Raw genomic sequence first — 72,089 nt, 5'->3', positions numbered from 1 at the left:
TTTTATGGTTATATGTGCACCTGGGTACGTGTATTACACCATGTGTTTACAGAAGCTCTTGGGGATCAAGAGGGTGTCAGATCCTCTGAAACTGTAGCTACAGGTGAGTATGAGCTGCATGTGGGTGTTAGAAAGTTGGACCTGACCCACGTCCTCTATAAGATCAGTACTAATAATGTCTGAATCACCTCTCCAGTCTTTAATTTATTTTTTACAAAACTAAAAAAAAATATATTATCAGTTCAGTTGAGCTTTCTTAATAGAAATAATTGACTTATTCCCACACTACTATTCAGCTTCAATATAACTCTGATACATTTAACTCAATGTTGATTTCTTCAACAGAATAGAATGCCTCCCCTTTAATTGTCTTGTTTTCCATTAATTAATTTATTTATTAACTTAACATTCCAGTCTTGGCCCCACTCCCTCCTGTCTTCTCAAGCCCACCCTGCAAGTCCCTCCCTGTGAATCCCTTTTTGTTGTTGTTGTTGTTGTGCACAAGAGTGAAGATACCTGTCAATGCCACAAGAGGGCACTAGGTCCCTTGCAGCTGGAGGCCCCTGTGAGGGCTTGGTGTGGGTGTTGGGAAATAGAAATGGCTATTTAGAAAGACCAACGTGTAGATACTTGATTTATCCATAGGATAGGGAACAAAATACCCATGGAAGGAGTTACAGAGACAAAGTTTGGAGCTAAGATGAAAGAACCATACAGAGACTACCCCACCCAGGGATCCATCTCATAATCAGCCACCAAAGGCAGACCCCATTGCAAATGCCAGGAAGATTTTGCTGAAAGGACCCTGATATAGCTGTCTTTTTTTGAGGCTATGCCAGTGCCTGGCAAATACAGAAGTGGATGCTCACAGTCATCTATTGGATGGAGCACAGGGTCCCCAAAGAGGAGCTAGAGAAAGTACCCAAGGAGCTGAAGGGGTCTGCCACCCTTTAGGTGAAACAATATGAACTAACCAGTACCCCCAGAGCTCATGTCTCTAGCTGCATATGTATCAGAAGATGGCCTAGTCGGCCATCATTGGGAAGAGAGGCCCCTTGGTCTTGCAAATTTTATATGGCACTGTACAGGGGAACTCCAGGGCCAAGAAGTGGGAGTGGGTTGGTAGGGGAGTAGGGCAGGGGGAGGGTATAGGAGACTTTAGGGATAGCATTTGAAATGTAAATGAAGAAAATATCTAATAGAAATTGAAAAAAATAAGAAATGGCTATCTTCTGCAATAGCCTCACATGGTGTGAACAGCTGAGCTGTAGCTATACCCCACCTGTTTCAAGCTCTAATTAGACAAGTGTTGACTCTTTCTATGGGTTCCTTTTAACTATAGATGGTAAGCTCTCAGGGAGGCATACACTTCTCTTCTGCTGTTCCCCTCCAACAGTAATAGATCCATCATCATCATAGATGTTTGAAAGAGACATTAAAATGATGGTGCATGGACTGGAGGGTTGCCCAGTGCTTGATACCTGGATTTGATTCTCAGCACCTACGTGGAGGCTCATCTCCTACTCAAGCACCAACATGTGGTACACAGACACACTTGAAGGCAAAGCACTCATATATCAAATAATAAAAATAAATACAAATTACTTTTAATGATAATTTATTATTAATACTTTGTAATTAACAATCTCATACTAGGTACAGACATGTCTGCCTGTTTGTTCACAGAGCAAAATAATTATTTTGCTCTGATTTTGTAATGTGCCACAGAAGACAACTCAAAACCATAGCATTCTAATGCTCATTCCATTGCTGTAGTAAAACACTGATGAAAATCAACATGAGGAGGGAAGGGTTTTATTTACCTTACAGGTCCATCAAGGGAAACTGAGGCAGGATCTGGACTAGAGATCACAGAAGAATGATGCTTACTGGCTTAATCTCTATGGCTTGCTTAGAATGTTTTTGTTTTGATTTGTTTTGTTTTTAATCCAGAGCCACCTCCCCAAGTGTGGCACCACTCTGCATGGGCAGGTTCCCCTCACAACTCATATCATGAATTAAAAGAATGTCACCATAGACTGCTGTACAGGCCAATATGATGGATGTATTTTCTGCATTGAGTTTTCCTGTTCCCAGGTTACTTAAACTTGTCTCTAGATGACAAAAAAGTACAGATAGGTTTTATTTTTAAGCACAAGTAACTAACACTCATAGTTCCTGAAAGATTTACAGTCTTCCAACTTATAGCTAGGCTGTGGTAGTACACACATTTAATGCCAGCACTTGGGGAGCTCAGGCACTCACTCTGTTGAGTTCGAGGCCAGCTTCCTCTACAGAGCAAGTTCTAGGACAGCCAGGACTACACAAAATTTATCTGGTACTGGAAGAGGGTCAATCAACAGTCTTCCAACCAGGGGAGGTGACCCAGATCCAGACTCAACATTTTCCCCCTGTAGACTGTCAATGGCTTCACTTTGAGCCAAAGTGAATAGATTCTTCCAGTCACCAGAAATTCCTGTCATGCTAAGATGGAAATGCAGTCAGAAAATGAGCAAATATTGCACTTGCACAGGCAAGCCTGTCATTCTGTCACCTCATCAATCCAGTTGGTATTTTCTCCCAAGACCAAACTAGTCCTCCTACAATTGTCTGCTTCATACCAACTGTCAAAACAACCTTGAGCACAGAAGGACTGGAACAAGTGATGATATAGAGCTGGTGACTGTGAGTGTCAGAAATGCTAGATGGGAAATCCTGGTCTTGGAACTTTCATGGAAAAACCGAAGAAGTTTCTTCTCATACCTGATATGGTTACAGGGGAAAAATTCCTGAATAGAAGAGCAATGGCTTGTGCTGTAAGATCAAGAATCAATAAATGGGACCTCATAAAATTGCAGAGCTTCTGCAAAGCAAAAGACACCGTTGATAAGACAAAAAGGCCACCAACAGATTGGGAAAGGATCTTTACCTATCCCAAATCAGATAGGGGACTAATATCCAATATATATAAAGAACTCAGGAAGGTGGACTCCAGAAAATCAAATAACCCCATTAAAAAATGGGACTCAGAGCTGAACAAAGAATTCTCACCTGAGGAATACCAAATGGCAGAGAAGCACCTGAAAAAATGTTCAACATCCTTAATCATCAGGGAAATGCAAATCAAAACAACACTGAGATTCCACTTCACTCCAGTCAGAATGGCTAAGATCAAAAACTCAGGTGACAGCAGATGCTGGCGAGGATGTGGAGAAAGAGGAACACTCCTCCATTGTTGGTGGGATTGCAAGCTTGTACAACCACTCTGGAAATCAGTCTGGCGGTTCCTCAGAAAATTGGACATAGTACTACCGGAGGATCCCGCAATACCTCTCCTGGGCATATATCCAGAAGATGTCCCAACCGGTAAGAAGAACACATGCTCCACTATGTTCATAGCAGCCTTGTTTATAATAGCCAGAAGCTGGAAAGAACCCAGATGCCCCTCAACAGAGGAATGGATACATTTACACAATGGAATACTACTCAGCTATTAAAAAATGAATTTATTAAATTCCTAGGCAAATGGATGGACCTGGAGGGTATCATCCTGAGTGAAGTAACCCAATCACAAAGGAACTCTCACAATATGTACTCACTGATAAGTGGATATTAGCCCAGAAACTTAGGATACCCAAGATATAGGATACAACTTGCCAAACGCATGAAATTCAAAAAGAACGAAGACCAAAGTGTGGACACTTTACCCTTTCTTAGAAATGGGAACAAAACACCCATAGAAGGAGTTACAGAGACAAAATTTGGAGTTGTGACAAAGGATGGACCATCTAGTGATTGCCATATGTAGGGATCCATCCCATAATCAGCTTCCAAATGCTGACACCATTGCATACACTAGCAAGATTTCCCTGAAAGGACCCAGATATAGCTCTCTCTTGTGAGACTATGCCGGGGCCTAGGAAACACAGAAGTGGATGATCACAGTCAGCTATTGGATGGGTCACACGGCCCCTAATGGAGGAGCTAGAGAAATTACCCAAGGAGCTAAAGGGAACTGCAACCCTATAGGTGGAACAACAATATGAACTAACCAGTACCTGGGAGCGCTTTTCTTTAGCTGCATATGTATCAAAAGATGGCCTAGTCGGCCATCACTGCAAAGAGAGGCCCATTGGACTTGCAAACTTTATATGCCCCTGTACAGGGGAACGCCAGGGCCAAAAAGGGGGAGTGGGTGGGTAGGGGATTGGGGGGGTGGGTATGGGGGACCTTTCGGGATAGCATTGAAAATGTAAACGAGGAAAATACCTAATAAAAAAAAGAAAAAGAAAAATGGCATCCATGTCATAGAACAGCACATTACAAAACGCACTGAGGGTTTGCCAGTGTCCTTGAAGTATTTTTTCAACTAAGGTAAGTAGTACAGTAATGGAACTATTACACAATATATTATCAGAAAAATACCCATTAGTGCTGGGAGCCTCCTGGCCCAGGGAGAATACTAGTGGAGTCACAGAGTAGGACTCTGGTAATGGTTTTAAAGTCTGAGGGTCTCAGGGCTTTCTAGCTCGCTGATTGTACTGAAATGCTGGTAACTTTTAAAAGGTCCTAAAAACTTTCTTGCTCTTTCTGAGGGTAAAAGACTGCTAGCTTAGGAGAGTGACACCAGTAGCCTGACAGTGGGGGGTTAGTAATGTGGTCTTTCTTCTATCTCAACGGGAACTGCACAGCTCTAACTTAGCCTGCTGGTCAGAAGTCACAGGAAGAAAAAGGGACACTTAGAGAAGTGGTTATAGAGTTTATTACTAAGTTGTAAAAAGTTTCCTATGAAAGCTATCTAAGGGGAAAAGCAGAAAGATCCTAAGTGGGGAAAAGGAAAATATTCTAGCAAGGAAAAATTCCTCTAGGGAGGGGGAAAGAGAAAAATTCTCTTCTCTTCTCTTCGTCCTCAGTGCTTACACATCTTTCAGAATACATGATCACCTGTTACAAAGTTCATCACAAGTTCACACAAAAAAATCAAACCATAAATTGAAATAGAAGTTTATTTATAGCAATGAATGTTTACAGGCATATCCATTGGGAGTAATTATCTGGCTAACCATCTATCACCTGTCTCAGCTCCACAGGTTCACTGAAGGTTTAAAACCATAACTAAGTGATTAGTGAAGTTTTATATAGATAAACCCAGTTAATATTTTATCTTCTGTTCTAGCACCTATAATAAATTGTTAGTTCCCTTTTATGACCTTTGTTTAATTATTTTACAACCTCTTGGAATGTGCTTTGAGATGGAGAAAGTCTGGTTACTATCTAAGAGCAATTAACTGGTGACACATGGGAAACTGGCAGAGTTCTCTTTGCAGTTTTGACTATCAGAAAAAGACCTAATGGCAGTCCCATTGTAAAAGAGCTTAATGATCACTGATATAATTTTAGGAATTGTTAAAGGATCATCATTAAGAAATCATCTATTTGTCTATATAGCATCACTACTTGACAGTACATTTTCATGGATCTACAGAGATCTGCTTTAGAGGGGTGTGCTATTACTTAGTGATTGTTATATATGTTTAATAATAACAGGAAAAGCATATTAATAGCAGGAATCTTTCTTAAAATGAATCCCTTACAGCCTTGCCAAATAAGGGCAAACCTGTCACAGATTATATAATAATCTGAAGCAGGAGGCCATCTCAGGAAGATAGTTATTAGCTTGCTAATAACTATATAACATGCTATTATATAATTATCTGCTAGTTATTAGCTTGTCCCATTATGGCTCCTGACACATAAGGAAAACAGATGTATTCTGTCTCACTTTTCTCCATGTTGGGTTTTGTAATCCATTTCTGCTGAAATACATATAGTCCACCACCAAACACCTCCCAGTTCTAATTTTTGGGTCATATATGAACTACTAATGCCCAGCACCCTTCTCCCTCCACATCAGCAACATGCTCTTCCATTCTACAGTTATTTTATGTTTTCTTAAGGTATCATAAGTACATTGTGTACTTATCTCTGGTGTTAACTTTTGTCACTCGGAATAATGCCACTGGAATCCATCCCAGTTGCAACATATGTAAATAGGTTCTATCACTCATGCACAAAATTGTATCTGTCAATTGCTATTGTAATCCCACAAAACCCCTATGAACTGAAAAGTCTTGTTATGGTGACCATGTCTCTAGTTTCTTACAGACGTAGATAATATCACTGAGATCTGAATCATCTAAGTATATAATCAGGACTTATCCATTTTACAAGCAGAGCCAGCAGGGCATAAGTATCTCCCATTCCTTCTCTGCTTAACCATGGTTCTATAAGGCATCTCAGTAATGGATTTATGGGCTATGACTCTTCTGAAAGAAATTGTTGAAGTGTGATGCTAACTTCCAAGCACATTGGTTTCCATGTCTCATGCTTTATGACAATATTGAAAAACTTCCCATTTCTACAGTACAACTTCGACACTGTATCTCCTCTCACCTTTTCTCAGCAATGGTATATCAGAGACAGAGTCGTCTCCTGGACTTCTCATTGTTATACTGTTGGACATTCTATTCTCTTTCAGGACTGGAAAGGAACAGTTTTGGAAAGCACAATCAAGTTGTTCTGGACTCAAATGCTTGTGAAGAAATCGACACACCTTTTGCATGCTGCCTCTGAGGTCCTGGGCGGTTGGAAAAGAAATCATCAGCAGAGAATTGATACAAGCATTGGCAATTCACAGGTGATTGAATTCTGACTGAGCTGAATACTCCCTTAGTGTGTGACCTAATATTTGTTTACAACATCTTGTAACATATATATAAATGCTTACATATGCAGCATGTGCATATATATGTACACATATGTGCCTCCATATGTATGTATGTATATATATATATATATATATATATATATATATATATATTCATGTGTACATTTACATTACAAGTGTTTATGTGTGTTTGTGTGTATATGTGTATACGCATCATGTTCATGCAATGCTCACTGAGGCCTAAAAAGGGCAATGGATCGCTTCATTTGTGTTAGAGTTGGCTTGGAGATACCATGTGGGTGCTGAGAATTGAACCCATGTCCTTTTAAAGATAGCAAGTAACTTCAACCACTGATCCATTACTCCAGCACCACCGTAACCAAGTTTCAGACTCTGTGTTACTTTATAAAGGGATCAATGAGTCAAGGAAAAGAAAAACCCCATTCCTTTGTAAAGTCTACATACCAGCAGCCAACTCTCTTTTAAAAGGTGTGTTGTATATATGTTTGTGTCTATTTGTGTAGTGTATGTGCACGGTGAGTGTATGTGTGAGTGTGTATGTGTATTGTATGTGGTGTATGTGTATGTGGCATATATGAGGTATGTGGGTGTATGTGGTGTGTGTATGTGATATGTATGGTGTGTGTATGGTATCTATGTATGTGTGAGTGTATATGTGTTTAGTGGTTGCGTGTGGGGTGTTATGTGGTAGGTGGGCATGTGTTTGTGGAATGTGTGTGTTGTGTGTATTGAATATGTATGTTTTAGTGTGCATGTATGTGTGTGAAATGTGTGATATGAGTGTGTGTATATGTCTGGTATGTATGTGTGTGGTGTATGTGTGTGATATGTATGGTATGTTTGTATATATGTGGTGTGTGTGTGTGTGTGTGTGTGTGTGTGTGTGTGTGTGTGTACTTAGCTGTCCATGGAGAGCAGAAGAGGCTATGAGATTCCCTTGGAAGTATTGATACAGGCAGTTAGATAATTGACAAGGGTATTGGGAACCAAACTCAGATCACTGCAAAAGTAGCAAGTGCTATGAACTGCTAAGCCAACTTCAAGACTCTGAATTTTCCTTTTTAACAAATAGATGAGTTTTAATTGTAAGTGTACAAAATATAGGATGATGTTATGTCACTTTATCCATGGGTGTCTTTGTCCTGGGTTCATGTTCACCTGATCAACTATCATCCTTTGCTGTCTTCCTTGCTCCTTCCTACTAGTCTTCCCTTTCACCTGCACAGTCCATTTCATCCCTATTTGCAGCACACACAGCTAAATATAGATGTCCTATTAGAAGTCACGTGATATTTTCTGTGCTTCCCCATTGCACTCATGGTTTCCCTTGGGGTCCAACTTTTCTATATGGGTGTAATATATGTAATATACATGATAATATAGTATATAAAGATTCCCATCCCTCCTCTCCTCACACTCCTTCTCCCCCACAAATCCCTCATTTCACACTCCCCCACACAACCCCATCAACTCATCCTGTGTTTCTCTTTAGAAAAAGGCAGACCTCCCATGGATATCAGCTAGCCATGACTTATCAAGTTGCAGTAAGACTAGGCACACATTATCTTTCCATGAATCCAGCCCTTCAAAGGATAATAACAGAAAAAACCAATACAAGGACAGAAACCACGCACTAGAAGAAGCAAGAAAGAAATCCTTCAACAAACCTAAAAGAAGACAGCCACAAGAACAGAATGCCAACTCTAACAAAAAAAAAATAATAGGAAGCAACAATTACTTTTCCTTAATATCTCTTAATATCAATGGACTCAACTCCCCAATAAAAAGACATGGACTAACAGACTGGCTACACAAACAGGACCCAACATTTTGCTGCTTACAGGAAACCTATCTCAGGGAAAGAGACAGACAGTACCTCAGAATGAAAGGCTGGAAAACAATTTTGCAAGCAAATGGTCTGAAGAAACAAGCTGGAGTAGCCATTCTAATATCTAATGAAATCGACTTCCAACCCAAAGTTACCAAAAAAGACAAGGAGGGACACTTCATACGCATCAAAGGTAAAATCTTCCAAGAAAATCTCTCAATTCTGAATATCTATGCTCCAAATGCAAGGGCAACCACATTCATTAAAGAAACTTTAGTAAAGTTCAAAGCACATATTGCAGCTCACACAAAAATAGTGGGAAACTTCAACGTAACACTTTCATCAATGGACAGATCATGGAAACAGAAACTAAACAGGGACACAATGAAACTAACAGAAGTTATGAAACAAATGGTTTTAACAGATATCTACAGAACATTTTATCCTGAAAAAAAGGATATATCTTCTTCTCAGGACGTCATGGTACTTTCTGCAAAATTAACTATATAATTGGTCAGAAAACAGGTTTCAAAGATACAAAAATATTTAAAATTGTCCAATGCATCCTATCAGATCACCACGGACTAAGGCTGATCTTCAATAACAAAATAAATAATAGAAAGCCAACATTCACGTGGAAACTGAATCTTCTCAATGATACCTTGGTCAAGGAAGGAATAAAGAAAGAAATTAAGGACTCTGCGGAACTTAGGAAATTAGTCTGAACAGGTGAGAGGGTGCGCCAGAGAACCGGACAGTTTCTGGGACAGGCAGAAGCACAGAGCCGCTGAGGCAGCACCCTTTGCAGGCCGCAGATAGCCGGCCACCATCCGGACCAGAGGACAGGTGTCCGCCTGGCTCAGGAGGCGGCCTCAGCCTCAGCAGCAACGGTCACCATCTTGGTTCTGGGACTCCGCGGAACTTAGGAATTTAGTCTGCACAGGTGGGAGTCTGCACCACAGAAGCTGACAGCTTCTGGAAACTGCCAAAGCAACACAGCTTCTGAGAAAGGACCTGTTTTGGGCCTTCTTCTTCGGCCAGGAGGAGGTCCAAACACAAGATATCTGTGCACCTTCCCTGTAAGAGAGCTTGCAAGCAGAGAGTGCTCTGAGCACTGAAACTCAGAGGAGAGAATCTGTCTCCCAGGTCTGCTGATAGACGGTAACAGAATCACCAGAAGAACAATCTCTAAACAGAGTCAACTATAACTACTAACTCCAGAGATTACCAGATTGCAAAAGGTAAACGTAGGAATCTTACTAACAGGAACCAAGACCACTCACCATCATCAGAACCCAGCACTCCCACTTTGCCCAGTCCAGGGCACCCCAACACACCCGAAAACCAAGACCTAGATTTAAAAGCATATCTCATGATGATGGTAGAGGACATCAAGAAGAACTTTAATAAATCACTTAAAGAAATACAGGAGAACACTGCTAAAGAGTTACAAGTCCTTAAAGAAAAACAGGAAAACACAATCAAACAGGTAGAAGTCCTTACAGAAAAAGAGGAAAAAACATACAAACAGGTGATGGAAATGAACAAAACCATACTAGACCTAAAAAGGGAAGTAGACACAATAAATAAAACTCAAAGTGAGGCAACACTGGTGATAGAAACCCTAGGAAAGAAATCTGGAACCATCAGCAACAGAATACAAGAGATGGAAGAGAGAATCTCAGGTGCAGAAGATTCCATAGAGAACATCAGCACAACAATCAAAGAAAATGGAAAATGCAAAAAGATCCTAACTCAAAATATCCAGGAAATCCAGGACACAATAAGAAGACCAAACCTACGGATAATGGGAGTGGATGAGAATGAAGATTTACAACTCAAAGGACCAGCAAACATCTTCAACAAAATTATTGAAGAAAACTTCCCAAATCTAAAGAAAGAGATGCCTATGAACATACAAGAAGCCTACAGAACTCCAAATAGACTGGACCAGAAAAGAAATTCCTCCTGACACATAGTAATCAGAACAACAAATGCACTAAATGAAGATAGAATACTAAAAGCAGTAAGGGAAAAAGGTCAAGTAACATATAAAGGCAAGCCTGTCAGAATTACACCAGATTTTTCACCAGAGACTATGAAAGCCAGAAGAGCCTGGACAGATGTTATACAGACACTAAGAGAACACAAATTCCAGCCCAGGCTACTATACCCAGCCACTCTCAATTACCTTAGATAGAGAATCCAAAGTATTCCACGACAAAACCAAATTCACACATTATCTCTCCACGAATCCAGCCCTTCAAAGGATAATAACAGAAAAAAAAAAACAATACAAGAACGGGAACAACGCCCTAGAAAAAACAAGAAGGTAATCCCTCAACAAACCTAAAAGAAGACAGCCACAAGAACAGAATGCCAACTTTAACAACAAAAATAACAGGAAGCAACAATTACTTTTCCTTAATATCTCTTAACATCAATGGTCTCAACTCCCCAATAAAAAGACATAGACTAACAAACTGGCTACACAAACAAGACCCAAAATTTTGCTGCTTACAGGAAACACATCTCAGAGAAAAAGATAGACACTACCTCAGAATGAAAGGCTGGAAAACAATTTTCCAAGCAAATGGTATGAAGAAACAAGCTGGAGTAGCCATCCTAATATCTGATAATATTGACTTCCAACCCAAAGTCATCAAAAAAGACAAGGACGGACACTTCATTCTCATCAAAGGTAAAATCCTCCAAGCGGAAATCTCAATTCTGAATATCTATGCTCCAAATACAAGGGCAGCCACATTCATTAAAGAAACTTTAGTAAAGCTCAAAGCACACATTGCACCTCACAAAATAATAGTGGGAGACTTCATTCAACACACCACTTTCACCAATGGACAGATCATGGAAACAGAAACTAAACAGGGACACACTGAAACTAACAGAAGTGATGAAACAAATGGATCTGACAGATATCTACAGAACATTTTATCCTAAAACAAAAGGATATACCTTCTTCTCAGCACCTCATGGTACCTTCTCCAAAATTGACCACATAATAGGTCACAAAACAGGCCTCAACAGATTCAAAAATATTGAAATTGTCCCATGTATCCTATCAGATCACCATACACTAAGGCTGATCTTCAATAACAAAATAAATAACAGAAAGCCAACATTCACTTGGAAACTGAACAACACTCTTCTCAATGATACCTTGGTCAAGGAAGGAATAAAGAAAGAAATTAAAGACTTTTTAGAGTTTAATGAAAATGAAGCCACAACGTACCCAAACCTTTGGGACACAATGAAAGCATTTCTAAAAGGGAAACTCATAGCTCTGAGTGCCTCCAAGAAGAAACAGGAGAGAGCACATACTAGCAGCTTGACAACACATCTAAAAGCCCTAGAAAAAAAGGAAGCAAATTCACCCAAGAGGAGTAGACGGCAGGAAATAATCAAACTCAGGGGTGAAATCAACCAAGTGGAAACAAGAAGAACTATTCAAAGAATTAACCAAACCAGGAGTTGGTTCTTTGTGAAAATCAACAAGATGGATAAACCCTTAGCTAGACTCACTAGAGGGCACAGGGACAAAATCCTAATTAACAAAATCAGAACTGAAAAGGGAGACATAACAACAGATCCTGAAGAAATCCAAAACAACATCAGATCCTTCTACAAAAGGCTATACTCAACAAAACTGGAAAACCTGGACGAAATGGACAAATTTCTGGACAGATACCAGGTACCAAAGTTAAACCAGGATCAAGTTGATCATATCCCCTAAAGAAATAGAAGCAGTTATTAATAGTCTCCCAGCCAAAAAAAGCCCAGGACCAGACGGGTTTAGTGCAGAGTTCTATCAGACCTTCAAAGAAGATCTAATTCCAGTTCTGCACAAACTATTCCACAAAATAAAAGTAGAGGAAACTATACCCAACTCATTATATGAAGCCAACATTACTCTGATACCTAAACCACAGAAAGATCCAACAAAGATAGGGAACTTCAGACCAATTTCTCTTATGAATATCAATGCAAAAATCCTCAATAAAATTCTTGCTAACCGAATCCAAGAACACATTAAAGCAATCATCCATCCTGACCAAGTAGGTTTTATTCCAGGGATCAGGGATGGTTTAATATACGAAAATACATCAATGTAATCCATTATATAAACAATCTCAAAGACAAAACCCACATGATCATCTCGTTAGATGCAGAAAAAGCATTTGACAAGATCCAACACCCATTCATAATAAAAGTCTTGGAAAGATCAGGAATTCAAGGCCCATACTTAAACATGATAAAAGCAATCTACAGCAAACCAGTAGCCAACATCAAAGTAAACGGTGAGAACCTGGAAGCAATCCCACTAAAATCAGGGACTAGACAAGGCTCCCACTTTATCCCTACCTATTTAACATTGTACTTGAAGTCCTAGCCAGAGGAATTCGACTACAAAAGGAGATCAAGGGGATACAAATTGGAAAAGATGAAGTCAAAATATCACTTTTTGCAGATGATATGATAGTATATATAAATGACCCTAAAAATTCCACCAGAGAACTCCTAAAACTGATAAACAGCGTCAGTGAAGTAGCTGGATATAAAATTAACTCAAACAAGTCAATGGCCTTTCTGTACACAAAGGATAAACAGGCTGAGAAAGAAATTAGGGAAACAACACCCTTCTCAATAGTCACAAATAATATAAAATACCTTGGCGTGACTCTAACTAAGGAAGTGAAAGGTCTGTATGATAAAAACTTCAAGTCTCTGAAGAAAGAAATTAAAGAAGATCTCAGAAGATGGAAAGATCTCCCATGCTCATGGATTGGCAGGATCAACATTGTAAAAATGGCTAACTTGCCAAAAGCAATCTACAGGTTCAATGCAATCCCCATCAAAATTCCAACTCAATTCTTCAACAAATTAGAAGGAGCAATTTGTAAATTCATCTGGAATAACAAAAAACCTAGGATAGCAAAAACTCTTCTCAAGGATAAAAGAACCTCTGGTGGAATCACCATGCCTGACCTAAAGCTTTACTACAGAGCAATTGTGATAAAAACTGCATGGTACTGGTATAGAGACAGACAAGTAGGCCAATGGAATAGAATTGAAGACCCAGAAAGGAACCCACACACCTATGGTCACTTGATCTTCGACAAGGGAGCAAAAACCATCCAGTGGAAGAAAGACAGCATTTTCAACAATTGGTGATGGCACAACTGGTTGTTATCATGTAGAAGAATGCGAATTGATCCATACTTATCTCCTTGTACTAAGGTCAAATCTAAGTGGATCAAGGAACTTCACATAAAACCAGAGACACTGAAACTTATAGAGGAGAAAGTGTCGAAAAGCCTTGAAGATATGGGCACAGGGGAAAAATTCCTGAACAGAACAGCAATGGCTTGTGCTGTAAGATCGAGAATTGGCAAATGGGACCTAATGAAACTCCAAAGTTTCTGCAAGGCAAAAGACACCGTCAATAAGACAAAAAGACCACCAACAGGTTGGGAAAGGATCTTTACCTATCCTAAATCAGAAAGGAGACTAATATCCAACATATATAAAGAACTCAAGAAGATGGACTTCAGAAAATCAAATAACCCCATTAAAAAATGGGGCTCAGAACTGAACAAAGAATTCTCACCTGAGGAATACCGAATGGCAGAGAAGCACCTGAAAAAATGTTCAACATCCTTAATCATCAGGGAAATGCAAATCAAAACAACCCTGAGATTCTACCTCACACCAGTCAGAATGGCTAAGATCAAAAATTCAGGTGACAGCAGATGCTGGCGTGGATGTGGAGAAAGAGGAACACTCCTCCATTGTTGGTGGGATTGCAAGCTTGTACAACTACTCTGGAAATCAGTCTGGCGGTTCCTCAGAAAATTGGACATAGTACTACCGGAGGATCCAGCAATACCTCTCCTGGGCATATATCTAGAAGATGCCCCAACTGGTTAGAAGGACACATGGTCCACTATGTTCATAGCAGCCTTATTTATAATAGCCAGATGCTGGAAAGAACCCAGATGCCCCTCAACAGAGGAATGGATACAGAAAATGTGGTACATCTACACAATGGAGTACTACTCAGCTATTAAAAAGAATGTATTTATGAAATTCTTAGCCAAATGGATGGACCTGTAGGGCATCATCCTGAGTGAGGTAACACATTCACAAAGGAACTCACACAATATGTACTCACTGATAAGTGGACATTAGCCCAAAACCTAGGATACCCAAGATATAAGATACAGTTTGCTAAACACATGAAAATCAAGAAAAATGAAGACTGAAGTGTAGACACTATGCCCCTCCTTAGAAGTGGGAACAAAACACCCTTGGAAGGAGTTACAGAGACAAAGTTTGAAGCTGAGATGAAAGGATGGACCATGTAGAGACTGCCATATCCAGGGATCCACCCCATAATCAGCATCCAAACGCTGACACCATTGCATACACTAGCAAGATTTTATCGAAAGGACCCAGATGTAGCTGTCTCTTGTGAGTCTATGCCGGGGCCTAGCAAACACAGAAGTGGATGCTCACAGTCAGCTAATGGATGGATCACAGGGCTCCCAATGGAGGAGCTAGAGAAAGTACCCAAGGAGCTAAAGGGATCTGCAACCCTATAGGTGGAACAACATTATGAACTAACCAGTACCCCGGAGCTCTTGACTCTAGCTGCATATGTATCAAAAGATGGCCTAATCGGCCATCACTGGAAAGAGAGGCCCATTGGACACGTAAACTTTGTATGCCCCAGTACAGGGGAACGCCAGGGCCAAAAAGGGGGAGTGGGTGTGTAGGGGAATGGGGGTGGGTGGGTATGGGGGACTTTTGGTATAGCATTGGAAATGTAAATGAGCCAAATACCTAATAAAAAATGGAAAAAAAAAGAATGTTTACAAAGGAAAAAATAAATAAATAAAATAAATAACTTTTTAAAAAAGAACTGTAGTCCTCCATATTCATTCCCACCTTCCTTTTCTGTCACTAGCCACAAACAAGGAACCATTATCCTTGCCTCTAAGTCCTAACCATCTTTGAACTTTTATTGTGAGGTTCGCATACATATGTTTATAAATGACATCCTTTTGAATCAAATTCATGCCACCAACAATCTCTGAGCTCCATCTAGATATGATCAATAACTACGGGATTTTCACCTAGCTTACTGTCAGTCAGAATTTCAACTTTTCAGGTATGAACACCTGCTATGAACACTTGTTCAGGAGGCAAATCAAGTCATGTAACATAGATAGAACATATGCTTAGCATAGACAGAACATGTGCTTAGCATAGATAGAACATATGCTTAGCATAGATAGAACATGTGCTTAGCATAGACAGAACATGTGCTTAGCATAGATAGAACATGTGCTTAGCATAGACAGAACATGTGCTTAGCATAGATAGAACATGTGCTTAGCATAGACAGAACATGTGCTTAGCATAGACAGAACATATGCTTAGCATAAATAGAACATGTGCTTAGCATAGATAGAACATATGCTTAGCATAGACAGAACATATGCTTAGCATAGATAGAACATGTGCTTAGCATAGATAGAACATGTACTTAGCATAGATAGAACATGTGCTTAGCAGAAGAGTGCTGGCGTCAGAAGCTGTGAAATCTGAACAGAATCAATGCTTTCCAAAATGGATACACCCATGTAGAAATTAATTCTCACATTCCACAATCATTTCAATTTTTTTAAAAATTAGACTTACTCATTTTTAAACTTCACATGTGAGTGTTTTGCCTGCATGTGTCCATGTACCAGATACCTGCAGATGTCATAAGGTATAAGAGCCTGTGGAATTAGAGTTGCGGATGGTAGTGAACCACCACATGGGTGCCAAGGGTTGAACTCTGGTCTCTGGAAGAGCAACAATAGCTCCCAACAACCCACTGTTTTACATTATTATAAATTACATTAATGTATTTATTTGCATGTGTGTGTATGCCCAAGCACACATGCTACAGCATGCAAAAGGGGCATGTGAGAGAATGTCAAACAAAAGAGAACAACTTGTAGAAGTTGGTTCTTTCCTTTCCTCTCTCCATGTGGGTCCTGGGATAGAACTCAGGTTGAAGGGTTGGTAACAAGTGCCTTAATCCACTGATCCATCTCATTGACCAGCAGTGATCAGTTCTTAAAGTGAGGAAGTCTACACATTAATAATAGAAAAATAGGACACAAGTGCACAAATGAAAAATTGTTGTCCTGTGATAGTTTTAATGCCAACTTGACACAATCTAAAATCACCTAGAAAGGGAGTCTCAATGAGAGCTTCTCTAGATAGGGATGCTCTGTGGCCATGTTTGTGCATGATTTCTTGATGAAGCCAACTGAGGCAGTAAGACCCCATCCATTGTGGGTGGACCATTCCTCAGCATTCCTCAGGAAGCAGGATCCTGACCTGTATAGGAGTGTAAAGGAGTGGAGGGAGTCAGTTGATCACTAGCATTAGGCCTCTCTTGATTGTGCATGAGATGTGATTATGCTTCCAGAGTTTTGCTACCCTGCCTTCCCACAGCAATGTCCTAAAAGCTGAAATTCTGAATCCAGTACACTTTTTTTTCCCTCTGTCATTGCTTAGGTCAGGGCATTCTGTCACAGCAAATGGATCAAAACAAAGATGCCTCCTTTAAGGGGAGTCAGTGAGCTAGGAGAACACACAGACTTACATCAGCTTTTCTATGTTGCACTCTGCCTGGTTCAAGACATCACACAACAGTTTCACATCATTGTGGGACAGGAATGTGAGGCTGAGGTTCAAGAGCTGCAAACGTTGGTTCTGAATCAACTCAAATAACAGGCGGTTATCACAGAGTAAAGTCACATTATTTACCCTGTAGAACAAAGAGTGGGATCCATCAGTTTCCACTAAGCTCTCATCTTTGGCAAGAGCATATATCCCATAATGACAGCATAACTCTAAATTTTGTAACCCAGAGACACAGCTCACTAGGTGATTTTTTTCTTCTATGTGGAGTTCTGAGAAAAGTTTGGAGACAAGGTTGGCTGTCACATAAGGAAACCCTGCATATGCTTTCATCATTGTACAATTCATTGGACAGCCCTCAATGAAGAATGGTCAGCCACACAGGGTAGTGGTACCAAGCCAGTGAGATTCTACTTTGAACTGTATAAGCCTTCATTTATACAGTTAGCTGAGAGATGGTGGGAAAGCAAGTCCATAACTTCCATGACATAACTACATCAAAATTGACCTCTTACTTACTCAAGTACTTTAAGGATGCAGCTGGGGTACTTCAGATGACTATACAAGACCAAAAAGGCTCTTTCATTGAAATTAGTGTCTTTAACTTGGAGTACGTGGATATCCTTACTGCTTGTGAGCACAGAGCACACATGATGCCAACAGATGAGTAGCTTTTCCCTGTAACAGAAGACAAAGAAATACATTCCACTATTAGAAAGTGAATCCAAGGCACTAGGGAGATTGCTCAGTGGTTAAGAGCATTTGCTGTTCTCACAGAGGATCCGAGTTCAGTTTCTATCACCAACATGGTGGCTCACAACCATCCTAACTCCAATGCCAAGGTTATAGGACACACTCTCTGGCCACCATGGGTGCTGTATGCACATGTTATACATGCACATAGCTAGGCAAAACATTTGTACACATAAAATAAAAAAAACAAACGATAAAACCTGCCAGCACTTTTGGTTCTACTCATTTACAAAAAGTTAAGTCAAGACATTCACAGCACATAAATGTGGCAAACTGACTCCCCGAACAGATTAAGGGTAGCCAGCTAAGGTCATTTCATGTTTGCAGTTCTTAGACAGACATGTAGCAATGTCAGTGGGATTCTGATGTTATAGCTTGAGGGTAGAGATGCAGTTAATGTCTACTGGGAAAAGGCCAGAGAATTCTGAGAATCCTATACATTGGGGACCAGACTTGTTTGGGGCTGTCACCTATCCTCCCCACTCACACAACAGGGTAAGATAATGCATCTAACTTTAAGGAACAATATAGAGAGGAGGAGACTGCATACAAGCACAGTAGTGACATAGAGTTGACCAACACAACCCTAAACATGTCTGCATGCAATCTATCCAGGAAGCTCTTGAGATTAGGGCACATCCCTGGTTCATCTCACACATAAGATCACATTCTAAACTGCCTGGCATACTAGCAGAAGGAAATGAGAGAACTGATGCCCTGATTATGACTGTAGACATGGAATCCTACAACAAGCCAGAATGTTACACCAGCAATTTCACCTTTCTCCTCAGAATTTACATAAGCCCTTGCTCGAATTGCCTATGTCCCAATGTAAACACCTTGCAAGGTCCTGTGCCACTTGCATACCTTACACCACTGGGTCCCCTTGGCAGATCAGGACTTAACCCTAGAGGTCTGCTCCCCATTACAACCTGGCAAATAGGTGTCACTCATTACCCAGCCTTTGGTAATCATAGGTATGTACATATTGTGGTAGATACTTGCTCAGCCTTTGTAGAAGCTGTGGCCATGGCAGGTGAAAAGGCCTCTCATGTTATTAAGGCAATGAAATCAACAATGCTGGTAATGGGAGCACCTTGGGCACTCAAGACTGACAATGACCTGTTTACTCATCTCAGCAGTTCACTTGCTAGGGCTACCTCCTCAGAATTCAAAAGAGATCCGCACCTAGCCTTGGTGGAGTTCCTGTTCCATGTGAACTTTCTCTCCTTAGATGAGAAAGGGCTGAGTCCTGCTTGCTTACAAACATTGGGCATTTTTGCCGCCGAGGGATGCTCCCCTCCCATTAGTTAGGTGGAGGGACCCAATAACCTGTCAATGGCAACTGTCTGCTCCACTTCTGACAAGGGGGCAAGGTTATGCTTGTGTTTTCCCCCAGGACGCAACTGTGCCAATATGGGTACCCTCAAGTAATGTTGGCCTGGCTATCGAGCGGGGGCAATGAAAGAGCCAGAAGAAGACCAGGATATGGAGACATAATGTACATACTGTGTTTATTAGTTTTCTTCAGCCTGGGAGGGCCGATGAGCTTTGAATTTTTTGCCCTTGCCCCCATTCTTTTGCCTGTGGCAGTTAACTCCCCAGCCTACCCTGTTCTTTTCTCTTCCGACGTGAGTTTGGGTTTGTCCTTCATGGACTTAGTCACTACTACACAGCAATTAGAAGGCACTTGGCCCACGGAGGAAATTCTCTACTTTACCACCTAATGTCTCCTCAGTCAGCTCTTGTATCCAACTACACAATATGACCACGAGGAACTTTCATGGTAATCTAACCTATGGCACCATGTTAGGCATGGAACTTCACATTCCCCTTACTGATTATAAATCCCCAAAGGATCCCCCAAGCATATCACATCCACCCCTGCCTCGCTGTCCAAGGGTCCCTCAAATGCCCACTTTTGTAGGACTTCCTATCCCTTGGGAGCACTGCCAGCCTGCACTAGGTATAAAATTCACCAGGGACTACCCGATATTGTCATCTAACCTCACACTTGGTATGTGGACATTTACCTCACATGATGCTTCCAATATTACTCCTTATGTTAACTGGGATCCCATTAGATTCTGATATGACCCCACTATGAGCAACTGGAATTTGTGTGGTCCCTCTAATTGCCTTGATTTATGTCCCTCACTCTCCTAAAGGGTGGCCATCTCTTTAATGGGACAATATTAAGAGGCTGTTTGACACCTTGTGGATAGCCACTAATGCTACGATGAGAAGAATTGTCATACTAATAATTATTTTATTTAAGTGTCTCTCACAGAATATTTCCATGCAGTGTTCCATAAATAAGGCATCCCTGCAGGTGCTGATGACTCTAAAAAATCCTGATTGCACCCACCATCCCCCAAGGAAGTAATCAAAGCACGGATGGCAGAGATCTGTGAGACCGCCATGTAGGCTTTTCCTCATCTCCCCTTTGTGTGACATGCCTCTGAAGTGATATCTCTTTTAGGGCTGGTAGTCAGTGATGGGTAAGATCCTGGAAGACAGGACAACTTAAGACAGGCACAGTCCAGTATCCTGGGTATCCTCTGAGCAGGGTCAACAATGTCGAGGCAATGGCACCCAGGCTCCCACTAGGCTGTCAAGTCTAAAAACAAAAGGGTGGATATGGTGGATATATAGCAGGAACTGCAGGAAACTATCAACACTGGAGGCCATGCAGCTGCATGCAGGAGGACCAAATTGAGGACTGTCTGAGAGAGCAAGGATTGCTGGTGCAAGCAGTGCCAGCCAGATGGGAACTGCTGTTTAGAACAGATGTTTGGGACCAATGGGGGCTTGAGTGGAGGGTATTAAAGGAGCTTGCAGCAGTGCTCAGATGAGCTTGCTGCAGCATTTCTCACCTGCTTCCAGAGTCTGTGTCAGTGACTCTGTGCCAACTCACCCAAAACCCCCAGAACAGGTAAGGTCAGGCAGAGAGCTGTCCAGGGGATAGGCAACAAATGCAGAGCAGTTGGCAGTGTTGAACTTGAGAAATCCTGCCTAACAGTTAACCGTGGTAGTTTTAGAATGAAACATGAGGCAGGGTTCCAGAGTCCCCGAGTCAAACCTGAGCAAGGCTCTCCCGGCTCACGCTTCGGATGCCACTGCTTACAGCATGTATCTCGGATAATATATGTGACCTCTCTGCCTACTTTCCTCGTGTCTAGCAGGATAATCAAATTTGCCTTCTCACATTTCTTACTGTGCTTGCGTGCCATATCATGTGTGTGCAGGTCAACGGACAACTTGCAGGAATCAGTTTTCCTTCTCTGTGGTCTAAGGAATAGAACTTAGGTCATCAGAGGTGAGGCACCTTTTATCCACTGAGCCATCTTAGCAGCTCACCTTACATGTTTCTGAGTATGAAATGAGTCAATTTAGTACATGTTTTTGTGTGTATGTGTTTGTGAATACATGCACTTATGCATGTGTGTGCATGTATGTGCCTGCATATGGAAGCCATGACTTTACCTCTTTAGTGTTGGGATTGTAGGTGCATGCTGCTAGGCACGGCTTTTTCAAAATAAATGTGGATTCAGGGGATGAAACTGAAGTTCTCATACTTGTGCAGCAACTGAGCCATCCCCGATATTCCCAACACTTAATGTTTACAAGGCAGTTTGCAACTAGGAGGCCGAGAGAGAGTCTGAGTGGGATGCTCATATCTCAGAAGGGCAGAAACACACACAGGGCATAGACCATTCCACTCCATGCTCACAGTATGGTGGGCTAATATCATTCCTGCTTTGATAACAAGACCACTATAACTAAGAAAAGGAAAGTCTTAAGGATAAATTCCAGGGCTCCTAAAACAGTCAACTTAGTGTATTCTATTGCTGTAGAAAGATCACAAGTTCAAGGCCAGTTTTGATTACAGAATGAATGGAAGATTAAACCATGCCTTAAAAAATGAACTGGGACTACAATTCCTGCTAAAGTGCTAGCCTAGTATATATGATGACATGGAATCTATTCTCAGGATGGAAAAAAATGTGTCAAGAGAACATAAACTATATACATGTATTTTTTGTTGTTTGTTTGCTTGTGGGTTTTGTTTTTGGAGACAGAATCTCACTCTTTAGACCAGATGCACCTGAAACCCACTTTGTATGTAACCCAGACTAGTTTAAGATGCTCAGAGAACTTCTTGCCTCAGTTCCCTGAGTGCTGCGGTAACAAACATGAGACCACCCCCTTCCCTGGCTCAGTTTAATTAGTATTTTGTACTCTCTACGTACACTATGTTATGTATTGTAGGCCTGTCCTGCACTTGCTATATATAAGCAATGATGACCCTGAGTTTCTGACCTGGCTCCACTATCTGAGAACTTGGATTACAGACATGCACCATTATACTCAGTCTTATATGATGCTGGGGAGCAAATTCTGGACATGTTTGGTATAGTAGGCAATACTCTGCGAACTGAACTACTTCCTGGGCCCCTGTACATATGAACTGGTGTGATATTGCTACTCTCTATATATGCACAACTAATAATTAAGAAACATACTCAGGCATGGAGGCACATGCCTTTAATTCCAGGACTCTGTAGACAGGCAGGTGGATATCAGAGTTCCAGACTTGCCACAGCTACATAGTGAGATCCTGTCTCAAAACAATTATGAAAAATAAATATTAATAAGATCAAATAGTATATCTTTCAAAGAGTCAATCCAGGGATCAAAATGGAACCTGTTGGACTGAAGACAGTTCAAGTGTTAAGAGTGTTCATCTTTCTTCAGAGAATAAGAATTTGGGTCCCAGAACCCACTTCTGGCAGTTAGCTATAGTACCAGGGGATCGATGCCACTGAGGCCATCTCCACATGTGTGCATACTAACATGTAGCCACATATACATAAAATAAAAATGAATCTTAAAATAAATGGAAGCTATTGACCAAAAAGGTGAATTTGTTATTTTCCCCCTTTAAACGCTCTACTTTGTTTTTAAATTTATTTTTTAAAATGTTTAATTGAAATAGAATTACATCCATTTCCCTCCCCTGTCCTTGTGGTGCACTCTCAACACTCAAGGTGACAACCTTTCTATCATTTTATATGCACATGTTTATGTACATGCATACACACACACACACACACAACCTGTTGAGGTTTTGTTGTTGTTGTTGTGTGTGTGTGTGCAGTTTGTAGGCCCACCACTCACTATTAGTTAGTATGGGTGAGTTTTGAATCTGTCTGTATAAATCACTGATACTCAGGGTCAGATTCTGAAAAGGGGACAGAAAGGAAAGAGTGAATGGACTCACGTATAGCTGTGTTCTTGACCTTCACTCAGGACATTCTGGGTTGACAAGGATAGTTTTTTCAGTGTAGAACAGTGTTGTAAGCAGTGGGCAGCAACAATAACATCAGAATAATCCTTAGCCACGAATTTAATCTGTTCCATACAGTTCATGACTTGTGCTAAGAAGGCTTCATCGTCCATCTCAAACAGACAGTAAAACAGCTTCATGCCATCTACCTGTTCTTGAAGCTCTTTATTGCCACTTATAGTTTCCAGGCACTGATACAACTGACGTTTTATTTCTTGGGACAACTGGTGGCCAAAAAATGGCTCTAGCTTTTTTTGTTCTGATTCATGTAAAAGGCCAAAGATGAAAGAGCCAAAGAAAATCCACTGTACTTTGACTTTCTTTAGAAATGTAAATATGAGTGCCTCTATACTTTTGACATCCTGGCTAGGGTGGTCTACATGGCTCTTTAGCAGATGAAAGATGGCAGCACAGACCTCCTGGATAGATGAGTGGAGGAAAATGTAAGATTTTTCAGATTCTTTGCTCTTTTCAAGGATCCTTACGTCCAGCAGTGTGGAGATATCAGAGTCCATGATCCCATTTCTCCTGAGAGCCTCCTCACCAAACACAAATGTGTCAGTCCACATGCCCTCAGCAGCCAGAGAACATAAGCCCTGCAGCTGGTCTTGGCTTTTCTTACTTGGACATTGGGCACTTTGGGGAATGAACAAATTGAAGATGTAAGTGGTATACAGGGAAGTGATACGTCGGCAGATTGAGACTGGGTCTCTCCCTTCTCTATCTCTTTTTTTAGACAAGTAGCCACCATCCAGCAGAGCACAGGGACTTGACATACAGAGAACAGCTGCTCATTTTCTCTCACCAAACTGAAGATTTCCTGGGTTCTGTTCCTATCTTGGAACAAGCTGTAGAAATACACCTTAATATTGCTCTCATTGAATCCTGCCATCATTTTTACATTTGTGCACTCAATCCTGTCCTCTATTTTCTCAAAAGTCTCTGGGGTAGCAGAGACGAGGAAAGAGGATTCAGGGAGCATCTTCCTCCTGAGCAAACTGCTCATCAGTATATTCACTGGCTGCTTCTCCATGCAGTCATCACACAGCTCTGACTCCCATTCAGACATATCACATTCCATCACTTCCAAGTTGTCGATGACAAATAAGAGTTTCTCCGGTTGGGACAGGATCTCCTCTATGGGAGCTGAGGCGTTGGGCCACTCTTTGGAGATCAATTCTGCCAGGCTTGCTCTCTTCAACTTCTTCACATCTTGACAGCAGAAGTAGAAGATGTAGGAGAATTTGTTCTGAAACACCATGCCTTCTGACCAGGCAAGCATTAATTTTGTCAACATCAGTGACTTGCCAATTCCCGCCACTCCTTGCAGAAACACCATGTGTGGCTTCTTTCCAGTCGCCTTTGATATGAGAAGGTTCTCAAAATGATCACAGTCATCCTGGGTAAATTTCTGCTTAAGGGAATCTTGATCTTTGATGTTAAACTTTCTGGCATAATCATGGGTCAGCTTCTTCTTCAAATGAACTTGATATAACTTTGAGTGTCCTGAGTCAGTGAGCACAGGGGAAAAAAATCCACAACATATCAACGTTAAGTTAAACATTCACCCACAGAGAGCTTGACCTAGACATTTTAATTCTCAGAATGTATTCTTTAAAAGTATTGATTTATTTATTTATTGTTTTGTTTGTTGTTGTTGTTGTTGTTGTTTTGAGACAGGGTTTCTCTGTATAGCCCTGGCTGTCCTGGAACTCACTTTGTAGACCAGGCTGACCTCAAACTTAGAAATCCACCTGCCTCTGTCTCCCAAGTGCTGGAATTAAAGGCGTGTGCCACCACCGCTCAGCAAAAGTATTTATTTTTAACTATGTGTATGTTAGTGGATTCCTTTGGAGGTCAGAAGTGTTAAATCCACTCCCTCCTCCCCTAGCTGGATTCACAACAGTCCATGAGCAGCTCCCCATAGGTGCTGGGGATTGAACTCATATGTTGGATAGTAAAACCATGCCAGGAAGTTTGGTAAGAGAGCGGGTTGAGACCCAGAGACTCAGTGGGCACACACCAGAGACTTAGGTGACTCCCTGCCCCCTGGCAGACTCCTGACTTGGAACATGGACCACACTTCTTATATAAAAGAAATGTGTCCTATGGTCATGTAGGCCCAAAACAGAGTTCTCCATGCTAATGAGGTACCTAGGCCCAGAGGGTTGAGCCAATAGACTTCCCTTTCCAGACATTCCTCCTTGCAGAAGATATTTAATTCTCAGGTCTACACTGAGAAGTGGGTATGACACATTATGCATTCATTTTCCACCATGAACAACCAATAAACTGATTAGAACCATGGATTGTCTCTTTCATCAAGATCTGCAGTGGGGAGCCATGAAGAAGGCATTTGACTATAGAGCCACAACTTAATTCTCCCATAGGAGACCTCTGTGCTCCCAGCCACAACCGCCATCAAGCCTGCCTCTGCCAAGCTGAGGACAATCACCCCACAGGGATAAACCAGAGTTCCCCCTTACATCCTCCACCCCTGTCCCAGGCTAGTGCTGTCCTCAGCCCTCTGACCTGACTCCATTCTCTGCTCTTTCAAGATTCCCAGTGGCTCCTAGATGTCCAAGAGTATGAGAACCCTGTGGCCTTGCTGCAGGCTTGGGGTCCCACAAACCAGTTCTGACTTTCCTATTCCATGAATGTGTGTCTCTGTGCATCCCAATAGCCTGGCACTGCTCCCAACAGACACACACTCAGGTCCTCTGCAAGAGTGGGATATGTTCCTAGTCACTGAGTCATTTCTTCAGCCCCTTATGATGTGTGTTTTTAGAAGTTTGTAAGCTGTAGACCCAGAACAATGCTAGTTAATATGAGAAGACTTTCACTGGCCTTGGAGTACAGTTGCATTGCTCTGTGTGTCAGGAACATCCTTATCTGAGAATGGGCTGACCCTAACTCTGCAACAGGAAGAGAATTCATAATAGCCAGAAACTGGAAACAACCTAGCTGTCCTGCAACTAAAGAATGGATACAGAAAATGTGGTACATCTACACAATGAAATACTATTCAGCTATTAAAAACCAAGACATCATGAATTATTCAGGCAAATAGGTGGAACTTGAGAATATCATGCTGCGTAAGATAGTCCAGTTCCCAAAGGGCATCATAAAAGTGGAAAAATACAGCCATAAAATACAGATACCATGGTACACTCCACAGAACCAAAGAAGCTAAACAAGAAGGAAGGCCTAAGCACAGAAGCTTGAATTTCACTTAGAAGGGAGAATAAAAGAGTCATGAGAGGCAGATGCAGGGAGAGAACTGGAGGGAAGGGAGATGGGGAGGGAAATGGGGGGTTCAAGGGAAGGACAGGAGATATGGCCATATGGCCATGAAAATGAATGGAAATCTGCAACTGATGGGGGTGAGGAGGTGGGGAGCATCTCCAGGACTAGACACAGCCTGGGACAAGGGAGATGCACAAGAATCAATGGGGGTGATCTTAGCTGTGACCATTACATTGAGGACATGGAACCTGGATATAGGTAGGCTACTTCCTATATCCAGACAGGAACTTCAGTAAAGCAATAGAGACACCAACCCACCCACAAATTTTTTAACCCAAAATTTATCATGTCTACAGATGTGATGGTTTGTATATGCTTGGCCTACATAGTGGCCTTGTTGGAGTAGGTGTGTTACTGTGGGTATGGGCCTTAATACCCTTGTCCTAGTTGTCTGGAAGTGAGTTTTCTGCTAGCTGCCTTTGGGTAACAGATGGAACTCTCAGCTCCTCCAGCCCCACGTCCGCCTGGTCACTGCCATGCTTCCTGCCTTGAAGATACTGGACTGAATCTCTGAACCTGTCCCTCACTCAAAGAGATGAGAAGAAAAAAGGGCGAGAGGGAAGGATTGTGGGAGAGTGACTGGGAGGGGGAAGTGAGCAGTATATAAAGTGAATAAGTAAAAATAATAAAGAAATATATGGACAGGGAATGAAGGGCCTAAGGACAGTGAGAAACAAAAGCCAAACTAAAGTATAGACTCTTTGAAAAGAAAAGGAGGCCCTCTGGTCATCACCAACTCCGGGTCACCTTGAACACAAACTCGGCAGATGGTCCCATGGTCCCCAGAGGACTCTCCACACGATCTTAGGTTCACAGGTGAGTGGAACACAACATCTGTTCCAAACCAACTGTGACAAGCCTGTGACAGCAGGAGTAAGGACACGGGAGCCTTGCCTGACCAGGAGCTTGGGTTCCTTCTGATCTGTGCTGGTACACCTTGGTTTTGAACATACCAGACAGCCCCACATTCCCCAGAAAAGACACCACTTCCAGGTGCTGTAACACACCCAGGCTCTCAGGATTCCAGGATCTCAGGATAACAGGAGCTTGGTCACACCAGGATCTCAGGGTCTCAGAGGAAACTTGACTGCCAAGAACTCTGACACCACAGAACCTCAGATTCACAGAAGCCTGGAAACACAGGATCACAGAGAAAGCTGGACTCTGAAGACTCCTGAATCACCTGGGATTATAGGAAGGACAGGCTCCAATCAGATATATTGAGGGCAGCAAGCACTTGAGATAATCAGATGGCAGGAGACAAGCAACAGAAACAACAGGAAACAAGGTTACTTGGCATAATCAGAACCAAACTCTCCCACCACAGCAATTCCTGGATAAAACATCACACCAGAAAAAAAAGATATGGATCTAAAGTCACTTTTCATGATGATGATGGAGGACTTTAAGGAGGAAATAACTCCCTTAAAGAAATAAAGGAAAATACATGTAAACAGCTAGAAGCCCTTAAAGAGGAAACACCAAAAAAGAGTATAGGAAAACACTACCAAACAGGAACTAAAAATGGGAGTAGAAACAATAAAGAAATCACAAGGGGAGACAATTCTGTAGATAGAAATCCTAGGAAAGAAATCAAGAACCATAGATACTAGCATCAGGAACAGTATTCAAGACATGGAAGAGAGAATCTCAGGTGCAGAAGATTCCATAGAAAACATGGACACAACAATCAAAGAGAATGCAAAATGAACAAAGATACTAACTCAAAACATGCAAGAAATCCAGAACACAATGAAAAGACCAAACCTAAGGATAATTGATATAGAAGAGAATGAAGATTTTCAACTTCAAGGGCCAATAAATATCTTCAACAAAATTATAGAAAAAAACTTCCCTAACCTAAAGAAAGAGATGCCCATGAACATACAAGAAGCCTATAGAACTCCAAATAGACTGGGCCAGAAAAGAAATTCCTCCCGACACATAATAATCAGAACAACAAATGCACTAAATAAGGATAGAATATTAAAAGCAGTAGGGTAAAAAGATCAAGTAACATATAAAGGCAGACCTATCAGAATTACAGGAGATTTCTCACCAGAGACTATAAAAGGCATAAGATCCTGGACAGATGTTATACAGACCCTAAGAGAACACAAATGCCAGCCCAGGGTACTATACATACCAAAACTTTCAATTAGCATAGATGGAGAAACCAAAGTATTCCATGACAAAACCAAAATCACACAATAACGTTCCACGAATCCAGCCCTTCAAAGGAAAATAACAGGAAAACTCCAACACAAGAAGGGAAATGACATCCTAGAAAAAGCAAGGAAGTAATCCCTCAACAAACCTAAAAGAAGATAGCCACAAGAACAGAATCCCAACTCTGACAACAAAAATAACAGGGAGCAACAATTACTTTTCCTTAATATCTCTTAATATCAATGGACTCAATTCCCCAATAAAAAGACATAGACTAACAGACTGGCTACATAAATGAGACCCAACACTTTGTTGCATACAGGAAACCCACCTCAGAGACAAAGACAGACACTGCCTCAGAGTAAAAGGCTGGAAAACAATTTTCCAAGCACTGGTCTGAAGAAACAAGCTGGAGTAGCCATTCTAATACCTAATAAAATTGACTTTGATCCCAAAGTTATCATAAAAGACAAGAAGAGGCACTTCATGCTCATCAAAGGTAAAATCTTCCACACTGAATTCTCAATTCTGAATATCTATACTCCAAATGCAGGGGAATCTATATTCATTAAAGTAACTTTAGTGAAGCTCAAAGCACACAGTTTTTAAGCACAGAATAGTAGTGGGAGACTTTAGCAACCCACTCTCATCAACGGACAGAACCTGGAAACAGAAACTAAACAAAGACACAGTGAAACTAACAGAAGTTATGAAACACGTGGATTTAACAGATATCTAGAGAACATTCTACCCTAAAACAAAAAGATCTAACTTCTTCACAGTACCTCACGGTACCTTCTCTAAAATTGACCATATAATTTATCACAAAACAGACCTCAACAGTTACAAAATATTGAAATTGTCCCATGCATCCTATCAGATCACCACAGACTAAGGCAGATCTTCAATAACAACATAAATAATAGAAAGCCAACATTGACGAGGAAGCTAAACAACACTCTACTCAATGATACCTTGGTCAAGGAAGGAATAAAGAAAGAAATTAAAGACTTTTTAGAGTTTAATGAAAATGAAGCAACAACATACCTAAACTTATGGGACACAATGAAAGCAGCCCTAAGAGAAAAACTCATAGCTCTGAGTGCCTCCAAAAAGAAACTAGAGAGAGCATATGCTAGCAGCTTGACAGTACACCTTAAAGCTGTAGAACAAAAGGAAGCAAAATCACTCAAGAGGAGTAGACGGCAGGAAATAATCAAATCCAGGGCTGATATCAACCAATTGGAAACAAAGAGAACTATTCAAAGAATCAACCAAACCAGGTGCTGGTTCTTTGAGAAAACCAACAAGATAGATAAACACTTAACCAGACTAACTAGAGGGCACAGGGATAGAATCCTAATTAACAAAATCAGAAATGAAAAGGGAGACATAACAACAGAACCTGAGGAAATGAAAGAATCATCATATCCTACTACAAAAGGCTATACTCAACAAGAGTGGATAACCTGGATAAAATGGAGAATTTACTAGACAGATACCAGGTATGAAAGTTAAATCCAGGTCAGATTAATGATCTGAACAGTCCCATATCACCTAAAGAAATATAAGCAGTCATTAATAGTCTCCCAATCAAAAAAGCCCGGGACCAGATGGGTTTAGTGCAGAGTTCTATCAGACCTTCAAAGAAGACCTAATTCCCATTATCCTTAAACTATTTCACAAAATAGAAACAGAAGGTACTCCACCCAATTCATGATATGAAGCCACAATTACTCTGGTACCTAAACCACACAAAGACCCAACAAAGAAAGAGAACTTTAAAACAATTTAACTTATGAATATCGATTCAAAAATACACAATAAATTCCTTGCAAACCAAAACCAAGAACACATCAAAAAGATCATCCATCATGACTAAGTAGGCTTCATGCCAGGGATTCAGGGATGGTTTAATATACGGAAATCCATCAATGTAATCCACTATATAAACAAACTCAAAGAGAAAAACCACATGATCATCTCCTTAGATGCTGAAAAAGCATTTGACAAAATCCAATGCGCATTCATGTTAAAAGTCTTGGAAAGATCAGGAATTCAAGGCCCATTCTGAAACACAATAAAAGCAATATACAGCAAACCAGTAGCCAACATCAAACTAAATGGAGAGAAACTTGAAGCAGTCCTACTAAACTCAGGGACTAGACAAGGCTGCCCACTTTCTCCCTACCTATTCAATTTAGTACTTGAAGTCCTAGCCAGAGCAGTTCGATAACAAAAGGAGATCAAGGGGATACAAATTGGAAAGAAGATGTCAAAAATATCATTATTTGCAGATGATATGATAGTATATATAAGTGACCCTAAAAATTCCACCAGAGAACTCCTAAACCTGATAAACAACTTCAGTGAAGTAGTTGGATATAAAACTAACTCAAACAAATCAGTGGCCTTTCTCTACACAAAAGATAAATAGGCTGAGAAAGAAATTAGGGAAACAACACCCATCACAATAATCACAAATAATATAAAATACCTGGGTGTGACTATAACTAAGAAAGTGAAAGATATGTATGATAAGAGCTTCAAGTCTCTGAAGAAAGAAATCGAAGATCTCAGAAGATGGAAAGATCTCCCATGCTCATGGATTGGCAGGATCAATATAGTAAAAATGGCTATCTTGCCAAAAGCTATTTACAGATTCAATTTAATTCCCATCAATATCCCAGCTCAATTCTTCAATGAATTAGAAAGAACAATTTGCAAATTCATCTGGAATAACAAAAAACCTAGGATAGCAAAAAATATTCTCAACAATAAAAGGACCTCTGGGGGAATCACCATGCCTGACTTCAAGCTGTACTACAGAGCAATTGTGATAAAAACTGCATAGTACTGGTGCAGAGACAGACAGGTAGATCAATGGAATGGAATTGAAGACCCAGAAATGAACCCATACACCTATGGTCACTTGATCTTCGACAAGGGAGCTAAAACCATCCAGTGTAAAAAAGACAGCATTTTTAACAAATGGTGCTGGCGCAACTCGTGGTTATCATGTAGAAGAATGAGAATAGATCCATTCTTATCTCTTTTTACAAAGCTCAAGTCTGAGTGGATCAAGGAACTCCACATAAAACCAGAGACTCTGAAAATTATAGAGGAGAAAGTGGAGAAAAGCCTTGAAGATATGGGTACAGGGGAAAAATTCCTGAATAGAACAGCAATGGCTTGTGCTGTAAGATCAAGAATCGATAAATGGGACCTCATAAAATTGCAAAGCTTCTGCAAAGCAAAAGACACCGTCAATAAGACAAAAAGGCCACCAACAGATTGGGAAAGGATCTTTACCTATCCTAAATCAGATAGGGGACTAATATCCAATATATATAAAGAACACAAGAAGGTGGACTCCAGAAAATCAAATAACCCCATTTAAAAATGGGGCTCAGAGCTAAACAAAGAATTCTCACCTGAGGAATACCGAATGGCTGAGAAGCACCTGAAAAAATGCTCAGCATCCTTAATCATCAGAGAAATGCAAATCAAAACAACCCTGAGATTCCATCTCACACCAATCAGAATGGCTAAGATCAAAAATTCAGGTGACAGCAGATGCTGGCGAGGATGTAGAGACAGAGGAACACTCCTTCATTGTTGGTGGGATTGTAACCTTTTACAACCACTCTGGAAATCAGTCTGGCAGTTCCTCAGAAAATTGGACATAGTACTACCGGAGGATCCCACAATACCTCTCTTAGGCATATATCCAGAAGATGTCCCAACCGGTAAGAAGGACACATGCTCCACTATGTTCATAGCAGCCTTATTTATAATAGCCAGAAGCTGGAAAGAACCCAGATGCCCCTCAAAAGAGGAATGGATACAAAAAATGTGGTACGTTTACACAATGGAGTACTACTCAGCTATTAAAAAGAATGAATTTATGAAATTCCTAGGCAAATGTATGGACCTGGAGGGCATCATCCTGAGTGAGGTAACACAATCACAAAAGAACTCAAATGATATGTACTCACTGATAAGTGGATATTAGCCCAGAAACTTAGTGTACCCGAGATATAAGAGACAATTTGTAAAACACATGAAACTGAAGAAGAACGAAGACCAAAGTGTGGACACTTTGCCCCTTAGAATTGGAAACAATCACCCATGGAAGGAGTTACAGAGACAAAGTTTGAAGCTGAGACAAAAGGATGGATCATTTAGAGACTGCCATATCCAGGGATCCATCCCATAATTAGCCTCCAAACGATGACACCATTGCATACACTAGCAAGCGTTTCCTGAAAGGACCCTGATATAGCTGTCTCTTGTGAGACTATGCCGGGGCCTAGCAAACACATAAGTGGATGCTCACAGTTAGCTATTGGATGGATCACAGGGCCCCCAGTGGAGGAGCTAGAGAAAGTAACCAAGGAGCTAAAGAGATCTGCAACCCTGTAGGTGCAACATTATGAACTAACCAGTACCCCGGAGCTCCTGACTCTAGCTGCATATGTATCAAAAGATGGCCTAGTCGGCCATCACTGGAAAGAGAGGCCCATTGGACAGGCAAACTTTACATGCCCCAGTACAGGGGAACGCTAGGGCCAAAAAGTGGGAATGGGTGGGTAGGGGAGTGGGGGAGGGTATGGGGGACTTTTGGTATAGCATTGGAAATGTAATTGAGGAAATTACGTAACTATATATATATATATATATATATATATATATATATATATATATATAATGGAGGAAAATGGGGTACAGAGCTAAACAGAGAATTTTCAACTGAAATACCAAATGGCTGAGAGGTACCTGAGAAAATGTTCAACATCCTTAATCATCAGGGGAATGCAAATCAAAACAACCCTGAGATTCCACCTCACGCCAGTCAGAATGGCTAAGATCAAAAATTCATGTGACAGCAGATGCTGGCAAGGATATGGAGAAAGAGGAACACTCCTCCATTGTTGGTGAGATTGCAAGCATGTACAACCACTCTGGAAATCAGTTTTGCAGAAAATTGGACATAGTATTACCGGAAGATCCAGCAATACCTCTACTGGGCATATACCCAGAAGATGTTCCAACTTGTAATAAGAACACGTGCTCCAATATGTTCATAGCAGCTTTATTTATAATAGCCAGAAGCTGGAAAGAACCCAGATGTCCCTCAACAGAAAAATGGATACAGAAAATGTGGTACATTTACATAATGGAGTACTACTCAGCAGTTAAAAACAATTTATGAAATTCTTAGGCAAATGGATGGATCTGGAGGATATCATCCTAAGTGAGGTAACCCAATCACAAAAGAACACATGTGATATGCACTTACTGATAAGTGGATATTAGCCCAGAAACTTAGAATACCCAAGATGCAATTTGCAAAAAAACACATGAAACTCAAGAAGAAGGAAGACCAAAGTGTGGATATTTTGTTCCTTCTTAGAATGGTGAACATAATACCCATTGACGGAGTTACAGAGACAATGTTTGGAGCAGAGCCTGAAGGAATGACCATCCAGAGAAAGCCCCACGTGGGGATCCACCACATTAACAACCACCAAACCCAGACACTATTGCATATGCCAGCAAGATTTTGTTGACAGGAGCCTAATATAGCTGTCTCTTGTGAGGCTCTGCCAGTGCCTGGCAAATACAGAAGTGGATGCTCACACTCATCCATTGGATGGAGCACAAGGTCCCCAATGAAGGAGCCAGAGAGCTGAAGGGGACTGAAGACCCATAGAAGGAACAATATGAACTAACCTGTACCCCCCCAGACCTCCTTCACCAATCAAAGAAAACACATGGTGGAACTTGTGGCTCTAGCTATATATGTAGCAGAGGATGGCCTAGTTGGTCATCAATGGGAGGAGAGGCCCTTGGTCCTGTGAAAGCACTATGCCCCAGTATAGGGGAATGCCAGGACCAGGAATGGAAGTGGATGAGATGGGGAGCAGGGGGAGGGGATAGGGGATTTTCAGAGGGGAAACTAGGAAAGGGGATAACATTTGAAATGTAAATAAAGAAAATATCTAATAAAAAAAGAAAAAAGAAAAGGAGATATATACAAGTTATTGTATAAAGATATACATGCATGACATTCAAGAGAGCTGAGTGGTTAAAAGCACCAAGAGGACCTGGGTTCAATTCTAAGCATTCACATGACATCATCCACATTCTGGAAGTCTAGTACCAGAAGCTCTGATGTCCATTTCTAGCTTTCAAGGGCACTGTCCATGCATGGGGCACATACATATATGCAGCTACTCCTATATGTACATAATATAATTTCTAACTGTTCTTATGTATTTTGATTATGAAATGAAGATTTAAATATGTGCAACTAGAATCCCAGAAGAAGGTGGGATATAAAGAATAGCACAGAGACAATCTTTAAACCAATATAGACTGAAGAGTAAAGAATATCATATAGCTGCAGATCTAAGACAACTAGTGAATCCCAAGAAGGCTGGGCTTAGAAAAAATCCTACATCCAGGCTTATCATGGAACCTCAAGGACAAAGAAATGAATGGAGCCTTAAAGCAGCCATAATATCTTATACCAGAATAAGGACATGTCTGACTCTTATATCACAGTGTTCACAAAACATGGATTTTTTATATAAGATTTTGCTTGTTAAAATCAAAACATCCACAGTCACAACATAGTCTGATAAATCTGTTTCACATTGTAGTACATAAATGTTTCAAATACATATGTGATATGTATGTGGGAGGGTGAGGGGGTGGGCACAGGTTGACATTGGTGTCTTCTTCAAATACTCTCTGCTTTTTAAAAGATTTGTTTTCAATTTATGTGAATAGATGTTTTTGTCTGCATGCACGCATGCACACCAGAATTGTGCAGTGCTCTAAGATGATAGAAGAAGGCATTGAATACCCTGAAACTGGAGTTATGGATTGTTGTGAAGCACCAGGTAGATTCTGAAAACAGAGCCAAGGTTCTCTGTAGGCACTCCATCTCATTTTTTTTTTCAAGACGGGGTTTCTCTGTATAGTCCTGGCTGTCCTGGAACTCACTCTGTAGACCAGGCTGGCCTCGAACTCAGAAATCCGCCTGCCTCTGCCTCCTGAGTGCTGGGATTAAAGGCATGTGCCACCACTGCCTGGCTCTATCTCATTTTTTTTGAGACTTTTTTTTAAGTTGGCTTAAAACTTGCCAAACTGACTGACCACTTGCTACAATGCCTTGTTTGTATGTGGTTGCTGAGATGCAAAGTCAGACTGTCATGTTTACATAGCAAGCAGACAAAGCCATCTTCCTAGACCCTATATATATGATTTATTGCCGGTGTCTTCTGTTGCTATTCCCTAAATTCTCAGTGTTACCATTTCACTATAGAGTTAAGGCTCCAGTTTAGATTAAGGGGAACATTATTAATGTCCTGGGTAGAAGTTTAACCAAATAGGCTAGGGCATGCTACCCTCATACATTTGATACACAGACTAGACCTAATGTGTCTACATGAAGGTGCCTCCTTTCCCAAGCAGAAGAATATCCCATGACACCCAATGGCCCTAGGGTAGACGGGCATGAAGAACAGTTATCAAAACTATGGCATGATCCTCACCCACTGTAAAGCAGCTTTGACCAACTCACCAGCAATCTCTCTTCCTGCCCTCTCCATGAGATCCTGCCTATTCATCTTCTGGAAGATTTTGAAGGTCATATCCCAGGCTTTCTTCTCCTCATAATGTTTCAACAGTAAGTTGGCAAGGTCTTCACGAGATGCCTTCTTCACTTCGGTCCAAGAAATCTGTTTCAGCCCCAACTGCAAAATCTCCTGTTGGAGTAATTCCTTAAATTTCATGAATTCTTTCTTGTTTAGCTCTTCCAAGTACCACATAAGGCCAAAATCAGAAAAAAATGATGCCATCGTGTCTTAAGGAAGAGAGATGCGTCTTCAGAGAGGTGAATACCAGGAGTAAGAAACAGATGGGATCTGTGGGAAAATCAGGCAAGCAGCTGAGTTATTAAGCACAAAGCAAAAAAAAAAAAAAAAAAAAGGGGGTGGGGTGGGGTGGGGAATGGGGAAGTGGTGGAGCTGGTAAAGTGTTTGCTGCACAAGTGTAGGAACATAAGCTGTGTCAGCATTTATGTAACAAGCAGGGTGTGCAGCCACAGAATCTTCAAACTACTGTAAGTCTTGCCTGCAAGATGTGCTGGGGCAATGATGATACAGAACTTTTGAGAGTGGCCAACCAATGACTGGTACAACTTGAGGCCCACACCATAAGAGGGAGCCCATGTCTGAGACTATGTCGATGGCCAGGAACCAGAGGCTGCTCAGCACATAGATCAAAGATGGAACCAAACACAATTGGCAAAAAAAAGAAGTTAAAGAAATGATTTTTCTGTTATATTCATACATCAGCGCCTAGCTTGATTATCACCAGAGGCAATGTCCAGAAACAGAGAGGAGCAGATGCAGGGACCCACAGCCAGACACTAGGCGAAGTCAGGAGAACCCCACAGAAGAAGGGGAGGAAGGGCTGTAGAAGCCAGAGGGGTCAAGGACACCATGAGAACACATCACACAGAATCAACTAAGCAGAGCTCACTGAGGCTCATAAAGATTTAAAGAGGCCAGGCGTGGTGGCACACGCCTTTAGTCCCAGCACTCAGGAGGCAGAGGCAGGCAGATTTCTGAGTTCGAGGCCAGCCTGGTCTACAAAGTGAGTGCCAGGACAGCCCGGGCTACACAGAGAAACCCTGTCTCAAAAAACAAAACAAAACAAAAAAACAAAAAACAAACAAACAAACAAACAAACAAACAAACAAAAAGACTTAAAGAGACCATTGCACAGCCTGCATGGGTCTGCACTAGGTTCTCTGCATAGATGTTATGATTGTGCAGCTTGTTGATTTCCTGGGACCCCCCCACCCCAACAGCAGAAGTGAAGGGTGTCCCTAACTCCTCCCCCTGCACTTGAAACCCTTTTCTACCTACTGGGTTGCCTCATCCAGCTTTGATATGAGGGTTTGTGCCCAGGCTTACTATATTTGCTTTGCGGTGTTTAATGGACATCCCTGGGAGGCTTACTCTTATTTTGAAGGGAAATGAAGTAGAGGGGGATCTAGGGGACAGGGAAGTGTATGTGAGGGGGACTGGGAGAAGAGGAATTAGGGGAAAGTGTGGTTGGGGTAGGATATAGGTAAGGGAAAAAAAGAGTGTGATGGCCCAGTCCTGCGATCCCAGCACTGGGAAGGCAGACCCAGGAGGATCCCTGAAGCCTGCAGGCCAGCTTTGTTTAGCCAGATTTGCTGAGCTTCAGGTTTACAGAGAGATCCTGTGTCAACAACCAGGTAGAGAGTAATGGAGGAAGACACTTGATGTCAGTATCTGGCTTCCACACAAACACCCCAGTCCCCATCTCCACACTAACTCATCACATATTGCACTGTTCGTTGTGTGTGATAAATAAGGGCATTTTAACTCTCATCTCATTGAAAGCATCACTAAAACAACAGTGATTCTCAATGGTCTCAAAGATGAAACCATTCCATACAGTTTCTCATGTTTTTGGTGACCTCCAACTATAATGTTAATTTTGCTAGTTCTGTAATTTTGAGACGTTATGAATACCAATGTACATATCTATTTTCCTCAGGTCCTGGGTAACTCCTGTGAAATAGTCACTGACCCCTCAAACACTGACCGGCAGGTTGAGAACCACTGCTACATCACTTGGAAAACAACGAGATGAGATTTATTACTCTAAAGAACTACTGATGTGGCTGGAGTGATAGCCCAGCACTTAAGAGCATTTGGTGCTCTTGCAGAAGATTCACATGTGGTTTGCAGCACTACACTAGGGGTCTCCCAGCTGCCTGTAACTTTAGCTCCAGGGGATCTGACACCCTCTTATAGACTCTGCAGGCAGGCACACACACACCCATAAATGTTAAAAGACTACTGGTACCTCTACTTCTGTGATACCAGGTAGAATGCTGATACAGGACAGTACTTATGATGCTATTATCATAACAGTATCATCACTTAGGGCCAGGATGTCTTTCTGAAGACATCCCCACCAAGTATAACAAAATATATAAGGAATTAGGCTGTGTTTATTTCTGGCTAAAACAGAGGTTCTCAGTCTGTGCTTGTGACCCCTTAAGGATCGAGTGACCCTTTCACTGGGGTCGCAAATCAGATATCCTGCAAATCAGATATTTAAATTGTGATTCATAACAGTAGTAAAATTACAGCTATTAAGTAGCAACGAAAAAAATCTTATGGTTGGTGGTTACCACGTGAGGAACTCTATTAAAGGGACACGGCATTAGGAAGGTAGAGAAACACTGGACTAGAATAACACATGACCTTTATTCTCTAACTCGTTTTTTTCCTGTCTTAGACAATACCCCTCATAAAGGCACCTTAAACTTTGTGTGTTGAGAAAAAACCTTTACATATTTTTTTTTTTTAAAAAAAGGGGACACACGGTATTTACTGATGGGTAACAGTTGAAGGTATTAAAATACTCTAATCTTCAGAAGTAAGGAGCCACAGGCACAAAGGCTCAAATCAGGGCATCTCTTCTTTCTTTATCGCTCTTTCCTCCTCCCTCATCTTCCCCCCATCCAGGTCCCTGGAAGGATGCCTGGACCTGCTCCTCTTTGCCCTGAGCCTAAAGTCAGCCAGCCTTGCAGGTGGAGCAAAATCTTCACTCATTTATCCAAGAGCTAATTTGATTTCAACTAAACAGAGGTGGTAATTATGTTTTTCTCCAAAACAGGGACATAAGACCTAAAATCAACAGCAGCAGCAACAGTCCAATCGACCTTGTGGAACCTTAGGATGCAAACTCAACACGGTGGCTTCAGCAGGATGATGCTAAACAAGCACGCTGCCCAATAGTCCCAAGGTGTGCACAGCCAAGTAGTGCGCAGTGATGGCAAAGGCCAGGGCAAAGGAAGATGGATGTTGGAGACCCTCAGACCACTGGGGAAGGAGCTGGGAAAGGCCTTGGAGACACTGGCTTGGAGCAGGGACTGCAGCTCCGCAGCATACCAGCAGAGGGCAGCTCCATGGCACCGCCTGGTCCTTCTCCACTGTGCACCCTGGAAACAGGGACCCAGCAAGTGGTGTGGAAAAGGAAGGCCTTAGGCTGCAGAAGCCCAAGGCTACAGTATGCTTGGTCCACTTCAGCTCTGCAGTCCACCTGCTGCACTCTCCCAAGCCTCAATGCCTTTAATTTTTAACATTACAAAATAACATTCTTTTAAAAATACTTTAAAAATCCCGCCCCCCCCAATGTGTGTGTGTGTGTGTGTGTGTGTGTGTGTGTGTGTGTGTCGTGTGTGTGTGTGTGTGTGTGATGTGCGCAGAGGCCAGAAGATGATTATCAGTAGACTAAAACTGGTGTTTACAGGCAGCGGTGAGTCACTCATGTCAGAACCAAACGTGGGTCCTCTAGAAGAGCAGCAAACACTTTTAATCACTGAGCTGTCTCTCCAGCACCACAAATTACACTCCAGCACCACAAATTACACCACAAAGTGTGTGCAAGTGTGTGTGTGTGTGTGTGTGTGTGTGTGTGTGTGTGTGATATTTCTTAGCAACCTTAGAAATGTAACTTGAGAGCCATTAAGATTCTATGTCTATCCACTGCCAAGAAACTGTGAGTCTCCCTTGAAAAGCCCATTTCCTATTTTCATTCTCTCTCTCATTCTCTCATTCTCTTTCTCTCTCTCTCTCTTTTTCCTGAAGTACTTTTCTTTTTTTTTTTTCTTTTTTACTTTCTTTAAAGAATTCAACTTGCCCTCAATCTGGCTTGCTCTGAAATTAATTTCTTTGTTGAATCCACAAATCCTGGCTTTGTCTGAGTGTGTGTGTGAGAAGGGGGGTCTGAAAATAATTCCACAGCCAGCTGCCACTGTGGTGTGGGTCTGTTTTGCCATCATTAGTGACAACCCAACTAGATCAGACACTGCAGGAAGAGGAAACGTAGAAGAACCCAGACCAGACTTCTGCTCAGGCCAACATACCTGCAGCAGCCCCTCATCTCTCATGGTCACTGTAAGAAATAAATTGCTGTGGTCCATTTTCAGTGTGCTCTGAACTTAGAGATCAAAGAATCACATATTGAAACCAGGAGGCCCAACCCCTGCCCCAATCTCCTCTAATTGGTGGCCAGCAGTTTGCAGAACTGCAAAGTTACAGGCAGTCTTCCTTGTGTCTGAAGCTGCAAACAGAAAAGGGTCTGCCTCAACCATGAATATTCCTTAGATGAGACGTTGCTTCTGAAATAATCTGATGGGGGGAATTTTGGAAAGAATTTAAATGCCAGAATACGGGAAGAAGAACTGTGAAAAGCGGTCTCTGGGGCATGATGCAGTTGTTGCTCACACAGACTCTCAGTGGCTGGGGTTGCCTGAGCAAGACCAAGCCAGTCAACATTCTTGCATGGATGGAAGAGGGGGTGTAAGGTCCCACTCCTGACTGAGGAGCTAATGGTATTTGACAGCTACTGAGAAGGAGAACCAGTCTTCCGTGAGGAGGACTCACCCCTGGTAGCTGCCAGTGTTCATATGAGTGATCCCACATTTGTGCATGTATGGGGAGCACTAACGGGACTATATTTAGCTTGAAATTTCATGAGCAAATCATGTACTTTACATGAGAAACAACAAAGACATCAACCCAAATCAGAAGGAAATAGTAATGAGAGAGAGAGAGAAAGAGAGAGAGAGAGACTGACTCAAAGTCAGTTCAGTAGATTCTTTGAGAACCACTAACAGGTTTAATTTTAAAAAAATAAGCCAGGCGGTGGTGACACACACCATTGGTCCCAGCACTCAGGAGGCAGACAAGGGAATCTCTGAGTTCAAGGCCAGCCTGTTCTACAGAGTAAGTTACAGAACAGCCAGAGCTACACAGAGAATCCCTGTCTTGAAGAACAATAACAAAAGTCACCAGGTGGTGCAGGCCTTTAATCCTAGCACCCAGGTGGCAGAGGGAGGTGTAGCTCTGTGAATTTGAAGCAGGACAAGGCTACAAAGTGAGACCTTGTCTCAAAACAAAAACAAACCAAACAAAAACAACAACCAAACAACAATGACAAAAGAAAAACAATCAATCAAACAAACAAACGATGGAAAAGCAAATAACAAATGAATAAGAAGCATTAGTTAGCGTCCAGAAACCTCACCACATACCCTGCAGGCACCAAAAGCAGGGACAGTCACTACTCTCAACCCAGTCAAACTGATGGTTTAGTTCACATATACTGGTTATTTAAAATGACATCCCTCAAATTTCCATTTCTGCTTTTGGTTCCAGCTTTGAGCAGGTTAGGCAAGCATGCTTACCACCAAGCTTACCTTCAGCCCTAAGGGAAAGGCTGAAGGCTAACTTTATGGGGTGAAACAAATTCCTCTCCAAGACTTTAGATTCCAACATCTTCACCAGTAACTTGGGTCAAAAGATTGTTGCTCCAGAAATTATTTACACACTTAAACACACACACACACACACACACACACACACACACACACATGCACCTCACAGTGTTCGGAGGTTGGGAGGATGAGCAAGCACACAAACTTGTCCCAGAACCCCAGTTGTTTGAGGCACAGGCTGCATGCTGGAAGTGTTAACAAATGTTCACACCCAACCACTTAAAAAACAATACACTAGAAAAATTAAGTAGTTTTTGTTGTTGTTACTGCTGCTGCTGCTGTTTTTGGTTCATGAGGCAGGGTTTCTCTGTGTAACCCTGATGTTCTGTAACTCACTCTATGGAGCAGGCTGGCCTGGAACTCAGAGATCCCACTGTCTTTTCCTCCTAGGTACTGGGGTTAAAAGCATGTCCCACCACTCTCAGGCTTCTTTAGCTTTTTGTTTGTTTGTTTTGTTTTGAGACAGGGTTTCCTCTGTGTAGCCCTGGCTGTCCTGGAACTTGCTATGTTGACCAGGCTGGCCTTGAACTGATAGAGCCTGCCTCTGCCTCCTGAATTCTGAAATGGTATTCATCCTGTGATACCATGACTACCTTCTTATTTATTTGTTTGTTTATATATATTATTTATATATTTTTTTTAAAATTAGACCTTTTGGGACCTCTCAAAACAATCTACTGACTTTGACTCTCTTTTTATCATTCATTATTATTTTACCTGGTTTTGGTGCTGGGATCAAGGGCATGTGACATCACACCAGGGTAAATATTAAAGTTTTTATGTTGGTCAACAGTATCCTGCTACTGCTAATTTCCTGGCTTTGATATCAAAGCCAGTATATACTGTGGTTCTGAAAACATCATTTATATTTCAAGAACATAAACCCTGAGTTATTTTTGGTAAAATATTACAGGTAAATTTGCAGGGGTCTCTGATACAAAATGACATAAACTAAGTGGTTTAAAACTACAGAGCTTCCATTAGGGATGTGGGTTGACTGGTAGCATGCCAGCTTAGTGTGTACAGAGCCCTGGGTTCCATCCTAGCAACACAGAAAATCAGATGTGGTGGTGCACACCTGTAATACCAGAACCTGGGAAGTGAAAGCAAGAGGATTAGAAGTTCAAAGTCACCCTTGGCTACACAATGATTTTTCAGCTAGCTTACAGTCCTTGAGACACTGTCAAAAAACCCACCAACTCCAAAAACACCAAAACCTCTAGCAGTTGAATTGCCTCACACTTTCTGAGGTAGGGGATCAGTGGCTTCACACTCTCCATCAAGGAACCCCTGGCCTGCCCCTTCAAAGCCCCAGATTTGTTGAAAATCTTGTCTTTTTCTTGTAGCTATTTAACTCCAATATCTGCCTTCATTATCATATAATTCTTCCCTTGTTTTGGTCTCCACAGGGTTACCCTTAGAACGACTAAATTAAATCTACATCAATCTCTTCTTGCCACCATTTGAGGTATTAGATATCAGGACTTTCATATATTTGTTTAACCCCAGGCGACACAACTCCACACTCCAGCCAACAGTCAAGACCCCTTTTATTGATATGCAAGGGCAGTCTTTGCCCATGCATTTACCTAACAGCCAAGAAAAAGGAAAAAGAAAAAAGGCAAGTCTTCAAAGGATTATACCCTGGGAATGGAATATCAAGATCTTTCTGGCCTCAGTGGTGAACTCACACGAAAGGCTTGGGCTTGGACACAAATACTCAGTGTGTCCACATCTGCCTGCTTCTCTGTGGGTTCTCCTGATTCTCAGCCTCACAAACATGAATATAAATACATAAATATATCTCTACCCTCTACATTCCCAGCTATCCAACCCTCACGATGCCTACACATTATTTATTTTCTCTTTGTATCTGCGAGGCCTCATGAGCACCCGCTCCTCTGAGGTCTCCAGCTAACAATCTCTTGTGGTCCCTCTACTTACTTCGAAGTAGGAAGAAGACAGATAAAGTCAGCAGGATTGTCTGTGGATCCAGCCAGAGCAAGCGTTAGAGGATTCAGTCTAGTAGTAATTTTTGTTTTCCTTTAAAAAAAAAAGTTAAATGTTAAATAGTTAAATATAAGTACCACAAAGTGTCTAGGCTACCCTGCTAAAAAGAAAGTCATCCAAATAGCCATAACACAGGATGCAAACTAGTTCTGGTGTGTCAAGGCATGAGGAAGGAAAAAGGGAAGCAAAATGAAGTGCACATACAACCTTCTCAAATAATAAAGAAAATAAATGCATACAAGAGGGAAAAAGCCGAAGATTTGCTGACTCACCACCCAGGGGCTTCCAATTAGTCCTTAATACATGGCAGCTGGAACTGGGCAGAAAGGTCTATGGTGCCATGTGATTGACCAATGTGTCACTTCCTTTCATTGGTCTGGGGGGCGGGGGAGGGAAGGTTGGCCAGAAGAAGAAGGATGTGATTGATGTCGGAGGATGGGTGTGGCTTTGAGCCCTCAGTTCCTGGTATTCTACAGATAGTGGATATTGCAGTGAATCTTGGTGTAGGATTCAAGATGCACTCCGTCGGGATACGGGACTCTTAGGTTTCTGACTGTAGGAATCCCTCCAGCATCTTCCTGAAGAGATGGATGGGAAGCTCAGCTCCCTTCATCCTCTTTAATGTTATTTTATTTGTTCTATCACTATCTAGCATTTAAGAGGAGCATATAAATGAGGGTAGGCAGTTTCTTTATCTCTGCTTGTCCCCACTATAAAGTTTAGGCTGGCCTTAAACTCGGACTCTTCCTGCCTCAGCCTTCTGAGTGCTAGGACTACAGGTGTGTTCACTTGTGGCAAAATTTCAAGCTCTAACTATGATTACCAAGGCTTTCTTTTTCCTGGCTTAGGCTGCCCACTGTCAAAATTTGGCAATATTTGAAAATATTAAGTGGGGGAGAGTCCATCAGTGAGAAGGCTCAGCTGGTTGTACTTGACATCAAGCCTTGAAGACCCGAGTTCAATCCCTAAGATCCACATGGTGGAAGGAGAACACTTACTCCTGCAAGTTGTCTGCTCACACACAATTTATAGATGAATAAATAAATGTAATAAAATTTAAAAACTAGTGGTAAATCCCAGAAATAAAGAACCCAATAGTGGGGCTGGCGAGATGGCTCAGTAGGTAAGAGCACTGACCGTTTTCCAAAGATACTGAGTTTAAATCCCAGCAACCACATGGTGGCTCACAACCATCCATAGTGAAAACTGACGCCCTCTTCTGGCGCGTCTGAGCTGAGTTGACCAGAGCAAGTGGGGCTGATTGGAGTGAGCAGAGGTCTTAAAAATTCAATTCCCAACAACCACATGAAGGCTCACAACCATCTGTACAGTTACAGTACACCCATATACATAAAATAAATAAATAAATATATCTTTAAAAAAAGAACTCAATAGTATTAATTGACCTTTACGTGTGTAGTTAATGTTGCTCTAATTTATTATAAGTTATTATTATTAATAATCTGTTATACCTAATGTACAGATTAAACTACTGTAGATATATGGGAAAACTATACAGGGTTCCATCTTATCTGAGTCTTACCCATCCGTTGGGCAGCTTCAAAACGTTCATGAAAGATCAATGTAAATATAGATAAATAGATATTTAATATTTATACATATTATGGGAAGATGGTCAAGTTTTTATATCAACTTTATAAAATTTTTTAAAGCATGGCTGGCTGGGTGTGGAATACTACTAGCATGGTCCTTGAGCATCTCACCCAACTGCTCCATCATGAAGCTAGAACTCTACCCTGTGCCCTGTCCTGTCTGGTCCAGTGTTGTCATTGTTGTCCCCCAAAGAAAACATTGCTGCAAAGCCTGAGAGCCTGAGTCTGACTCTGGGGACTCACTGATTCTCCTAAGCTGTCCTCTGACTGCCACACAGACATGGGGATGCACGCACACACATGCACGCATGCACACACATACACAAAAACAGAAAAGGTATCATTTTAAAGGATCTCTCCTTCAGCATGAGGTTTTTGGTGCTTTGCTTTTGGACCTCTCTTTATTGAGTCATTTTCTAGTTTACAAAGACTTAGGAGTACAAAAACCTGGGAGTACAGAGAGATGTTACATCTTTTCTGTTTTTCTCCTTTGAGTCTACTGAGCAGACCATTTTTCCTGTGTGGTGCATGATGAGAGGAGTCGCAGTCACCGAGGGTACTCCGAACCCTTGGCTGATGTCAGGGGACAGCTGCAGGTGGGAACGGGTCCTCAGTGATGGTTACAGATGCCAGGTGATTCTAGAACGCTGAATCCTGAATTAAGAATCTAGATCAGTGTTCTCAACCTTAGTGATGTGTTGTGTTGGCCCCCAACCATAACATGATTTTCATTCCTACTTCATAACTGCAACTTTACTACTGTTATTAATGATCATGTAAGTATCTGGTGGGCTGGATATTTGATATCTGACCCCTGTGGATAGGTCATTCAACCTCCCCAAGGGGTCAAGACCCACAAGTTAACACAGGTCTAGGAAGTATGACTACACCTTCTCCGCTGCTCTGATTCCACGCATTCCACAAATATTTATTTACTTTAAGAAAACTTTTATTTCTCTATTCAGTGTGTAAGAGATAGTAAATTCCAGGAGTCAGTGCTCTCCTTCCATGTGTTGGTCTCAGGAATTGAATTCAGGTCATCAGGCTTGATGGCCTGCACCTTTACCAAAGGAGGGAGCCATCTTGGTGGCCCTCCACAAGGATTTGTGACATCTCAGATTTACATAGAACCTCATCGGTTGATGACATAGCTTATTCACTAATGTAGTTTATGGCATCTCTAGCTGTGTGAAATTGAGATTGGTTGTGGATGTTCCTGTGCCCTCCAGATCACTTGCTGCGAGGTTCTTGCCTGATGCTCCAGGAGTTCTGATATTACAGCCGGTGTAGACCATTTTTCAATCAGGAGATGTTATGAAAACCTACAATGAGAAAGACTTCTGAGGTGCCCAGTCTAGTTCAGAAAGGCACAGGTGTGACAGTGTTCTTTTTTATTCTGTTCTCTGTAAGGAGTAACTGTGGCCATGGAGGCGTGTCTAGCCTGTGGACTAAAGACCACTTGCATTTAGGGATAGCTGTGAATGTGACCCATTACAAAATTGTGAACTTAACACACTACACACACACAAATACATGCACAAACACAAAATTAAAATTAAAAAATGAATGCAGAGGAAAATAGAAAAATTAAATAAAGCAATACAGTCTGGACAATTTCTGATATTATGAGAATTTCATCCAAATGATTATCAAACTAGGAACCCTGAGTAGAAAAGAAAATGAAGATAGACTTTCATATACAGGCTAATAGAGTCCAAAGGGAAAGGGAAAAATCTAGAATATCAGCTTGTAATCATAATGTTTACAAAAGACCAGAATACTTTTACTAAAATGTATTCACTTACATCCCAATATCAGCCCCCCTCCTCCCAGGCCCCCCCACATACACAGCTTCTTTCCCCATTTTCCCCTCTCCATCTCATCTGAGAAGTAGGAGCCCCTCTCTGAACCCCGGAATCAGAATTCTTAAAATCAAATGACACTGGCTAAAAGGATCATGGCTGTAGAAGGATGGCCCTGGGTCTTCGATAGAAGCTTAACTCCACTCTTTAACTCTCTAATTCTTTGATGTTTAAAGATGATTTCTTGGTTTTATTTTACGTGCATTGGTATTTTGCTTACAGGTATGCCAGTGAGAGGGCATCTGGTCACCCAGAACTGGAGTTCCAGACAGGTGTGAGCTGCCCTGGGGGTGCTGGGAATTGAATCCAGGTTTTCTGGAAGAATATCAGTGCTCTTAACTCCTAACCCATTTCTCCTAATATTTTGATGTATATACAATTTCTAAAAATGCCCCTTTACTAATGCCCCAGAGTCCATGTAATCTCTGTCATCCTTTCTTTACTTTCCATATTTCCATTTCCATATTTTCCCTTCGTTTCAGTTTAGCTAGATGTATTATGTTGATCTTTTAAAATATTTTGGGTTTATGTTTGTTCACTTCCAGTTTTATTACTTAAAAATTGATTCAAGAAAGTCTCTCATGTGGCTCAGGTTGGTCTTGAGGTTTCTGCAGAGCTGAAGATGACTTTGAACTCCTGATTCCCCTTCCTCTCATTGAGGGCTGGGCTTGCAGGTGTACAGCACCATCCCTGGGATTTCTGAGGATATACACCACTGTTCCAGGTTTACGCAACACTTGGAACTTGAACTCAGGACCTCTTGCATACTGAGCAAGCACTCTACCAAGCTGCACTCCAACTCCTCAGTTTTTATTTTACTTACTCACTATTAATATTTCTTTCGCTTTGTTTTTTTACTCACTGTCTTACTTAGACTTCTGTCTTAGTTAGGGTTTTACTGCTGTGAACAGACACCATGACCAAGGCAAGTCTTATAAAAAACAACATTTAATTGTGGCTGGCTTACAGGTTCAGAGGTTCAGTCCATTATCATCAAGGTGGGAGCATGGCAGTATCCAGGCAGGCATGGCACAGGAGGAGCTGAGAGTTCTATGTCTTCATCCAAAGGCTGCTAGTGGAAGACTGACTTGCAGGCAACTAGGGTGAGGATCTTATACCCACACCCAGAGTGACACACCCATTCCAACCATGTCACACCTATTCCAACAAGGCCACAACTTCAGATGGTGCCACTCCCTGATCCAAGGATATACAAACCATCACATCCCACTCCCTGGTCCCCATAGACTTGTTCAAAAACATGAGTCTATGGGGGCCATACTTAAACATAGCATAATGCAAAATGCATTTAGTCCAACTTTCAAAGTCCTCATATTCTATAGCAGTTGCAACACTGTTAAAAGTCCAAAATTCAAGGTCTCTTCTGAGATTCAGTCAACTTAATTAACTGTAATCCCCAAAGCAAGGCAGGAAACCAGCTGAGCAAATTCCAAACTCTCCATCTCCATGGCTGATGTCAAAGCGGTCTTCAGATCTCCACTCCTTTGGCATCTTTGTTGACTGCAACAAACTGCTTTCTCTTGGGCTGGTTCCACTCCCTGTTAGCTGCTTTCCTCAGCATGTATCCCATGGCTCTGGCATCTTTAACATCTTTGAGTCTCCAAGGCAATTTCAATGTTACAGCTTCTTGTTTCAGTGCCTGGGATTCCACTTAATCTTTTGGAATCCTCCTAAGGGCTGGCATCACTTTTCCAGCTCTGCCCTCGGTAGCACTCTAAGCTCAGGTTGATCCACTCTACTACGGCTGCTGTTCTTGGTGATCATCCCACGGTACTGACATCTCCAATACACTGGGGTATTCCACTCCAACTAGGCTTCACCAATAGCCTCTCATAGGCTCTCTTCAGGGTGTCAAGCCTCAAATCCTTTGCATGACCCCTTCAGTCTTGGGCCATCAACTACAGCTGAGGCTTCACATTCTCCAATGGCCTTCCCTGGCCTCTCACAGTGCTAAGCCTCAGCTTCTCTCCATGATCCCTTCATTCCTGCACAAGCAGTACCACCTGAGTGACTCTTACACATTACCAAGTCCAGCCACAGCATGAGGTACAACCTTGGGTATCTCTGGAACACAGCTTCTTTGTGCTCCCAGAAAACAATTTCCAGAAGATTCACCTCAACAATGCTGGTCTCTTCTTAATCACCGCTAATTCCTTAGCTCCAGCTAACCAGCATCAATTTTCCCAGTAGTTCCTTCCATTCTTAACTCTAGAGTCAGAGCCACATGGCTGAAGCTGCCGAGTTCTGCTGCTTACAGGAACTAGAACATGATCCCCTTGTACTATTACATTATCACTAGCTTTATGTTTTCTAAATCCTTCAATGCCTAAGCTTGGCTATCCTGGTTCTTGATCTGTAGATAGACCTTGAATGCAGAGATCAGCATGCTTGTCTCATGGGATTAAAGGTGTGTACCACCATGCCTGGATCTAGTTAAGCTGGGTAGAATCTTGCCCCAAGGTCCCACTCCCTTAATCTTTTATCTCCTAAAACACAAGATTTTGCATCATTTCACTTCCTGGTACCCCTTTAATACTCAAACCATATATTTTATATTTTTCCTTTCTATGCTTGCTATGCTTGTTCAAACTTCTCTTCATAAGACTTAACCAGAAAACAAAGTCTCTGCTGGGCTTTTTTGAAACTTCTTTTATCAATGCAATTAATACTAAGTCTCTTCACCTTAGCCTCAGGCAAACTTTTCAGACAAGGGCAAAAAGTAGCCACATTCTTCACCAAAATACCACAAAACCAGTCTTTATGCCACATTCTGAAATTCTTCTCCTTTGAAATCTCTTGGGTCAGGTCAACACAGTTCAAATCACTCCCAGCAACAAAGTCTTCCATATTCCTACTAGGATGACCCATTAAGCCCCATTTAAAGCATTCCACTGCTATCCAACTCCAAAATCCCAAAATCCACATTCTTTCAAATAAAAGCATGGTCAGGCCTATCAGAGCAATATCCCACTCCCAGTACCAACTTCTGTCTTAGTTAGGGTTTTACTGCTGTGAACAGACACCATGACCAAGGCAAGTCTTATAAAAAACAACATTTAATTGTGGCTGGCTTACAGGTTCAGAGGTTCAGTCCATTATCATCAAGGTGGGAGCATGGCAGTATCCAGGCAGGCATGGCCCAGGCAGAGCTGAGAGTTCTATGTCTTCATCCAAAGTCAGCCAGTGGAAGACTGACTTCCAGGCAACTAGGGTGAGGATCTTATACCCACACCCAGAGTGACACACCCATTCCAACCATGTCACACCTATTCCAACAAGGCCACAACTTCAGATGGTGCCACTCCCTGATCCAAGGATATACAAACCATCACACTGACTTATATTTTTTATTATTAAAATAATTCTCATTGTGTACATCCATTGTACATGGCTTTGTTACTAAGGGACATTTGTATGTGTAATGGCTATTCGTTGTTGTCAAGTTGACTATATCTGGAATGAACCAAAATCCAGAATTGGAGGGCTCACCTGTGATCCAGATCTTGAGGCTAGAAGACACAAGTTTCTGACCTAAGTCTTGGCATGGAGATCTTGAGGCAAAATGACTATGAAAAGATTAGGCCAAGGCAAGATAGTACACACCTTTAATCCCAGGAGACTAAAGCCAGGAGATCTCTGAGTTCAAGGTCAGCCTGGTACAAGTCCCAGATCCAGACATGGTAGTACACACCTTTAATCTGGGCCACACCTCCTGAGGGAGACCTATATAAGTTCATTGGAAGAAGGGAGATTCAGTCTTTGTTACCACTTGCATTTACTTGCCAACACATCTGTTGGAATCTACTTCTACTGAAAAAAAGCTGAAACAACTAGCCTCGTGGGACTGAGCAACTACTAGATTCTTGGACTTCCAATTAACAGCTGACCATCATTGATAAATTGGACTACAGATTGTAAGTCATTACAATAAATTCCCTCAATATAGAGAAACATTCCTTACATTCTGTGACTCTAGATAACCCTGACTAGTACAGTATGCAAGTATAGACTACATTAAACATATTTTCTCCCATACTGCTTTACCTTCTCCTTCATTGCTTCTCTCCTGATTTTTTTTTAGTGTCTCTTAAAATTTTTTCAGTTTTTAAAATTTTATGTGACTGGATGTTTTGCCTGCCTATATGCCTATATACTACATGAATTCAGAGTCTGCAGAGATCAGTAAAGAGTGGTTGATCCCCTCAGATTAGGGATACATATAGTTGTGAGCTGCCATATGAGTGCTAGGAATTGAATCTTGTTTCTCTCCTAGAACAGCAAGCGCTCTTAACTATGGAGACATGTCTCCTGGATTTTTTATTTTGTCTATTTATTTATTTATTTATTCACTTTATATCCCAATTGAAGCCCCCCATCCAACTGCCCCCCTCTCCTCCCAGTCTCCTATACTCCTCTCTTTCACCTCTGAAAAAATGGAAGCCCCTCCTGGGTACCAACCCACCCAGGCACCTCAAGTTACTGTAGCACTAGGCACATCCTCTCCCACTGAGGCCAAACAAAGCAGACCAGTTAGAGTAACAGGATCCACAGGCAGGCAGCAGAGTCAGACTAAGTCCCCACAGACAAAGCTGCACATCTGCTACATATGTGTAGGGGTCTAGGTCCAGCCCTTGTATTCTCTTTGGTTGATGGCTCTTTTCTTGGAACTCCCAAGGGTATAGGATAGTTGACTCTGATGGTCTTCTGTGGAGTCCCTGCCCCCTCCAGGTTCCCCAATCCTTCCCCCAACTCTTCCAGAAGACTTCCTGGGCTTGGTCTCATGTTTGGCTACGGGTCTTTCAGTCAGCTGCTGGGTGGAGCCCCTCAGAGGACAATTATTCTAGGGTCGTGACTGTGAATCCATGCTGACAGATACAAACAACCTAAGGCTCCAAGATAAGAAGGCAGGCCTACAATGTGCCCCACTGATCCTCTGAGGACAGCTCAGCACACCGCCCCACCCTAAACTGCAGGGGTTGCTTCTGCATTCACTTATGTCAGTCTCACACAGGGTACCTATTTATCCAGGCCCGCAATGACAAATATAGCTGTCAACAGTGTCTTCACATGTTCTATCATTGTGACAAGGCTTTGACTAACAATGAGGTATCAAAGCCTCACAATGTGGCCCTGTGAATCTACTCCCCATACAGTCACAGTAGTAGCTGTTTCTTCCATCCACACACAGATCCCTCGGAGATGTGGCTGACTGGCACGTTCATCAAAGTTGAGTTCACAGTGGTCTCCAGGAAGTCTAGGTAAACAATCACAGAAGTGAGCCCCAAGAGCATCCTGACACATGGGGCATCATGTAGACATGGCTGGGATCCACATCCATCAATTCCCAACTCATAGCTCACTGTAGAATACTCTTGAGGACCAACTCATGTGTCGCTTCACTGAAGTCTCCTAGAGTTTTAAATATTGTGTGTGTGTGTGTATGTGTGTATGGGGTGTGTTTGAACACTCTCATGTGGGTGCCTGCAGAGGCTAGAAGACAGCATTGCCTTCTCTGGATCTGCTGTTACAGATGATTGTGAGGGACCTGAGATAGATTTTGAGAGCTGAACCCTAGTCCTCTGCAAAAACAGCAAGTACTCTTAACTTCTGAGCCTTCCCTCCAGCCCTTTAAAGTAAAAATTTTACTTAGCATTCAAATAATAGGATTCATGATTACATTTTATACACCTGTCATAACACTTTGCTTTGTCTGTCTTCCTCCTGCCACCCTCCCTCCTCATCTTTCTTCCACCACCCTCCTCCCTCCACATATTCCTCCTACCACCCCCTCCCTCTTCATCTTCCTCCCACCACCCTCCTCCCTCCTCATCTTCCTTCCACCATCCTCCTCCCTCCGCATATTCCTCCCACCACCTTCCTCCCTCCTTCTGTTTCTCCCACCTCCCTCTTCCCTCCACCTGTTCTCCCCCACCACCCTCCTCTCTGCCACATTTTCCTCCCACCACCCCCTCCCTCCACACCTTCCTCCTGCCACTCTTCTCAATGCAACATGCTGCCTTTTTTCTATCACTTCCCTTAATTTAAATAATGCCTTCTATTTCCTTTCCTTTTCTTTTATTGAAGAGATTTTTGGGTTTTTTTTCTTCACATAACATCCTGATCAAGGACTTCCTTCCCTCAACTCCTCCCATTCTCTCCCTCCTTCCTCCTCCACCTGAATCCACAGACTTCTAAGAGGTAAGATATGACAACATGAAATGTAATATGATTAAAATAAAAACCTATCATATTGGAGTTGGACAAGATAAACAAAGATAAGGAAGCCGGGCGTGGTGGCCAACGCCTTTAATCCCAGCACTTGGGAGGCAGAGGCAGATGGATTTCTGAGTTCGAGACCAGCCTGGTCTACAAAGTGAGTTCCAGGACAGCCAGGGCTACACAGAGAAACCCTGTCTGGAAAAACCAAAAAACAAAAAAACCCACCCCATTCCTGAGCCAGGCATGGTGGCACACACCAAAATAATAATAATAATAATAATAATAATAATAATAATAATAATAATAATGAAAAGTACCCAAAAGAAGGCATAAAAATAAGAGACACACTCATTCACAGACTCAGGAATCCCATAAAAATCCTAAATTGGAAGTCATAACGTAAATGCAGACGACCTGGTGCAAACCCGTGTGGGCCCTGTGCTTGCTGCTTCAGTATCTGTGAGCTCATATGGTCTTTGCTCCTGGTGATTAAGAGGGCCTTGTTTTCTTCTTATCCTTCAATACCTGCTGGCTATTACACTCTTTATACCTCCACTTCCACAGGCTTCCCGGAGCCCTTAGGGAGGGGTTTAACAAAGACAATAGATTTAGGCTGAGTGTTTCAAGCTCTCTCACTCTTCATTATGTCTGGCTTCGAATCTCTGTATTTTCCCCATCTGCTGCAGGAGCAATTTTCTTTGGCATTGGCTGAGCAAAGTGCTGATCTGTGAGTATAGCAAAATGTCACTAGGATTAATTTTTTTTTTTTGCTACATTTTTCTTTTGGACTAGTATTATTTTGTTTTATGCTAGGTTCCTTGGTTATCCAGTCTCAGGTATCTAGCCACCCAACCAGAGTTGGGTGTGAATTCCTTCTTCTAGAGTGAGCCTTAGGTCAAATCAGATACTGATTGGTTACTCCTACAAACTTTGTGACACTATTTCACTAGTGTATTTTGCAGGCAGGGCATCATTGTAGATTGGAGAGTTTGTGGCTGACTTGGTGTTTGTTTTTCTTTTGGTAGCATGCACAGGATCTTCCTGTACCAAAGGCAATAGAACATAGGGTTAAAGGCTCTATTAGGCATATCAGCTTGGCTCTTCCATGTTCATTGAGTTGCTTAGTTCGTTTCAGAAATGGTCTTAGCTGTGAGCAAGCTATAGTCCTTTGAAATAGCCTGGGTTGTTTAGGGATTCTCACAGGATAGCTCTGAACAAGCCAATTAGATATAACCTAATCCCAGGACTGGAAACTTCATTTAGTGAGAAGAGATGGCAAGTGAGGCTCTATCTCTCCCATTATTTAATAATTTCATTTAGAGCACACTTATATATGAATATATTTTAGGAAGCTTCTGTTGTACAGGTTTCCATACTACCCCTCAAATGGCCCTTATGTTAGCTGTCTCTCCCCTCCACTTCCCCACTTGATCTTCCATTCCAGTCCCCCTTCAATGATAGCTATTCTATTTCTCTTTCCTAACAAGATCTACATGTACCCCCCTTGTCTCTTACTCTGTATCCAATTTCTGTGGTTCTATTGATTGTAGCTAGTTTAACATTGATTCACAGGTAATATCCACATATACTGGAACATGTAAGATTTATCTGAGTGGGTTATCATATGCAGGAGGGTTTTTTGTTTTTGTTTTGTTTCACACCCAGTGAAGGATAGCAGTCTGCAGCCTGGTGGGATTCAGATGACTTCACTTAGTATTATGAAAGTGGGAAGGGTCTTTATGGGGGTTTGGATATGGTAATGGCTATTCCTGGTGGCCACGTTGACTATATCTGGAATAAACCAAAATCCAGAATTGGAGGGCTCACCTATGATCCAGATCTTGAGGCTGGAAGACACAAGTTTCTGACCTGGATCTTGGCATGGAGATCTTGATGCAAAGTGACTACGAAAAGATTAGGCTAAGGCAAGATAGTACACACCTTTAATCCCAGGAGACTAAAGCCAAGAGATCTCTGAGTTCAAGGTCAGCCTGAGATAAATCCCTGTTCCAGGGATTGTAGTACACACCTTTAATCTTGGCCACACCTTCTGAGGGAGACCTATATAAGGACGGTGGAAGAAGGAAGATTCACTCTTTTTAACCATTTGCATTTACTTGCCAGCGTACCTGTTGGAATCTACTTCAACAGAAGACCAGCTGAAACAACTAGCCTCGTGGGACTGAGCAACTACTAGATTCTTGGACTTCCCATTCACAGCTGACCACTGTTGGGAAGTTAGACTACAGACTGTAAGTTGCCATAATGAATTACTTCAATATAGAAAGACATTCCATATGTTCTGTAACTCTAGAGATTCCCTAAGCAATACAGATATCAACTATCCAAGAAAGGGTCCTGAGTTTGAACATTCGTCCCTAGCATGTGGCCCTGTTGGTCCAGTTGCCAAAAATCTTGAAAATATAGCCTGGCAGATAGAGTTGGTCATAGGGGGTAGGGTTGTGAGTCCTGTGTCCACTCTAACACAGGGATCGGCTGCTTGAGAAGGTAGGACAAAGGGAGTTTGTGCTAGTCCTATGCCATTGCTGCGTGGCTATTGGGCTGTGGGAAACTACAGTCTGAGGTGCGTGGCAGTCACAGCTGGCTTGAAGGTCCCTGGGCCTGAGAAGAGGCTAGAGCCATGGAGTTCCCAAATTCTTGAACACTCCAGCACCTCTGCAAATAGAGGAAGATCTGAGAACAGAATCTGGGCCTGTGGGATGGAGCTAGCCCTGGGCTGTGCGTGGGAAAGGGGAGAGCTCTGGCTGGTCCCTTGTGGAGAGTCCTTGGCTTGAGAGAGGCCAACTTGGCTTGGTGGCAGTTGTGGTTGAGAATGCAAATAGACCTTCTACAGGAAATTAGACAGTGGCTCTATAGGCAAGGGCCATCTCTGTGGCTCCCCACAGTGGATCCCAATGAAAAGAGGCAGTCCATGGTGTTAAGGTATTTATTGTCATGGCAGAAATTGAATGAGTAAAACCATACCCCACTTCTCAGGATGGGCCTGAGATTAAATACCATTTGCTGGGAGGAATGTCTGAGAAGGAAAGCTTATTGGCTAAGAACTCAAGGCCTCTAGGTACCTCATTAGAATGGAGATCTGTCTTGAGTCTAAGTGACCACCGGTTACATCTCTTTTCCTATTAACTTGGTCTGAGATGTTTAGGCTACATGTGGAAGGGCTTTGGGCATTGCCCTTACTTTACTGATAAACACAAATCTATAAGGGCCTGCATCTAGTGACAAGGGCCAGGTGCCTGCTGCAGGCAAAGTTCCTACTATCCCTTCAAGGTCTCTGGGCTTCTAGCCTTAGCCCAACTGAAGGCCAGGCTAACTTTCATGGTCAAATTCCTCACAATAAGGGATCTAGGGACTGCTAACTAGGTGTAACCTTCTTCAGGTGTTTCTACTGCCCCACTAACCAGCCTTTCCTGTCCTGAGGACAGAATGTGAAAGAAACCAGTGAACTGTGCCCTACCATCATTGTTCCATTTTACCTCTGACCTCAAAAGGAGCTATTGGGAGGTCATTGACCTGCCCACTTAAGCTCTGGCTAAGGCTGCCTCCTGTCCTTACAGTGACTGAAGTAGCTGTTGGTTGGTAGAGAGCATTTGGAGTTCTAGACTGTTGAACCACTGCGCTTGGATCTTCATGTATTGTTGAATCTGAACATAGTGAGTTTTCTTTTAAATCCTTAGGTTTCAGTTTAGAGGTTACTGGGTTGTTTGTTTGCTTGTTTGTTTGTTTTTTAAAGGTGTATTTATTTTATATTTGTGAGTGCACTGTAGCTATAAAAATAGTTATGAGCCTTCATGTGGTTGCTGTAAATTGAATTTTTAGGACCTCTGCTCACTCTGGTCAGCCCCACACTCTCATCCCTGCTCATACTGGTCCAAGGATTTATTTATTATTATACATAAGTACAGTGTAGCTGACTTCAGATGCACCAGAAGAGGGCATCAGATCTCATTACAGGGGGTTGTGAGTCACCATGTGATTGCTGGGATTTGAACTCAGGGCCTTCAGAAGAGTCCTCTTACCCACTAAGTCATCTTGTCATCCCGAAGTTTCTGTTTTCTGCTTTTGTACTAACTCTCTCTTCCAGTCCTTTGTTGGTTCGAAGTATGATTGGAAGAAATTATATCTTCTTTGTTCTTTAGTTTTTTGACTTTGTTTTAAAATGTCCTATTTTACATGGCTATATTCCTTTCACTATTTTGGAACATTAGTTTATGTTAACTACACAACATGTTCATTCTCAGTGATATTTCCATACATGTACATGAAGAACATTGATCACATTCTCCTCCCCATCACACTTTCTTATGCCTGCCCCATCCAAGTCCCTCAGTGTTTCCCTGTTTTGTTCACACCCTTACTTTCCAAGTAGAGGCCACATCACATCAAGTCCTCCTGTTCAGAGGACTGACAGACAGGATTGGATGGTCTCTTAAGCAAGGGCACCAATGTGTCTCTGCTTTAGCAGAAAGATTCCTCCTGGCTGGTTATCTTCTGATCTTCCTGGAAGTTCAAACATCATGACTCCATGCAAGGAGCAAAGGCAATGCTCAGATCCTATTCTGTTGATTCTATTTATGGAAGTGGGCAGCTGAAAAGGTTCAAGGCCAGAATAAATGTAAGTCTAAAAGGAGCCACAACTGTACTTCCTTGAAGAACTTTCCTTGGTGGAAGATAAAATTGCTTGTCCCTGAACCTACTTGGGTCCCTCTGTCTGCAGCTGTCATCCCATGATGTATCTTCTGTCTTAAGTAGAGCAAATGTGCTATGAAAGCTAGTGTCTTCTCAGGCATAGGAGATGGGGGAAATAGTAATTTTGAAGCAAAGAATCAAATCTGTGCCCTTGAGTCCCACTGGCCAAAGAACTCAAAAACATGTTGAGGAACAAAAGCTGCCTACTGCTTGGATGGTCTACCTCTCATTTCACAGAACTCCCTTACAAACTCCTGTCCCTTTGGAAAAACAGAGGGGAATTGTTACTGTCTCTGGATCCTGGGCTTTGGTGAGAAGTCTCAGGCCTAATGGGGAACATGGGATGAATGCTATCATCTTCCTCTAAACCTCACAGGTGTTAGTCTCAAACCCTGGGTTACCATAGAAAACAGTATTTTGTTCTTACTACCAATGTAGTAAATAGCTACCATCCTTTAGCACCTATGAATGTGTGTTTTAAAAAAAAATTAATAATTGAATCCTGTTAGTGTACACATGAGTTATTACAAAGTTGTCATAAAGGCTAGGGTCTAAGTGAAAAGCTGAACACTGTCCATCTGTAGCCAATGAATGCCAGAGTCCATAACTGAGGGAGGACCAAAGCTCTGGAGCCCATCATCAGTCTTAGGACTCCTTGTTAACAAGGGGAGTTTCTTTGTTAAAGTTGGGGTGTCAAAAGTTCCACAGAGTGTCAAGTTGTTTGAACATTGTTCCTACCTGTTTGCATAGCTTAGGGAAAATTATGAACCTTGGGCAGTGGACCTAGCAGGAAGAAGGGTCACTGGGCAACACTGTGGACAGATATTTGAGTGTAACCAGCCCTCTACTGCCCCACTGACCAAAATCAGACGTCCTGTCTTTCAAGACAGAATGTGGGGAAAGCCAGTGGGTTGTGCCTGGACACCATTGATCAATTTCATGGTTTGACAACACCAGGACCCATTGTAAGGAATGATAGACACCTGTCCACTTACAGCTCTGAATGAGGCTGCTTCCTGTCATTACAGGACAGAAGCTGTAAGTTGATTGGAAAGCAACTGGCGTTCAATGATGCTGAGCGATTAGACTTGGACTTCAGGAGCTTCAGATCCCAAAATAGTGAGTTTCTCTACACTTTGGTGACTATGATAGGCTTTTGTGGTTATGGTTTGTGTGTTTGCTGGCTTGATTTATGTGTTTACTTTTCAATGTTCTTTATTATCTTCTATTTTACTTTTTAAAGTTACATTTGATAAGTTAGAATATTTTATGTCTTCAATAATGTGCATGAGTATTTTGCCTCCATGTGTGTCTGAGCACCACCTCCCTGGTCTCTGCTATGGAGGTCAGAAGAGGGAGTCAGATTTTTCTGGAACTGGATTTATAGATGGTTGTGAGCCTCTTGTCAAACACCCCGAATTAAAGCAATAACATGTTCATGTACCATACCTAGGTTTTAAACCAAACGAAGCTCTCACTACAACTGCCTGTAGTTCTACTCCAGAGAATCTGATGCCCTCTTCTGACCAACAAGGTTCATAAATAACATTATATAGAAAGATTTGTATCAGTATTTTAAGTGGCATGTAGTGATGATAAGTCTGCTGTATAAGTGGCCTTAGAGGCCAGAGGTGTAAGATTGAGAGCTGGACTTAGGGCAATTGTGGGCCATCTGACCTGGGTCTTGAGAACCAAGTGCAGGTCCTCTACAGGAGTAGCTGACATTTTGGACTCCAGAGCCAGCTCTCCAGCCTGGACACTGTGGGTGTTGGAGTGTCTGTTTGTTGTCTTATGCACTCCTTTAGAACCTGATTTTCTTGGTGCACTGGCTCTCAGTGTGTGCTGAAACCAGGGGAGAGGATAGTTCTTTCCAATGAGCAGCTCTTACTGTCCGTGATCCCTTGTTTTGTTCTATCAGTTTGCACTTGGTTGCTGTCAACCTGATCTATGTCATAGTTTGTGTCTACTGCTTTAGAAGGTGCTTTGCTCTTCTCTTCCCAAGCATTCCAAATACCTGATTAGGTTGTCTGACATGTTTCTGGCATTTTTCTTGTCTTTTGGAGGTAAGAAGATTTAAATGTAAAAATTCTCTTCAGCCTGATTTTAAATGGTTTGCTTTTGTTTTGTTCCTCTTTTTTTTTTTTTTTTAACTTTCTCATTGCAAGTTTGGTTCTAGGCAAGTCATAGAGGGCCTGATGATGGAGCAGGATCTGAAGATGATGGAGCAGGATCTGAAGGCCTGCTACTCAATAGAAGAGAACTTCGACACTAACTATAAGATGCTGAACACACTGGGTGAAGGAAAATTTTCAGTGGTGAAACGGGCCTTCCATGTCCCCACAAGTACCTCTGTGGCTGTAAAAATTCTCCAAAACACCAAGGAGTACACCTCACCCATCTGCAGGGAAGCCAGGATTATGAAATCACTTAGCCATCCTAACATTATCAAGCTGTTTCATGTGGTCCAGAGAAGAGAGATTACCTACCTGGTGATGGAGTATGCCTCAGAGGGAGAGCTACAAGATCGCATCATCAAAGTGGGGTCTTTAGAGGAGAGCGAGACTCGAAGGCTGTTTGCTCAGATAGTACATGCGGTGCAGTACTGCCATGACCATCACATTGTCCATAGAGACATAAAGGCCAGCAACATCTTGATCGACTGCAGGGGAAATGCCAAGCTGTGTGATTTTGGCTTGGCTGCTGAAGTGATTCCTGGACAAAAGCTGGCAGGTTTCTGTGGCACACTGCCCTACTGTGCCCCAGAACTCTTGCAAGCAGTGAAATATGAGGGTCCCCCTGTAGATATCTGGAGTTTAGGGGTCCTCCTGTTCCTCATGTTATCTGGGAACTTGCCTTTCCAAGGCAGGTCATTTGTGGACTTGAAGCAGGAGATCATCTCTGCAAACTTCAGCATCCCTTCCCATGTTTCCATTGACATTTCCAATGTCATCATTGAACTGCTGATGATCAATCCCAGCAGGAGGCCCACCATCCACCAAATCATGAGGCACCCCATGATCAGGGGCAGTGAGGCATGTTTACCACCTACTTCCACACAGATTTCACAGGCACCCCAAGCCACAGCATTGTCAGGACCATGAGAGTCATCACATAGAAGCCTGACAGGAATATGTCCTCCTGCAGTCCCCAAGAGGAGCTCTGTGGATCCCTGCAGCCACCTAAGAGTGTAGGTGTTCCAGGATCCTCCTCTGGGGATATCTTGGAGAAAGAGACCCTCATGGAAAAAAGAACCTCACCCAGGAAGAGGCCATCAAACAAGAAGAGGCTGTCCATCAGAAAGTTGCTGTCATTCGAGAAGAACCCATTATTGGTGGCCAGCCTCGGGATGGAGGTGGAGCCACCCTGCTACATCCACTCTAGTAGTGACTCACTTGACAGGCTTAGAAACCTGGAAGCAGTCCTGAGGCAAAGAGTTTCACGGAAACTTAGTCTCCTGGAACCATAGCATCCCGTATAATAAATGCTCCAAACTTGTCCTTGCGAATGGATCTGTGTGCTTTCTTTCAGTATTGTTTTATTATAGGTGCCTCCAAGCAATGACTTGCTCAATATCTAAGCAAAATCGAACTTTGCTCCCTGGCCTTCAACAATGCCCTAGTCTTGAGCTGGCCCTGGGCTTGGAATTCAGTAAAAATATTGCCCATTCAGTGACATTCAGAATTGCCTCTAGTATTGTAAGAGAGATAGTGAAAGAAATCAGGCATTACTATCTACTACATAGAGCTAGAAATCTCAGGGCAAGCTTAACAATGTAAGTTTAGAATTCTTATTATAGTTATGTATGGCATACTACATTACTTATTAGTAGAAAGTCCCCCCAATACTATCACTTAGAATAAAAGCCAAGCTGTTCCCATATACAGGAATTTACAATGGTTTAGGAAGTAGATTGGGCTGTGGTTTTAGAGTATTGCATTATTGATGAGAAGGTTAGCTAGAGCAGAACTCCCTAATTAGAACCATGACTTGGGCATGAAAGCCCTTGCCTCGAGAGTGTAAAGACCTCAAACACTTGGCTTCTAAGAATATAGCTGATCTTAGATAGAGAGGACTTTGTCTCAATTGTTTTATTGCCCAGTTCCTGCCAGTTTTTATGTTTGCATTTCTCTGTTCTGTGTAAGAGTCATTAAGCATCCGGTAACCTCATTGTACCTTGCCGATGTGTCACCTAATTCCCCTATTTTCTTCTGTATTAAAAGTCTGGTACTCAATTTGACAAATTACATTCAGATACCACACTCCCTTGTGTTCGTATTTGTTTGTCATCCAGGCCAACTCCTTGCCCACTGATAACTGGAACCCCGAGTTTCACCCTTGGATCGAGGACCCAAGTGAGGTTCATCTGCAGCACTTCCCCTTGTATCTGGTGACACCATTGGAAGGAAATAAGGAAGATAACCATGAACTGTCTCTGAAATCTGTGCTGCTGCCTGCCATTAACAAAGAGAAGGAGTTTTGTTTTTAATTTTTAACTCTCTATCATTTTTATTTGTATAAATATTTTATCCCACCTGCTAATTAGGCAACTCCCAAGGCTGAGTGGCTCTGCCCGACTACTCCAACGTCTTGGGATTCTGTAATGTTCTTGCAAAGTGAGGAATCCTGACCAGAGGCAGGGGCACTATAGTCTTTGGATTCTTTAATGAAAACAGATCAGACTTTCCACCTTGCTCAGCCTCCAGAGAGGTACCAGCTAGGTGTGGGGATAGCAATGTCAGTCTGAGCCATCTACACTGGGAATAGCTCAGCACCGTGTCACTGGGTTCCTCAATAGCCAGGACCTGGTACACCATGTCTCAGGCAGCAATTCATGCCAGTACAGCCTTCAGCCCTTGAAAGGCTGCCGTGCACACAGAGATGAGTTGGTAACCACAGTCTTACTGAGGCCAGGACTATCTGGAAAGGCATTCGGGGTACCCAAGTCAAGCAGCACATAGAGGTCAGGTTCAGAGTCAAGTTGTTGTTCACCTTAGCTAGGTCCTTCACATTCAGAAAGCCTTTGGAAACGTCCCTATTAGTTCCTGAAAAACAAAACAAACAGTAAACATGATGGGAAAAATGGCACAGCAGAAGGGTGCTCTTCTCCTTCCTTCCCCTTTCCACAGTTCTTCCCCTTAGACAACCAGGTAAGGCTAAGCCTATAGTAACACTAGTCCATTCTCTCTCCTATTGGACTTTGGAATTTTCAGGAATGACTCTGTACCTACACAAAGGGCATTGAAGTTAGAGCTCACAGTCCTGGTCTGGAAAGGAGTCTCACCTGCATGGTTGATGAGCAGCAGGCTTTACAGCAGCTCAGTCTTAGGGAGCTCATGCCCAGAGCAGAGAAACTGCTGCCCAATGGCCTTAGAGTCCAGATAGGGGGCTGTAAACACCACTCACAGGCCAGGCTGTTGCTTGGCCATCTCTGCCTTCAGTAACTGCAGCACTGAGTCACTGCTTGCACTTAGGAGCAATGAACCTGGAGACAACAACCAGGCCAGCTGTGGGTCCAGGGCTTTCCCCAAACCCTAGGTGGCACCCCTCAGCACACACACAGGGCAGCCCAGCCTACTTCCTCCAAGCCTGGAACTTAACAACAAAATCATCTACTTAACTGGCATGGGGCAGCACCTCTCACTCCCCTTGGTCTGGGAGAGAGGAAATTCAGGCCAGCATCCACTTGGGTTGGGTAAAAAAGGTGACCAATAGCCAGGGAGGCTTAGCTCAGCAGGACATCCCAGTCCCCCAGAGCTTCCAGGTTCCCCTTGGGCTGCTTGCACAAGAAGATCAGTCCTTTCTGTGACACATGTTCCTAATCTCTAACCTGTTCCCAAATCAGCTTCCTCCTCCAGGGTTGGTTTGTCTTCATCCATAGGGGACATACCAGGAAGTGACCAGTGACTGCCTTGGAATAAGTCCTTGCGTGTGTAGAGCTTGTGGTCCCTTGCACTCTGAAGCCTTCTCTGGAAGAGCACAGCAGCTGTCCCAGGAGATGCTGGGCAGACAGAACAAATAAATGACACACAGGCCAAAAGAAAGGCTGAAAATCACAACAATCTCATGAACAAGACCCATCTTGAGTAAAAACACACCTTGATGCGCTGGGAACTGTGAACAGCAGCCTTATCCTGTAACCTGTCTCATGCATCTCAAAAAACACTTCATAATCTCAAACAAGACTTCTCAGAACTCTGGAGCTCTTGGAGGAGGATAAGGAGTGTAAGACATGGATTGCTTTGTTGCATGAGGTAAGCAGAGTCCATCCAAATTACAGGTATGCAGGCTACGGGCTAGCCCCTCTTTGTTTTAGAAAGTTACAAGTGTTAGGCCTAATCACTTATCTGGGTCATATAGGGAGGCCAGCAATTGGAGGGGGCCACTCTCAAGTCCCATTTTTTTTTTTTTTTACTGGCTGAGGCTTTTATCCTAGGCCAATGAGATAGGGATCAAGATGCAAGCTCTATAGGCCTATAGGAGGAGAGAACTGGACTTTCTCTATCTACGTTTAAAAAAAAAACACTCTCAAATGTTGTCAAATCAGCCCCTTAGCCATTCATGCCTTTTCTGTATGCCAAAGTTCCCTTTCTGCAGAATTGTATATTTAAAACTACTCAGTTATCACTAGTCTCTTGAATTTGTTACCTTATTTCCAAAAGGACCTTCAACAGATAAAGCAAGCTCAAGGTCAGCTGCTCTATATGAGACCCTGTCTCAAGACAAAATGTAATGCAGGAAAGAAAAGAAGGTGGAGGTAGAGAAATAGCCCAGTAAGTGACAGGCTTGCCTTGATGAGTTTGAACCCCAGAACATGTGGGAAGCAGTTTCTGCTGTGCCTGCTTGGCCTAACTGGTAAACAAGCAATATGCGCATGTGCAAGAGTGTGTTCACGCCAAGTCACTCCCCATCCCGGGGCGTGCTGAGAGAGCAGCCAATCAGGTGTGGACAAGCCGCACTGAGGTGTATATAAGCAGTGCCTTTTTGGGACTCGTGCTCTTCCTCTTCATGCTGAAGCTAGCGTAATAAAGCATTGCTGCAGAAGGATCCGGTTGTCCACGTGTGTTCTTGCTGGTGAGACGATAGCTCGCGGGACAAGAACACACATTGAAAATGCTAGGTGTGCAACGAAAGAGTACACATGGAGGAATCCATGCTTCCAGCTGCATATGTAGCAGAGGATGGCCTTATCTTGCATCAATTGTTGGAGAGGACCTTGGTCCTACAGAAGCTTGATGCCTCAATGTAGGGGGATGCTAGATTGGTGAGGCAGGAGTGCGTAAGTGGTTGGTGGAGCATTCTCATACAGGAAAAAATGGGGCACGGAAAGGGTGGTTTGCAGAGGGGAATCTAAGAAAGGAAATATTGTTTAAAATGGAAATAAATTAATTAATAAAAAGGAAAAGAAGAGATAATGCTAGGTGGCTAGGCAGTGTGGTGCTTGCTTTTAATCCTAGAAATCCACAGGCTGAAGCAGGTTGATTTCTGAGTTCCAGGCCAGCCTGGTTTACAAAGTTAGTTCTATGACATCCAGGGCTCCACAGGGAAACCCTGTCTTGGCCAGACAGCAGTGATGCCTTTAATTCTAGCACTCAAGATGTAGAGGCAGGTGACCCTCTGAGTTTGTGGGCAGTCAGGTCTACAGAGTGAGTTCCAGAACACCCAGAGCTACACAGAGGGAAACCTACTTACAAAACAAAGCAAAACAAAACAAAACAAAACACACTTTTTAAAAGGAGGCCATGCATGAAATGAATAAGAATAAACATTGTCCTCTGGCCTCCACCCCCTAAAACCTCCGAACACACCCAGTCACCCAGGAATAAACACACACATTAACATACTGAGGAAGAAACCCAGGAAAAGGAAAGTTTCTTAAACAAAAGTAGGCATAGAGAATCTTGTTAGAGTCTTTTAAAGAAATTATTGCACATATGTGAGTACACTGTGGTTCCTTTCAGGAAGAGCAGAAGAGAAAATGTGATCCCATTACACATGGTTGTGAACCATCTTGTGGTTGCTGGTAATTGAACTGAGGACCACTGGAAGAGCAGCCAGTGCTTTTAACCACTGAACTATCTTTCCAGCCTCTATATCTCCCTTTTTAAAGCTCTTTGAATATCTTATTTATTTATTTATTTACTTACTTACTTACTTACTTACTTACTTACTTACATATGTGTATGGGTGTTTACGTGCATGTATGTCTCTGCACTATTTGTATGCAATTCATAGTGGAGACCAGAAGATGGCCTTAGCTTCTCCAGGGACTAGAGATATATACAGTTGTGAGCTACTATGTAGGTAGTAGGTCTTGAATCCCAGTGTCCTGGAAGAAGCAACCAGCTGTTCTTCACTGCTCCCATGTCTTTCTGGCGCCCTGAATTCAAAGTTTGAATAATGTAACAAAATGGTAGGTCTTAGTATTGCTGCTTGAAATTCCAGTAGTTAGGAAGCTGAGGCAGGAGAATCAGCTTCACTATGAGATCGTGGAGCCAGCCTCAGCTACATATTAAATTCCAGGACAGCCTGAGCTATATCACTCTTTCCTCAAATTAAATCCCTCACAATCCTATACAGGGCTGTTAATCTAGGCCTACAGGATGTAGGAGCTATTTAGTTTTTTTATTCTTTTTCTTTTTTCTTTTTTGTTTGTTTTGTTTTGAGTCAGGGTTTCTCTGTGTAGGCTGGCTAGCCTGGAACTCACTCTGTAGACCATGCCAATCTCAACCTTGGAGAGTTTCCTACTTCAGGCCCTGGAGTGCTGGGATTAAAGGCATGCACCGCTACCACCATATGGCTGAAAACAGTGTTTCTTAACATTTATTCTTCTGAGCTGCAGAGATGGCTCAGCCTTTAAGAGACCTGACTGTGCTGCAGATTGTGTTCCCAGCTCCCAGCAGTAGCTGTAACTGCAGTCCCACGAAACTTTCTGACCTCTAGAGTCACAAAGATGCATGCAGGTGAGCAATCATTCACATAAAATGAATAAAAATTTGAAATTAAATTAAATTTTATTTTAAAAATATAAACTTATTTTTATGTGTGTGAGTCTTCTATCTGTGTGTGTGTATGATGTATATTTGCCACATGTGACTGGTTTCTACGGAGGTAAGTAAACAGCTCTTATTCCCTAGAACTGAAGTTGCAGACAGTCATGAGTTGTCATGTGGATGCTGATAATTGAACTTGGGTCCTATACAAGATCGGCCAATAATTTTTCTTCCTTTTTTTTCAATTTTATTAGGTATTTTCTTCATTTGCATTTCAATTGCTATCCCAAAAGTCCCCTATACCGTCCCTGCCCTCCCTCCCCCCCGCCCTGCTCCTCTACCCACCCACTCCCACTTCTTGGCCTTGGCGTTCCCCTGTACTGGGGCATATAAAGTTTGCAATACCAAGGTGCCTCACTTGCCAATGATGGCCGACTAGGCTGTCTTCTGCTACATATGCAGCTAGAGACACAAGCTCTGGGGGTACTGGTTAGTTCATACTGTTGTTCCACCTATACGGTTGTAGACCCCTTCAGCTCCTAAGGTACTTTCTCTAGCTTCTCCATTGGGGGCCCTGTGTTCCATCCTATAGATGACTGTGAGCATCCACTTCTGTATTTGCCAGGCACCGGCATAGCCTCACATCAGCTATATCAGGGTCCTTTCAGCAAAACCTTGCTGGCATATGAAATAGTGTCTGCGTTTGGTGGCTGACTATGGAATAAATCCCCGGGTGGGGTAGTCTCTAAATGGTCCATCATTGGGGCATAGCTCAAAACTTTGTCTCTGTAACTATTTCCATGGGTATTTTATTCCCTATAAGGAGGAATGAAGTATCCAAACATTGGTCTTCCTTCTTCTTGATTTTTTGTGTTTTGCTAATTGTATCTTGGGAATTTTAAGTTTCTGGGATAATATCCACTTATCAGTGAGTGCATATAAAGTGACTTCTTTTGTGATTGGGTTACCTCCCTCATGATGATATGTTCCAGGTATATCTACTGGCCTAAGAATTTCATAAATTCCTTGTTTTTAATTGCTGAGTAGTACTCCATTGTGCAAATGTACAACATTTTCTGTATCCATTCCTCTGTTGAGGGACATCTGGGTTCCTTCCAGCTTCTGGCTATTATAAATAAGGCTGCCCTGAACATAGTGGAGCATGTGTCCTTATTACCAGTTGGGACATCTTCTGGGTATATGCCCAGGAGAGGTATTGCTGGATATTACTGTAATACTATGTCCGATTTTCTGAGGAACTGCCAGACTGATTTCCAAAGTGGTTGTACAAGCTTGCAATCCAACCAACAATGGAAGGAGTGCTCCTCTTTCTCCACATCCTCGCCAGCATCTGCTGTCACCTGAATTTTTTACCCTACCCATTCTGACTGGTGGGGGTTATCTGAATTTCTGGAGTCCAGCTTCTTGTGTTCTTTGTATAGGGGATATTAGTCCCCTATCAGATTTAGGATTGGTAAAGATCCTTTCCCAATCTGTTGGTGGCCATTTTGTCTTATTGACAGTATATTTTACCTTTCAGAAGCTTTACAATTTTATGAGGTCCCATCTGTCGATTGTTGATCTTACAGCACAAGCAACTGCTGTTCGGCTCAGGAATTTTTCCCCTGTACCCGTATCTTCAAGGCTTTACTCCACTTTCTCCTCTATAAGTTTCAGTGTCTCTGCTTTGTGTGGAGGTCTTTGATCCACTTAGACTTGAGCTTTGTACAAGGAGATAAGACTGGATCAATTTGCATTCTTCTACATGATAACCACCAGTTGTGCCAGCACCATTTGTTAAAAATGCTGTCTTTTTTCCACTGGATGGTTTTAGCACTCTTGTGAAAGATCAAGTTGACCATAGGTGTGTGGATTCATTTCTGGGTCTTCAATTCTATTCCACTGATCTCCTTGTGTGTCGCTATACCAGTACCATGCAGTTTTTATCACAATTGCTCTGTAGTACAGCTTTAGGTCAGGCATGGTGATTCCACCAGAGGTTCTTTTATCCTTGAGAAGAGTTTTTGCTATCCTAGGTTTTTTGTTATTCCAGATGAATTTGCAGATTACTCTTTCTAATTCGTTGAAGAATTGAGTTGGAATTTTGATGGGGTCAAAGGATAAAGGCAGGCCCTAGCACACCCAGAACCTTGGGATCACTGAGACCAGTCTATGCAGGAGAGCATGTGGGCAGCAGAAGTAATAGAGCTTCTTGGACAGGGTCCCTTCTGCCTTCATCCTCAGCCAGGAGACAGAGCTGAGACCCAGAACCCTGGACACCTTCCCTTCCAGAGGAGAGTCTGCCTCTAGGGAGGGCTCTGACCCCAGGACTCAGGAGGTGGATCTGAGCTCCTGACTTTTGTGAACCTTCCCTGCAAGAGGAGAGCTTACCTACAGAGAGTGATCTGACCACTGGGATGCAGGAGAGAGTTTCCCAGGAGTGCTGACAGAGGCTAAAGAATCACAGGAGTATCAAGCTCCAGCCAGAGACAGCTAGAACATCTAACACCAGAGATTACCACATGGTGAAAGGCAAACAAAAAAATCTTACTAACAGAAACCAAGAACACTGGGTATCATCAGAACTCAGTACGCCCACCACGGCAAGTCCTAGATACCCCAACACACCCAAAAAGCAAGATTAGGATCTAAAATCATAACTCATGATGCTGGTAGAGGATTTTAAGAAGGGCATTAATAACTCACTTAAAAAATCTAAGAGAACACTGCTAAACAGGTAGAAGACTTTAAAAAGGAAACACAAAAATCCCTTAAAGAATTATAGGAAAACACAACCAAACAGGCGATGGAATTGAACAAAACCATCCAAGATCTAAAAATGGAAGTAGAAACAATGAAGAAAGCCCAAAGGAAGACAACTCTGGAGATAGAAACCCTAGGAAAGAAATCAGAAACCATAGATGCAAGCATCAGCAACAGAATACAGAGATACATTGAAACTAACAGAAGTTATGAACCAAATGGATTTAACATATATCTACAGAACATTTTATCCTAAAACAAAAGGATATACCTTCTTCTCAGCACCTCATGGTACCTTGTCCAAAACTGACTATATAATTGGTCACAAAACAGACCTCAACAAATACAAAAATATTGGAATTATCCCATCCAGGGGCTAAGGCTAATCTTCAATAACAACATAAATAATAGAAAGCCAGCTGTGATGGTTTGTATATTCTTGCACATATTTGGAGGTGTGGCCTTGTTGGAATAGGTGTGACCTGGTAGGAGTAGGTGTGTCATTGAGGGTGTGGGCTTAATACTCAAGGCCTAGGTGCCTAAAAGTCAGTCTTTCACTAGCAACATTTGAAGGAAGACATAGAACTTTCAGCTCTGCCTGTGTCATGCCTGCCTGGATACTGCCATGCTCCCACCTTGATGATAATGGACTGAACCTCTGAATCTGTAAGCCACCCCAATTAAATGTCATTGATAAGACTTGTCTTGGTCATGGTGTCTATTCACAGCAGTAAAACCCTAACTAAGACACCAAAATTCACGGGAAAGCTGAAGAACAATCTACTCAATGATACCTTGGTCAAGGATGAAATAAAGAAAGAAATTAAAGACTTTTTCGAATTTAATGAAAATGAAGACACAACATACCCAAACTTATGGGACACAATGAAGGCAGTACTAAGAGAAAAAAATCATACCTCTGAGTGCCTACAAAAAGAAACTAGAGAGAGCATACACTTGCAGTTTGACAGAACACCTAGAAGCTCTAGAACGAAAGGAAGCAAATTTACCCAAGAGGACTAAACTGCAGGAATTAATCAAACTTAGGGCTGAAATCAAGGAAATGGAAACAAAAAGAACAATTCAAAGAATCAACCAAACCAGGAGCTGATTCTTTGAGAAAAATCAACAAGTTAGATAAACCCTTAGCCAGACTCACTAGAGGGCACAGGGACAGCATCCTAATTAACAAAATCTGGAATGAAAAGGGAGACATAATAACAGAACCTGAGGAAATCCAGAACTCCATCAGATCCTTTTTCAAAAGGCTATACTAAACAAAACTGGAAAACCTGGATAACATGGACAAATTTCTACACAGATACCAAGTACTAAAGTTAAATCAGGATCAGATTAATTATCTAAACAGTCCAATATCCCCTAAAGAAACAGAAGTAGTCATTTATAGTCTCCCAATCAAAAAAAGCCCAAGACCAGATGGGTTTAGTGGAGAGTTCTATCAGACCTTCAAAGAAGACCTAATTCCAGTTCTCCTCAAACTATTCCACAAAGTAGAAACAGAAGGTGCTCTACCCAATTCATTATATGAAGCCACAATTACTCTGATACCTAAACCATATAAAGACCTAACAAAGAAAGAGAACTTCAGACCAATATCCCC

The 72,089-nt window shown here is 42.2% G+C and overlaps 1 protein-coding gene and 3 pseudogenes across 1 annotated transcript; 1 reads left to right on the top strand and 3 right to left on the bottom strand.

The window, feature by feature from the left end:
* On the bottom strand, positions 17,250–36,749 carry Gm8685 (predicted gene 8685; annotated as a pseudogene).
* Positions 52,634–53,176, bottom strand: Gm18467 (predicted gene, 18467; annotated as a pseudogene).
* Gm4565 (predicted gene 4565) lies at positions 56,175–62,223 on the top strand. Its single transcript, NM_001324552.1, has 3 exons — positions 56,175–56,257; positions 59,744–59,834; positions 60,881–62,223. Exon 3 carries the CDS (start codon positions 60,911–60,913, stop codon positions 61,814–61,816), a length of 906 nt encoding a protein of 301 aa, NP_001311481.1. The 5' UTR covers positions 56,175–56,257; positions 59,744–59,834; positions 60,881–60,910; the 3' UTR covers positions 61,817–62,223.
* Gm18060 (predicted gene, 18060) lies at positions 63,473–64,285 on the bottom strand (annotated as a pseudogene).

The sequence above is a fragment of the Mus musculus genome, chromosome 7 (assembly GCF_000001635.26).
Source record: "Mus musculus strain C57BL/6J chromosome 7, GRCm38.p6 C57BL/6J".
NCBI lineage: Eukaryota > Metazoa > Chordata > Mammalia > Rodentia > Muridae > Mus > Mus musculus.
The sequence above is the reverse complement of the archived record's forward strand: the minus strand, read 5'-3'. Positions and strand labels throughout refer to the sequence as shown.

Bases quoted from the DNA above. Each gene is read 5' to 3' on its own strand.
- Gm4565 (NM_001324552.1), top strand. From the start codon at position 60,911: ATGATGGAGCAGGATCTGAAGATGATGGAGCAGGATCTGAAGGCCTGC.